Source organism: Triturus cristatus, chromosome 4_1 (assembly GCF_964204655.1).
Source record: "Triturus cristatus chromosome 4_1, aTriCri1.1, whole genome shotgun sequence".
NCBI classification, from domain to species: Eukaryota; Metazoa; Chordata; class Amphibia; order Caudata; family Salamandridae; genus Triturus; species Triturus cristatus.
In genome coordinates, this window is record NC_140585.1 from 938,528,995 (window position 1) to 938,601,083 (window position 72,089).

The following is a 72,089-nucleotide window of genomic DNA, read 5'->3' on the forward strand; positions in this document are numbered from 1 at the left end:
AAATAACATGGAAACATGCAAACATTTGGGACCTTTAAAACTATGATATAGTGCTTGCATCTAAGCCAGTTTCTGCATTAAGGGCCATAAGTCACAAAATAACAAGGTTTGCAACCACAAAAGTGCTTATCATTGTGTACAAAAGCCCTTTTATGAGTTGGAAAATTCTTTCAACTTGCAAAAAGACTTTTCCAATATTTTCAGTTTTGTTGCAAATAGGAGGGGTCGTGAACGGGGTTCGGGAAATGGGTTTCCTACCTCCCCTTTCCAATTTGGAAATTAATGTATCAATAGTTTAAATTACAATTGTGGTAACAAACCATTGATGAGCTACTGACCCCCCAAGTAGGGGTTTTAACTAATCTTCAAAGGGAAAGGGACCCCCCTTAGGATCTCTTAGTCTTTGGAAATTGTGTTGACAGCCTCGGAAGAGGGGAGAAAAGATCAATGCCTTCTCCCCTGGGCGTTTCCCAAAACAAAACACTTTTTTTTCAAAAGCAGTATTGGTTCTTTTCTGAACATCGGCTTCTTTTTAAAGAGCGCAGACATAGTAATGGTGGTGTGCTATCTATTGCAGACACACCATCTCTGTGATTACCGCCAATCACAGAGGGTTGTAAATTGCCACCTGCCTAATGAATATTAATTAGGCAGGCCATTCTGCAACACCTAGCGAATAGGTATTTTGTGAACAGACCTAAAGGTACATAGGTCGGTTTACAAAACACAAATCCATTCTTGAAAAGTATTTGCACAATTTGCAATAACTTTTTGCAAATTAAATATTGAAGCATCAGGACTATGACTTGCACAAGGAGATGAATGTCAATTGTGTTTGCTCTTTGTTTGCAGTGCTTACTGGTGATAAGTGACTGTTGAAATCTGAATATGGCATATTAGCACATTATTTAAGCTGTTTAGACTGCAGCTGGGTAACTATAGTTTCTCCGGGCCAAGTTGTGCACGCTGCCTTCTATTTAACTGACCACCAGATGAATAGTGAAATTTCTTTTCTATTTGCAAGTCCATCTGCCAAATGTATATCATTTTTGCTACTTAACCAGCAGCCAGCTAATTAGTGAAATTTCTATGCTATTTGCTAGTCAACAGACCAAATAGAACCTAATTTTTGCGATTTAACACACAGCCAGGTAACAAATTCAGTTTATTTGTTATTTGCATGGCTGTTGGCCAAATTGCAGCTTATGTTCCATCAGTCATGTAATGAGTGAAGTAATGAAAAAGTAACACAGCTTTACCTCTCTGAAGAGCTCATAACAAGAGCGAAACATGTGTCAGGGGTTGCTTTTATTCATTCCAGGTTGGTTAGGATGGTACTTTACCATCAAAACCTGTATACTGTGCCTGGAATGGTAAAAGGCTTTTGCCACTTTTCATCTCAACATGGATGGCTCTAGCTAGATCTGTTACAGACCTTTCGCTTCCAGTACATAACATATATACTCCCAGTGGGCGATTTGGGTCAGCCCTTTGTTCATGATTGGATGACTTTCTTGTCCGTCTTAGATTTCTGCTCTCCTTCCTATACTTGTGCTTATCTCTCCCAGGAGCCTTTTGGTCCAACTGTGTTATTTTGTATGAGTTGTATCCTTCCACTGCTAAGTTGAAGAGACTCATGTTTTTCCTTAGCTTTCAGCACTCCATGAGAGTATATGTATTTCTTTGCTCTGTTCCTCACTTGTTCTTTCCAACATCCCAGCATCACACCACCCTAACACTCAATATTTACTTCCCTTCTCTGTTCCCTAATGCTTCTTGTCTCACTCCACTTTTTCAATTTGTTTTAAATCATATTCCTTTTGAGAGAGTGCAGCACCTGCAAAGTGCTACTGGGATACTTGCTTCCTGTCTACGCTGCCACACTCATTCTTTTTTACTTTTTTAGTTTTAATTTATTGTTCTAAAATGTCGGACAGTCTTATTGCAATGGTAAATCAAAACAATGCCTAAATTTCAGTTAGTATTGCACGATGTATTAGCATGGATAGGCACACACTGGGGCCATCTTAGAATGGATTCACGGACACATGCATTATACTGCACACACAAAAGAAACCCATTCCAAGATGGCTGCCATGCCTACACATGTGTGGACACACATCATGTTGCTTGAGATCAAATGCATTGCGAGGCAATATTAGCCATTTTGGTAGTAGGTAAAGCAAATGAAAAAGCATTGGCAAAGTCAATAATTGGACCTTTTAGAGCTGAGATCCTATGGCTTTTTAATTTTGAGTTATGGCACCTATGGCTATTGACTAAGGGCACCCCAAGCTCTACTTTTGTGCATGGATGTAATTTGTGTTTAGTCATTTGTAAGGCAAAGTTATAAGAGTGATGCGGTTTCAGACTACTGCCCACAGAGAAGAAGCGTGCCTTTACTCATGACGCTCCATTCCCCCATTTGAATTTTTATGTGAATTTCTACACTGAGGGGCCGATTACGATCCGGGTCCGAAGGGCACCGAACGCGATCCAGTCGGAAAAACTACGAGCCGTATGCGTGTTTTCCGCCCGACTAGTACAGCTGTACGAGCGAGTCAATACGATGCAAGCTACATGAAATTCACCGACTGAGTCGTTTCCGGGTCCGAACCACTCCGTACGTCTCGGTCGTAAGCTAACCGTGGCATGCAATGGATGTGATTGGATGTGACCGAGCCAGTATGATGCACGCGTCGGACAGCCTGTGCGAGCCGGAGTTTCTGGCCCACAAAAGCTCCCAGAGTTGGACTTCGGGGGTCCGCGTCAGACCCCCCGACACCCACAGCTGTACGACTCGCACACAGGGGGAGACCCATGGGTCTCTCCCACACAGGCATGTACGGCGCGGATGGTACCGACGCGTACCCACTGTAGGGGGCGCACTTGTTCGAGACGTACCCATTCAGTCAATGGGAGCGCATGTACGCGTTGTACAACTGGCTCCCATTGACTTATATGGGATTCCGACCGAACCGAGTCCGACAGCATACATGCGCATCGTAGTCGCTCGGTCGGACTGTAGGGGTCCGGCTCGGTCAGAAAGCACTCCAGATCCGACTCGGTTGGAGTGCTTTCTGACCCGGATCGGAATTGGCCCCTATGTAGAAGTCGGCACAATGAGAAAAAGAGCCCTCAGGAATCATTGCATGACATTTCCAGTATTAAGGAAGACACATGCAGCTTTCCAGGTGTATTATTGGGAATGTTTGTGAATAACAAAACATGTAAATGTATGTTCAGGCAGAGTATGCCTGTACTCTTCTGTTTATTTTGGTGAATAGAGCCCTAAACTTGTCAAAGAAACCCAGGACTATGCTGTAATGCTCAGCCTGTAGGTGCAAAATGTGTTATTGCACTGGAAGTGAAGAAGATACAAACTCTTGCACATAATGCTTGTATAAGAAATCCAGAGCATGCAGTAGCACCAATTGCACGCTGATAAACCTGGCTTCTAGCATGCATGTGCTAACTACCCACATGAAAACCCATCCTTGTAAGAGAGTCATGATTTATGTTCTTCACCAGAACGTTCTTGACATTCTGCTTGAAATGTTTTCCTTTTATATAAAAAGAGAGGAGTTGCAGTTATTTCTTTGCATTTCTGCTCCCTCCATCGTCCAATGTCTGGCTGCCTTTAGGACCACTGGAGACAGGAAAAAGAGTAAAATGGAAAACAGAATTCCAGCTGGAGTTGGATAGCTTGAAAAACATCCAACCTGAAACACTGCCACAGAACTGGGGTACAGAATGCATCGCCTTTAAAATAACATTCTTATTTCTTGTATTCATCTGCCAGCCCAAAGCAAATCTCAAATCCTTCATGTTATTTTTCATGAACAATAGTTCATTCCATTTTGTTTTTACTGGCCCTTGAATGTTCTCTTAAAATGCTTATCAGAATTTAGTAAAAGGTTCGTGAGCTTCATACTAAATTATATTTGACAGGGCGCACTTTAATAAGTATTTATTCTAAATGGTTATTGTACATTTGCATTTCTGACATCATTTTTCTATTTACCGGTGTGCCTTACTTCCAGAACCTCATTTAATCAGAAATTCACAGCTCTTCAGAGGCTTGCCCGACTGCACTCTAACATCAATTACTAACTGATCATGCCACCTTGAAAGTATAGATCTAGGCTAGTAGGCAGCATCATTACCACGTATCATACACATCCTATTTCCCCCAAAAGACTTTTTTGTTAAAAAAAAAAAACCAAAAAAAACATGCCATATATTATAGGTGTATTGTAAACCCTAACCACCCGAACTCTCATAAAAACTGGTCTTGTGTTGGCACTCTGTGGCAAACACTATGACAAGGCCCATTTCGGCCTCTTGTATTTTAATAATGTGCTTGTTTGAAAATCTTTTATCTGCTTTTATTAGAAATAGTGAAATTTTAGACATGTGCAGAAATGTTAGTATCATGTCTGTCTCCTATCTAGGCTGACATATATTTATTGTTTTTGTTGTGACATAACATTATGGGCGCTTACAATGGAAGCTGACATATTTTTATTGTTTTAATTATAGGAGCATATTACTGCTAACAGATCCCTTTCTGTCACAAACAAACCTATACTCGGCCTTCCGTTTTTCCATCCAGAAACACCCTCCTCTTCTTTTTATGAAAAAGAAACAATCACACACCCCTTTTACTCCACTACACCACATATTACCTCTTTTAGCAATCAAATCCTACACAAACATTCATAACTCTTGTTCATCCCCTCTTCCACACCACATACACTCTTTTCCAAAACACATCACCCCCTTTTTCCTTGCAGCTTCCACTCACCAACAAAACTTTACATACAAAAACCTCTTAAAAAATACATACATCACCACCTCCTCTCACTACACCTCAAAAAGAAAATATAACACAAACACCAGCACAACAAAGTCTCACACTCACAACACCTCCTAATACTTCCCGTCACAAACTAGAAACATACCTTCTTAACTACACAAATGATCAGCAGTGGCTTGTCTGCAATAGTGGAGGAGCATCGCCCCACTGGCTCAGAGCCTGCAGCTGAAAAATAAAATATTTTATAATCGTTTTACTTTTCAGCTGCTGGCCAGTGTGTGTGGGGAGAGGCCAGGCCAGACCATGGGAGGGAAGAGTAACAAGTGATGTGTGTACTTCTAAGTGCATATGTCTGTTTGGCAAGCAGTCTTAGGCTGGCCAAACAGACATGCTGCTAGGATTCTCCAACCCAGCTGTTTTGCCCAACCTTGTTGGAGAAACAGCACAGACTCCCTGTGCCTGAGCCAGCATTAAACCAGCCCACTCAGGCCAATCCCTGTGCTGCTCACTTGCTATTGGTAATAGCATGAGAGCCGCATGGAAATTACACAGGGAGTCCCAGATTCTGTCCCAGTGTCTGCTGGGACCAAAAAGCAGCAGAAAACTGAAGCGCAAAGCAGCTGGGAGCTTCAGGTAAGTCATTCTTTTTGTTATTATCCCCCTGTGCTCCCCCTCCCACTCTCCCCAACACCCTCTCCACCCACTCCACCACTGTTTGTTTATGTCAGCCGCTGCAGCAAATAATAAACACCCTAAGCCAACTCCACTGCCAAGCTTTCTCTCTTCTCCCAGACCTAACACATATACAGCAACACAGCAACTCGCTTTTAACCGCCTCTCAGCCATTGGACAATTTAGAACCTTACAACATGACCCACATGCTACACCACCACCACTAACTAATACACCTTCCACCCTAAACAGACACAAACAATATCAGCAACATGCCACTCTTCACAACTTTGCATCTCCATATCTAAAGCCCAACAAGGTTACTCTACAAAAACAGCACAGCTTGCCAACTCCCTCTTAACCACCATCTCCACCACCTACACAGGCAGACCGATCAAAATGCCTTCTTAGCCTGCTGAATGAGGAACACAATACAGAACAGCTACACTATTGCTGTCCTCATACAGCTAATTCCAACAATAAGGACACACCTGCTACACGCCCACGAAACACTGCTCATTCATGCACAAAACAAAGTCACACCATCACCAAAATGCATTCTCTAAACTACATACTAATAAATGCTCGATCACTCTAAAAAAACAAGCATCACGTCTATGACCTTCTCACTGACATACACAACTTGACTTACTAACTGAATCATGGTTGGAAGATGACATAGCTCCAGTGTTGCATAAAGCCATTCCTCTAGCCCCTCAAACTATCACACAAAATCGTATAGGCAAAAGAGGAGGTGGCCTAGCTGTTGTATTCAAGCAAACATTAAATATCTCTAAAGCTGAAAACATCTCCATACAAGGTTGTGAGGCCCTATTCGCCAGATGCAACCCTACACGATCTTCCTCCTGTAACGTCCGGCACCTTTACAGACCTCCTCCTAGAAATACAACATTCCCATACACACTTCTAGACACAGTTTCAAACCTTATAACACTACACTCCAACCTATGCATTCTTGGTGACCTAAACATTTGGATTAACAAACCCAATATGCCCCATCCAAAAACAATCATCACTGGCTTAGACACACTGAACCTACATCAGATCGTCCTGAACTCACACACATCTCTGGACACATCCTAGATGTCATTTTTGCAAATACAGAACTAGTTACCTTTCAAACAATTACTCCAGTCACATGGTCAGACCACCATTTGCTTGCTTTCCAACATAAAACAACACAAAGCAACACACCTAAAACTACCTTGCATGCATCCACCTATTGACCGTGGAACAAACTCAATTTTGAACACTTAGAAACACACCTAATATCCAGTACAGATCTAGACACAATTGATGCCATTTAAAAACTATATGAGTGGCTACAGGAGGATTTTATATCCTAAAACCACTAAAAACTACACAACAGAACAAAAGAAAACAGGCATGTTGGAGAAATACAGAGCTAAAAGAGATAAAACAGAAAATTAGGAAGCTGCAACGTAACTGGCTCAACAAAAACACCAATCAAAGCAGACTTCACCCACAGAAACCTAACAGATTATACAAGTCAGCAAGCAAAAAAGCTCTGAAAAAATACTATTCAGCCAGAATTCAAAATACTAAGGCGTCTAATATGATGTAGGGCGGATCGCCACCGCCCACATGGTGGTGGCAATCTGCCCTACATCATACCCCACCCGCCACCCATTTCCCCCCGCCATATTATTATGGTGGGTGGGACCCCGGCGGATGGAAAGACCGTCCACCGGTTTTCCGCCGGTCGACCAGTCGACCAGGCGGAAAAGGGGCTGGATATGGTGGCAGTGTCTGCTAGACACCACCATCCATATTAGCATGGGCAGCGGTGCAGGGCTTTCCATGGCAGAGACCCCGCGATGGAGAGCCATTCGGAGTTTACTTACGGGGCCTGTTGTGGGTCCCCAGGGTATTGTGGGGGGTGGGGGGCTGCACATGGGGCTACCTATGGTACCCCCCTGCATTGTTACGGACAAGGTGGCAGGCACCGCGCGGTGCCTGTCACCTTGTGCATGACAATGCACAACATGCATTCCCAGCATTGTGGCGGGCGGTGCTGTGAGCACCGCCAGTCACAATGCTGGGAATAAAGGATGCCACCGCTATGGTGGGGGTGGCATCCTAATTGCCGGTGCAGGACCTCTGCACCACTGGCGGCTGGTTCCTGCACCGCTAGGGTGGCGGGCGGACTAAAGTCCGCCCGCCATCCTAATAGGCTCCTAAATGTGCAAATAAAGAATTCCATAAAAGTCTCACCAAATTTTGAAAATAAAATTGACCAGAAGGAGCTCATCCCAGTACTCCAAAATTCACAGACAAACTGGCAAATCATTACACGACCAAAGCAAAAACGTTGGACTCCTATTTTAAACAAAGAAAAACCACCAGCACCAACCCTTTTCCAAACAAAATCTCCAAGTATAGGCTAACCCAACCACTGCATTCCTTCCAACAAATATCACACAATTAATTTATGGACCTGGTCAAAGCAATCAGGCCTGCCGGCAACCCTTCTAACCCATGTAGTCCACAAACCTTCAAGAAATTTCTTCTAACTACCTTTGCTGCCACACAAGTAAGAAGAATCATTAACAATTGCTTAACTACGGGAATATATTTCTAGAAGATCTAAAAAAGTAATTCATACGCCCCTTACTAAAGAAAACAAAAATGGACCCGCTTAGCCCAGAGAAATACAGACCGATTGCAAATGGACCTTTTCTGGGCAAACTGATAAAAAGAGCAGCATTCGCCCAGATGTCACAATTCATTGATGATAATTTCATACTTTCAGACTTCCAAAGAGGATTCCATCCAGAAAGAGGCATAGAATCTGCCCTCATTGCCATCTGGGATGATCTTAAGAACACAGTTGACCAGAATGTGTTTGCTGCACTACTTCTCTTGGACCTCTCAGCTGCCTTTGATACAGTTGACTAGGACACTCTAATACAAAGACTCTGCGAAACTGGCATAGAGGGGACTGCTCTCGACTGGATAACATCCTACCTTCAAAACAGAACTAATGTCATCCATACCCCCCTTTCTTGTCTAAACTGTACTTCACAAAAGCAGGAGTTCTTCTAGGCTCTATCATCTCACCCATGCTTTTCAACATCAACATGAAGTCATTACCGACACTGATCAATCAGTTTCACCTCAGATTCTATAACTATTCAGATGCCACACGAATACTCCTTAAAGTTGAACAGCCGCAGTCCGAACAGGTAATAGCAGTGGGGCATTGGGGCCCTGTAAGGGGGGATTTCGAGGGACGATGCCAAGGGGAAATTAATTATTATTATTTTTTCACTCGGCATCGTCCCTCAAAATCCCCCCTTACCCCACCGCTGTTACCTGCACGGATGGCGGTTGAAGTGGAAAGCCCCAAAAACATTGGAAACTCACGTATTTTCGGTTGCCTCAGAGCCATTGATCAGTGGATGACATGGAGCCATCTCGAATTGAATGCTTACAAATCAGAAATACTCACATGTGGTTATTGGAAAAATTATGACCCACTCGCCACCTAGCCTGGCGATCAGGGAACACCGCCTAAAGTATCAAAGGAAGTAAGAAACCTCAGCAATACCATGGACTCCAAGCTATCATTGAATGCGGACAGTGGACAAACTAGCAAGATCATGCTTCGTTATTATAAAAACGATGTGATGAATCTCCCCCACCTGGTATTTCCATGCAAGGTCCAGACTACTATCTCTCTTGTTCTGGCTAAACTCAATTATGCCAATAGCCTCTACAATGGATCATCTTTAACAACTATGAAAAGACTACAATGAATTCAGAACTCTGCTGCCAGACTACTCTTACATATAAAGTGGCAAGCCTACATCTCGCCTGCCTTGAAGGCCCTGCATTTGTTACCGGTTGCCAGAAGATCCACATTCAAGCTGCTTTGTATCACCCATAAAGTGATACATGGACAAGACCGCTCTTCATCAGGAATAAAATCACCAAATACATTCAACAAAGGAACATCTGCTCTAGATTGGCACCTCACCTCAAAATCCCACAATACAAGAAAAATACTTAGGTGGCACATCCTCTGTTCAAGCAGCCAATCTATGGAACTCTTTACCCCCAAACATAAGATCCAAAGTTAACTACCTTATCATGAGAAGACTACTCAAGAGTTGGCTCTTCCCCACATATCCACCATACTTAAACAGTATGTTTTGACATAAAAGATGGCCGCTTCCGGCGCGCCTGGTTACACCGAGGAAGACGGTTTCTGAAACATGTCTGGTTTTGAGTTCTGAAATAAACTACGGTTGAACTCACGCCCGTGAGTGATTCATTTCGTACATAATAGCACGAGGTTGGAAGCTGACATATAGGCAGATCATACGTTTTTCCGTGAGATTTACAAAATGCTTGGATGTATCAATATTGGCAATGTGGGCTCACTATGCAGTTATTCTTACCATATAAAGTTGCACTATATTTGTGTAAGTTTTCAATAACACCATGTTCTACCAGCCATCCGATTTACTGCCTTGATACACGTTTAAGCAGTATATGGTGTTTCATTTGTTACACTACTCACTGTGAAACCTTCTTTTATGTTTACCATTTTTTCACTTCCTATGAGGGGGAAGGGCTGTATATGCTTGCATTAACATGATGCTAGCCAGATTGATAAAGGCTGCTGTGACAGCCGAAACGCATCTCTTCAGTAGCGGGGGTCAAGGGAGACCAGAGGAAATAAAAAAGCCTATACCCTCAGCCTCGAGTGCGTGCCTTCTTATTATGTGGAGTAGGATTGTTTTGGATTGGTATTTAGCGTCGGTGGTTGACGCTATCCATGCATCACCAGTCGTCATTTGGGCTCTTCCTTTTTGACCGCATCGTTGTTGGAGGAAGCATGGGAATGCTATAACGATGAGACCCCAGGGAATTCTCTGGGAAGAAGATTAAAGAATGACCTTCTTTTATGTTTACCATTTTTTCACTGCCTGTGATGGGGAAGGGCTATATATGCTTGCAATAACATGGCGCTAGCCAGATTGATAAAGGCTGCTGTAGCAGCCAAAACGCGTTTCTTCAGTAGCGGGGTCGAGGGAGACCCAAGGAAATAAAGAAAGCCTTATATCTTATGTGAAGTAGGATTGTTATGTTGTTTTGGATATATACATATATATTCCACACAATCCGCTGCGTCTCACTTTCCCATCACAGGAAGAAAGAACACTGGAGCCGGGGCCACAATCAAAATGCGTGTTTATTTTAACACCAGGTCCGAGGCGTTTCGGAGTTAAATGGCACTCCTTTCTCACGGGCAACAGACTGTGTTTTTTTTTACTCCCAGGGGAGGAAGCGGATTACCGTCTTGTCACAGATACGTGCACAGTGCCCTTATCATGGTGGTACTGGATGACTGAAAAGGACTGTTCACCCAGCACATCTCGTAACCTATCGAGAGACGACTTCTGGTTTACATGAACCCCGGCGCTATTGGATTGCACTTGCATTGTTACTCATGCCCTGACGAAGTTCATGTTTTGAACGAAACGCGTTGGCTGAGGCTTTGTTTCAACAACTGAATTAAAATAAAGACTTTGTTTATATACCAACTACAGACCACTTGGTGTAATTTACTGACAAACCCATTTGGTGGTGCACCACCCCAAAACCCCTTTCGGAGACTGTGTTTTTTTCACAATATTAAAGTGCAAGTGCCGGTCACGTGCTATCAACATAGAAAACATACTCGAATTCATGTCGTTTTAAATCAGTTCAAAATCAGATGGCAACTAATGCATTTTTTAAAATATTAGCACAAAAATATTAGCACAAAAATATGTGGAACTCAGGCAACATTATGCATTTACATGATCATGCCGTGATGCGATAGATGAGATTCAAACATGTGAAAACTTTATCAAATCGTCAGTCCGCGCAGAGACATGCTGGGAGTGCAGTACCACCCTCGTGTGCTGGTATCATGGCTATTCATATAACAGTCTAAAGCCCAAGTGGGCTAAATCAATGGTCTAATCAAAAGACCTGGGGCAGATCATATCCGCTTGTTTTAAGCACACGTCCTCTTGATATTAAATCAATAAGATCATCTCTCGCTACTGGGGCACCAGCACGCTCCTGCCTGTACTCACAATTTCGATGAGGCTTCATATTTATATTCAAAATATGTGGGTCAATGAAAAAAATGGAACCATCACAATTCCTAAAGTTATGGAAGTTCAAAACATCATGCCCCAGTGGGCTTACTCGAATATCACGCGCAGTGTTATCAAAACAACGACCACTTGTACAACAAATTCAAAAAGAACCCTTATCAGTGAGCAATTTTCTTCGGCACTGTCGAAAGTTTCATGAGGTTATCCCAGTTACAATCATAGTTCCATTAGGCCACCTGAAAGATGAATAAAAAAGACTTGTTGGCAAAACCATAACAATGCACAGACCAAATAGAATTAACACAAAAATGTTCAAAACACATCAGAGAACAATACCAGAACCCGCTGTTATTGGGGCATGATGTTTTGAACTTGCATAACTTTAGGAATTGTGATGGTTCCATTTTTTTCATTGACCCACATATTTTGAATATAAATGAATATAAATATGAAGCCTCATCGAAATTGTGAGTACAGGCAGGAGCGTGCTGGTGCCCCAGTAGCGAGAGATGATCTTATTGATTTAATATCAAGAGGACGTGTGCTTAAAACAAGCGGATATGATCTGCCCCAGGTCTTTTGATTAGACCATTGATTTAGCCCACTTGGGCTTTAGACTGTTATATGAATAGCCATGATACCAGCACACAAGGGTGATACTGCACTCCCAGCATGTCTCTGCGCGCACTGACGATTTGATAACGTTTTCACATGTTTGAATCTCATCTATCGCATCACGGCATGATCATGTAAATGCATAATGTTGCCTGAGTTCCACATTTTTTTGTGCTAATATTTTTGTGCTAATATTTGAAAAAACGCATTAGTTGCCATCTGATTTTGAACTGATTTAAAACGACATGAATTCGAGTATATTTTCTATGTTGATAGCACGTGACCGGCACTTGCACTTTAATATTGTGAAAAAAACACAGTCTGTTGCCCGTGAGAAAGGAGTGCCATTTAACTCCGAAACGCGTCGGACCTGGTGTTAAAATAAACACGCATTTTGATTGTGGCCCCGGCTCCAGTGTTCTTTCGTCCTGTGATGGGAAAGTGAGACGCAGCGGATTGTGTGGAATATTTGGGGGTGGCTACCCCTGCCGTGTGCCCGCCGTTCAAGTGGCTTGGGAACAGCCAACTAATCATTGGAAGTAATTTCGAAATCCCTTGCCCGCTCTGCACCACGAAGAGACTGCTGAACGCTTATTTCTGCCCCTGAAACCTGGAACTGCCTGTCGGTCAGCGAGAGTGGCGGAAGAAGGAACGGTCGGAGGACGGAGCCTTCTGATCCATGACACGCTTCTGACTAAGGTAAGCCGGCGTTTCTGAAGAGGGTGCATACACTTCGTTTGGTGACGTGAGAGCGATACGGAGATCGTGACTTACGCGCATTCAGTAAGTCTCGTATCATTGTGAAGATCGTGTTTTGTACAGCTGAAGGGTAGCTGTTTGTCACTTCTTTAATTGAGTCGTCGACGCTGGTATGTCTAACACCAGAGACACTAGGAGACGTGATGCAGCTACCAAGCTGTTCACCAAATTACCAGAAACTCATGACAACACAAGTGTACAACAGCCCACCATGAGCACTGTGATTGAAAAAAGAAAATTATGGGACAAACTTTGGAAGCTTCTGAAAAAAGAACAATCGAAGTGGTGGGAAGCAACAGCTTTACAGCAGTATGTAGACTGCGACAGAATCCCAAGAGGGTTAAGAATTTTTATTACCCCCACATTACAACAACCCGATCCCGATATGATCGATGAATGGACTGCGAATAATCACAGCTGCTCAATGAATATGTTAAAAATATTGATTAAATATGCAGAAAAAGAGAGTCGTGACCTCATTACTGAAAGTGAAGCAATTATTTTAAAGCTCAAAGAGATGTATACAAAAGAGGAGTTTGATTCTGAGATGGCAAAAATGGACACAAAATTGGAAAAAATAGAGGAAGAAATCAAATTGAAAAAATTAAGTAAATTTCAAAGAGATGAAGTTGACTACAACAAAGGTCAGATAGTTACATTTGGCAAAAAATTTGAGAAACTGTGGAACGACACTAATGAGGATCCTGATATGGTAACAAGACACCCAAAGCCCGTTGTTACAACAATTCCTGACACGAATGAGATGCTGACTACAGTAACCACAGACGAAACTGATACAGAAGGGATAGAAACCTTAGTAGGACACGAACCGGATTCAGCAAAAGCACGCTTTTTAAAGGAGTACACGCTGATGGCCAAAGAAAGGACAAATGTACAGGCACACAGCGGAAGCCCAAGAGGAAATCGTGGGCGAGGCGGCAGAGGAGGAAACGGACCAAAATTCGCGAATCCAATAGACAGCCCAGTGGGAACAAGAACAAGGGGTCGATTTGCCAAAAAAGAATGAATAACATGACAGTGGTAAATCTCTCTGATTTTATATTGACCCAAGACCAATTAGACGTTTTATCTCTGGGGTTATCTTTCTGTCCCACGGATTTTTTCGATTACACTGAGGCACGCATTGATCTGTTTTTCTTTGTCAGAAAATTGAAACTTAAAAAATGGTTTGCTACTAACAAAAGCATTAGTAAAATCACAGCACCCTCGATGTCTTTGAATCTCAACATTGGTGATGTTGAGACTTTACAGACAGTGCATGAGTTAGCTGAGGTCGCTGGTTATTCTGAAGATCCATTCATTAACCTAGCTACCACTGATATTAATGTGGAAATGGGTGGTCAAACCAATTTTAAATCCAAATCTGTATTTGTACCTCAAGTCATGAGTGAAGCCATATTTTGTTTTGAGAAAGGCATGATTAGCGAATTAAAAAAACTAGCCAAATGTAAATCTAAGAACAGGATCAATCTGACCACCAAACAAACTTTGGCCATACGTGAGCTTGAAGCAAACACTGATATTGTCATCAAGAAATCCGATAAGGGAGGTAATGTGGTAATCTGGCCACGTAACATGTACCTTGAGGAAGGCAGACTACAATTATCTGATTCAGCTAGATATAGCCATTCCAACAAAATTGAATATGATGAAGCAGTCAGGGAAGTAGGCAACACATTTTTATTATGGAGAGAGAATAGACTGATCAGTGATGAAGAATACAAATTTTTACATTGCAAGAATCCCAAAATTCCGGTGCTATATCTCCTCCCAAAAATACACAAAGATGCCACACGACCACCAGGGAGACCTATTGTGTCTTCACGCGACAGTCTCCTAGAAAGCACATCCAAATATGTAGATTACTTTCTGCAACCCCTGGTCCAATCACTTCCATCAAATGTAAAGGACACCAGCGATTTCTTAAGACTCATCAATGATATCGTTTGGGAGGCTAATTACCTATTGATAAGTTTAGATGTAAGTAGTCTGTATACCTGCATTCCTCAAGCCTTGGGAATTCAGGCGTGCAGATTCTTTCTTAAACAAAGACCACTGTCATTCCTCTTTCACACAGAAATGCTTCTTGACATGATACAACTATGTCTAAGCAAAAAAAAATTCTGTTTGATAATCAAATGTTCAAACAAATACAAGGAACGGCGATGGGAACCTGCTTCGCCCCCAGCTTTGCAGGCTTGTACCTCGGCTGGTGGGAGGAGCAGGTAGTCAATAAAATCGGATTATTTAAAGACCACGTCGTCCTTTGGTTAAGATACATTGACGACATCTTCTGTATCTGGAAGGGTATGGAGGATGCGGCCAATGAGTTTGTGAGAGTCCTGAATGTGAATGATCTCAACCTATGTTTCACGAGTACCATTGATGCCAAAGAACTTGAATTCCTTGACTTACAACTCACTTATCAAGGACAATAAACTTTGCACTAAGCTGTTTAGGAAGGCAACTTCAGGTAACAGCTTATTACATGCGGGTAGCTGTCACCCCAGGAAACTCATACGCAGCATTCCCTTTGGAGAACTTCTAAGAGCTCGCAGAAACTGTAGTAAGGAAGACAATTACCTCATCGAGAAAGCAGTCATGACTGAAAGATTTTTAGCTAGGGGTTATGATGCCACTCTAGTTAATGAAGCTGCTGAGAAAGTAGAGAAGTTGAATAGACAAGAACTGATATTCACTGCTAACAAGGAGAATAATAATGATTTGAATGAACCCATAAGGTTTATCACGACATTTAACAATCAGGCCTGGGAAGTGAGAAAAAGCCTAAAAAAGTTCTGGGAAATACTGCGTAATGATGATGATCTGAGAGAATATGTAGGTGAATATCCAGCACTCACATTTAAGAAACCCAGATCACTAGGAGATACACTATGCAAAAGCATGTTGACAGACACAAAAAAGAGTGATATAAAGGGATTCTTTACCTGCAATAAGTTTAAAGCTTGCAAATTCAGCAACAACTGCAAATCTATTAAACTCTCTAAAGATTTAGCACCCCTGATAATACAAAAACACCTGAGTTGTAACACTGAGTACGCAGTATACGCACTAAAATGCCCCTGCAATAAATTCTATGTGGGCAGCACCATCCACAAATGCAAGGTCAGAATACTCAAACATCGTAGAGCCATTACGAAAAATGACAAAACATATCCCATTGCACGACACTTTTATGAGTTCCATGGACAGAATCCAAATCTTCTCAGGTTCTCTGTTCTGGACCACATCCCGGCAAGGTGTAGAGGTGGTAACAGGACAAGAGAGCTTAGAAGACTGGAATCAAAGATAATCATAAAATACAATACCACGGCCCCAGAAGGTCTAAATCTTGATGAGGAGCTATCGGTACACTTGTGAATATCAATAACAGCGGGTTCTGGTATTGTTCTCTGATGTGTTTTTAACATTTTTGTGTTAATTCTATTTGGTCTGTGCATTGTTATGGTTTTGCCAACAAGTCTTTTTTATTCATCTTTCAGGTGGCCTAATGGAACTATGATTGTAACTGGGATAACCTCATAAAACTTTCGACAGTGCTGAAGAAAATTGCTCACTGATAAGGGTTCTTTTTGAATTTGTTGTACAAGTGGTCGTTGTTTTGATAACACTGCACGTGATATTCGAGTAAGCCCACTGGGGCATGATGTTTCGAACTTGCATAACTTTAGGAATTGTGATGGTTCCATTTTTTTCATTGACCCACATATTTTGAATATAAATATGAAGCCTCATCGAAATTGTGAGTACAGGCAGGAGCGTGCTGGTGCCCCAGTAGCGAGAGATGATCTTATTGATTTAATATCAAGAGGACGTGTGCTTAAAACAAGCGGATATGATCTGCCCCAGGTCTTTTGATTAGACCATTGATTTAGCCCACTTGGGCTTTAGACTGTTATATGAATAGCCATGATACCAGCACACGAGGGTGGTACTGCACTCCCAGCATGTCTCTGCGCGCACTGACGGTTTGATAAAGTTTTCACATGTTTGAATCTCATCTATCGCATCACGGCATGATCATGTAAATGCATAATGTTGCCTGAGTTCCACATATTTTTGTGCTAATATTTTTGTGCTAATATTTTAAAAAACGCATTAGTTGCTATCTGATTTTGAACTGATTTAAAACGACATGAATTCAAGTATGTTTTCTATGTTGATAGCACGTGACCGGCACTTGCACTTTAATATTGTGAAAAAAACACAGTCTGTTGCCCGTGAGAAAGGAGTGCCATTTAACTCCGAAACGCGTCGGACCTGGTGTTAAAATAACCACGCATTTTGATTGTGGCCCCGGCTCCAGTGTTCTTTCGTCCCGTGATGGGTGAGACGCAGCGGATTGTGTGGAATATTTGGGGGTGGCTACCCCTGCCGTGTGCCCGCCGTTCAAGTGGCTTGGGAACAGCCAACTAATCATTGGATATATATATATATATATATATATATATATATATATATATATATATATATATATATATATATATATATATCGGGAAGTGGTGGCAATAGATATCTTTTGCAATGCCGATACAAACACATCAACAGCTTCAAAAGCAACTGAGACAAGAGCTCAGCCAGCTGGAAACAATCTGATAAAACTGACTCAAGAGCTGGAGAAACTGTGAAAAAACGAAGTGTCTAAATGGTGGGAATGCAAGTCCCTCAAACGATACCTGGACATAGAGCGCATTCCAAGAGGACTGAGGAGTCTTGTGGCGCAGACGTACGAGAATACTGACCCTGAGATGCTGTAAGAATGCCCAATCATCGGTGCGCATGTTACAAACATTAATTAAATACGCCACAAGTGACCGTGCAGAAATCCCTATCAGAATTGATGCAATCTGTAAAGAGTTGGAAAAGATGGATAATCAAGATGACGTTAAGAAAATACTAGCGGTAATGAAAACAAGATTGGCAAAATATGAACAGACAATAAAAGAACGAAAAGCAACAAAATTCCAACGGAACAGAAATTACTATTTAAATGGGAGAATATACACATTTTCTAAGAAATTCGAAAACATCCGTCGCCAACAACTATCTTTCACAGCTGAAAACCAAATGAGAACCACAGATCTCAGTAAATCCGAACTGAGCTCAGAAGTGGAATCAGATTTAGAAGCCACAGTGAGCGGAAATCTCAATCGTAAGCCTCCTACAGCAGTTCAAGAGTTTGTTTTTTTATGGATGGAGCGTATCATGAGTCTACAACCGCGGCCATCGCGCCCTGACCGGAAAAGCAAGGGAAGAGGACAAACAAAAGGAGAAGGAAGGACAGAAGATGAGGAAAGCGAAGTCCATAGAACCACGAAATCAACATACAGAAGAAACAGAAGGAGGTAAAAAACAAACATAGACATTGGCAACACAGTAATTAATCTATGCAATATGGTTCTGAGCAAAGAGGAGCAACACATTTTATCTTTAGGATTGACATTTTGTACCAAAACTAATTTTTACTATACACAAACAAGGGTAGACTTTTTTAAATGTATACGTAAACTCAAATTGCAAAAACACTTCAACAATGTAACCAGCAATGCAATGGAACATGAGACAATGACTTCCAACATTGGAAGCCTCAGTGTGGCAGACATGAGCCTTCTCAAGGATTTGGCAGAACTTGATTGCGAAGAACTAAACAGTCAAGTATCACCTATGGAATTGGCAATATGATCAGATCTGGATATCTATGAAAGTGTGCGTACACCATTCAGACCCAAATCAGTCTTTACCCCAATAATGCCTAAAGACGGATTAGATATCTTTGCCAAAAATGTAATCAAAGACCTGAAGGAATTGGCAAAACTTAGCAGCAAGGATTTTATTAAAACTAATCACAACCAAAGGCTACAATACAATGACCTCGTACAAAAAATCAAACAACGATAAGACATCGTGGTCCAATGGTCCGACAAAGGCGGAAATGTGGTCTTATGGTCTCCAGACAAATACAACCTGGAGGCACAAACACAATTGCAGGATAGGGAGTGCTACAGCCGCATCAGTCCCATCTTTGGAGTAAAAGAAAAGTTTCACAAGGCACTCTCTGAATGGAGAGGTGTTGGGTTAATTTCTAAACAAGAACTTGATTTCCTGAAAAATGACTATCCTGTGACCCCACAGCTTTATCTTATTCCCAAGATCCACAAAGATGCCCAGTGCCCCCCAGGAAGACCCATCATCTCCACGATTGGAAGACTATTCGAGAACACATCAAGATACATAGATTTCTTCCTTCAGCCCTATGTCGATGAACTCCCAGCATACATCAGGGACACAGGAGATTTTCTAACTAAAATGTACAACACAACATTGAAAAACAACTCTGTACTAATGACATTGGATGTACATACACTCTACACCAGTATAAGACACAGGGATGGCCTGAATGCATTGAGCCACTATCTGGGGAAACAACCAATTGGACTACACCAGCACACTATGATGCTGTTACAAATGGCAGAATGGTGTTTAGACAACATTTTTTTTTATCTTTGACAGACTCTTCTATGAACAAACACAGGGCACAGCCATGGGTGCTTGCTTCGCCCCCAGCTATGCTAATTTGCATGTGGGCTGGTGGGAGGAGCAAGTACTCATGAAGATGCAAAATAAATCTATGACTGAAAATGTGAGTCTGTATGTTAGGTACATAGATGACATCTTTATTCTTTGGCAGGGCTCTAAAGAAAGTGCACAATGTTTTGCTGAGGAAATTAACAGCAACAGCCTAAATCTATCATTTACATGCACCACTAGTAGAGAATCCATTAAATTCCTAGATCTAGAAATGTATGTAGGAAACAACAAAATACAGTCTAGGACATACAGAAAACCTACCTCTGGTAATGCAATCCTCCACGCCAGTAGCTTCCACCCCACAAGTCTCAAGGAGAGCATACCGTATGTGGAGTGCCTCCAGATGAAGCGTAATTGCAGTATACAAGAAAGATTGAGACAATCTACAAAGGGCTTGTTAGAGAGATTGAAATGTAGAGGATATAGTATCAAAACATTAGTCACCACAGAACAGAAAAGAGCCAATATCAAAAGAGAAGGTCTGCTATTTTCCACAAAAAATAGAAATAAAAACACTAATGAAAAGGAAAAAACATCTAGATTGATCACAGGCTTCAATGCCTACCATACTAACCTCCGTAAAATATTGCACAGGCATTGGCAACTAGTGCGCAGCGATCCAGTCATAGGTCCCACCTGTGCCAAACTTCCCCAGATTACACTCAGAAGAGCGAAATCTATGTGCCAGGAGCTTGTCTGTAATGCACCAACAATAGAGAGGGGAACCAGCTGTCTCAAACCGCAGAGATGGTTTTACAAATGCTTTAAATGCAAAGCTTGCAAGCATGGAATGAATACTAAAACAGTCCCTTTGCCACTTAGACAAACACCTTTTGAAATCCGAGGCAGTTACACTTCACTTGCAAAACAGATTTTGCGGTTTACATCCTCCAATGCACATGTGCAAAACAGTACATGGGAAGCACCATACACCCCGTACACGTGTGGATATTACAACATCTTAGGGCCATCACTCATGATGACCCAACATATCCGGTAGCAAGACACATGAACGCATGCCATGGTGGTAAAGCTCAAGAACTTTTCTTCTTTGTGATCAATAGTGTCCCCAAAAACCCCAGAGGAGGGAACAGACAGCTATCACTCAGGAGATTAGAATCAAGGTATATTATCCTACTTGATAATAAAATCCCAAATGGTATGAATGCAGATGAGGCACTTAACATACATCTTTGATAAGTTAGCCTCCTGTCCCGGTCCTGATCCCATTCCGTAGCGTTAGCTTCTTACACTTTAATCACTTTGTATATTTCTTTGGCATATTTTTCACAGTTAAGTAGTGACAATTCTTGCAATTGTTGAACGGGCCTTAACATTTAAAATCAGATTCATCAACCAAGGAGAAAGAGACCCTGAGGTATTTGCCCACTAGGGCTTCATACAACGTCTGTTCTTTTTCTACCCTACACTTATTAACACATTTCCTAAAACTCAGAGGAGCTGTATCTACGCACTAATTGTTTTATACATATACTTCTGAACATGTCTAGGAAAGCCGCTCCCTATGGTATTCAATAGGATCAAGTGAGTGAGATTTCTCGGTAGTAGTAAAGAGGGTAGAATGCAATACAGATGTATCTCTTCCCTGTCTCCTTTTTGTATGGATGCAGCAAAGCCCGTAACCAACATTGTTACCATCACTTTATATTTGTAATAAGGGGTATGTGGTTTGTGAATGTCACAGTTTGCATAATTATGGTTTCTTTAAAATTTCTATTGTGCAGATAGCATCTAAGTCTAAAACAACGGTGGTAGGAATTTTCTTCTTTTACAAAAATGCACTATCATGGGTTAGCATACTGAAACTTCTATGTCTATTGCCTAAATTGGTTGCTTTGACAACATACTAAGAGTTCCTGACATATATACTGTGTTAATTCACAGACACCTGATGTAGTGAGCAAGGCAGTTTGCCGTCGAAATGCATCTAGGTCGTCATTTTGGAATAAACATCTTTCTTTGATATATTTCCACGGAGTCAGTGCCTGTTCTTTTATGGATGCCAGGATTGGTAGTATATACATATATATATATATATATATATATATATATATATATATATATATATATATATATATATATATATATATATATATATATATATATATATATATATATATATATATATATAATATATATATATATATATATATATATATATACACATACAAATACATTATCTTAAAGTACAGCACCACTTAAAGTCTGAGTTTATTAAATGCAACTTAAATCTCCATACATTACCTTCCGTATGCATATATATCTTCCATGTACTTATGTATATTTATATTTATTACTTTACTTCTAATTCAGCATCTCCAATGCAATACCCAATATCTCACCCTATACCTCTCTCAATATATACTCTACCTACACTCTCTGACTCATCCCAAACCCCAGTCTACTACTATGATCCCCAAAATAACCCTTTCTTGACTCCTCCCTCCTCTACCACTCCTTGCATCATCTCATACCTCTTCTACTATTAAGATCTCCCAAAAATGCCTACCTAAACCCTTCCCTCTGACTCTTCCCCCTACACCTCCCCTTTACTCATCACAGACCTCCTCCTACTTCTATGAGCTCCAAAAAACACTTTCTAGACCCTGTCTGTTCCATCCCTCCACTATACTTTTCTAATCCAACTAAAAGACTAACATGTCCACCGTTCAAATTAATTTAATATTTCCCTATACTAATTCCCCACCAATCCTGTTTGGCTTCCGGAGTAGCGCGCTACCCACTGAAAATCACTTTGACACCTCATCAGTGGTAGAATACACTGTATAAATGCAAATCCTTCACTCTTTATCCCTCCACTATCCTTTTTCAATCCAAATTACAAACTCACATGGTCAACACTCAAACTAATTTCATGTCTCCCTATACTAATTTACCGCTAATCCTCTTTGGGTTCCGGAATAGCGTGCTACTTGCAAAAAAGCACTTCCAAGCCTCGTCTGGGGTAGTAAGCGCTATATAAATGCAATTACAATTACAATATTAACTATTTGTAGAGCTATCAAGCCAGAGGTCACATTGTTTTGGTGCTGCTCCGGGAGCAATCTAGACAATTGGCCTTGAGCCTTGCACTGCTTATCATTCCCTGGCAAGCGCTCTGATAGAGAACCGCTAATCAGCTTTTTTAACTAAAAGAAGGCAAGGTGTACTGTGTGATTCATCTTGAGAAACAGGATGTATAGGCTGGCTAGTTCCTGCTTCTGCAAAAATGTAGCATAGCACTTAGAAGTAGTGATAGAGTGTTAGGATGCTAGGAACATACTCACCATGTTAAGAATGTTCTTATTGTTTTCGCTGGTCATGTCAGGCATTACTACATTTATTTTCCCATTCTGTCTGGTTTCCTTTCATATTTTATGCACTAGAATTGAGCTTTAGAAATGAACAATAATTTTTAAAGTTCATCTTTTGGTTATTACCACTATTTTTAGAGTGTTAATAATTTACCTAAAAATGCTACTCAAACAAATGATTGACGGAATGCTGAACAAATCATACATTCACCCCCAGTCAAGAGATCTAGGTTAAATCCATTGTTCTTTTTCTCACCATGCCACCCCAGTTTAGTCCCAGTCATATGCAAATCAGTCTTGACCCTGTGCCTCATGGGAACAGTCCAGACAGAACTGACAAGCTATGTCCTCCCTGGACGGGAAACAAGCATCCTGGGACTGGTTTCTGGGTATTACCCTTCATCAGCCAGGCTAGCTTGAATACAGTGGCACAGTGAGCAATGGACCCAATTAGGGTGAAAAGTGCTACGCAAACAAATGATGGACGAAATGCTGAATAAATTATACATTCACCCCAGTCAAGAGATCTGGGTTAAATCAATCATTTCCTCCATGCCACTGGAGTCAAGCTATCCTGGCTGATCAGGGCTGAAAGCTCGAAACTGGTCCTAGGATGCTTGTTTCCAGTCCAGGGAGGACCTGGCCTGGCAGTTCAGGCTGGACTGTTGCCATTAGGTGCAGGGTCAAGACTGATTTGCATATGGCTGGGTCCAAACTGGAATGGCATGGTGAGCAAAAACGCGATGGATTTAGGCCCAGATTTTTGTACTGGGGTGAATGTATGACATTGTTCTGAATTCTGTCCATCAATTGTTCTTTTTGCATTTGTGACCCCGAGTGGGACGGGTATGTCCAGACGTGGGTCCCGTGCTCTCCATACCACTGGAGTCATGCTATCCTGCTGATGAGGGCTGAAAGCCCGAAACCGGTCCTAGGATGCTTGTTTCCAGTCCAGGGAGGCCCTGGCCTGGCATTTCGGGCTGGACTGTTGCCATTGGGCACAGGGTCAAGACTGATTTGCATACGGCTGGGTCCAAACTGGAATGGCATGGTGAGCAAAAAAACAATAGATTTAGGCCCAGATCTCTGTACTCGGGTGAATGTATGACATTGTTCTGCATTCTGTCCATCAATTGTTCTTTTTGTATTAATTTACCTAAAAGCATTTGAAGTTCCAGTCTGTCCCTGAACTCCTCTAGTGGGACAGATTGTGATAAAAAAATACTTTCCACGCAGTACTGCTCAGTAGGATGTATATGGGTTGCTGTCCTACTGAATTTTTAAAATCTATTGATATATTGAGCTGAGTCCTTGGACCAGGAGTTTATAAATTTGACCCCTATGGCTCTGGGGGGCTCCAAGATCCTGACAGTTGGCGTCCAACACCGTGCCCTCACATTATCTGAATTCTTGAGTAGTTTTTTTATGGTAAACTCAAAAAAAAAAATTACAAACATACAGAGATGTCCATTGTAATATTGGTCACCTACTTTGGGTTAAGCAGGGTAATGTAGGTTTCTCAAGGTTTGCTTTTAAAAGAGTATTTGCTGATACTGTCTGGGATTTGGATCCATAAAAGATGTAAAGAAGCTTTCAGTTGCAAAAGTCAATTCAAAACAATTTCTATGTTGACAATGAAAAGAAAACATTACCGATTGTGAACTAAATGAAATGATCCAGAATGGTACTTATAATATGAGCGTGCTACATGCTGATGGGATAGCCCTATGGCCAGTCGATATTGATGTATACATGCACCAATTTCTTTCCAGTATTAATGGGGTCCATGTACTAGGAACTGTTGGCAAGATACCGGTTGTAATTAGCCACCAACATTTTTCCACCCAGCGAGGCATTTTGGGAGATGACCTATGTATTAATAGGCTGGTTTGCCAAATACCGAATCGTGTGGGTCTGAACATGACCTACATCAAGAATATTATTGTTAGGGGTCAGCAGATCATCATGTCTGTTTTATTTTAAAGTGCAGCACATTTTTCTTTTTAAAAAAAATATTTTTATTTTCAATGTAGCATAAAAAACATTTCATATTACTTCTTCAGAAATTTACATAAAGTGCATATGGAGATCAAAATACATATCATAAATACATACATAGACATGATAAATCATTAAACAATTACACATACATATTACATTGATGACATATCTTTTATCTAAGTATACCTTACCAGCATCCTGGCCTACCTCTAAAAAAGATGATTTACATTCTTTCCATATTCTATTCAATATGATTACAGAGCCCACCCTTCTTGCATATGTAGTTACCCGCTTAAAAATGCTATGCATTTTAATTAACCATTGGGAGATTGTTGGTATTACTGCTGATTTCCAGTAAAACAAAATTAATCATCTTGCAACTAAGGTGGAGATGAAAATGAATTGACGTTGAGGTATAGTAAATGCTTTTCGAGCTTCTACTCAGCCTAAGAGGGCTGTAGAGGCCGCAGGAAGAAGATCGACTGCCAGTGTTCTTTCAACTTCTGAAAATGTTTTGTTCCAAAAGTTCATAACCTGGGTGCATGTTGACATCTAAAGCATTAAGGGTGGAGTGCTGGATAGGTTTTATGGAGTCTGGCTGGAGTGAAATAAATCAAGCATTTCTGAAAAATGCCATCCTCCTTAAATTAGCTGCTCTTACCGCTTTACAATTCATTTTATTGAAATGAAGACGACAGCCAATTGACTTTAGGTGGTTTAACACCATTTGCTCATTCTGTGTAGGTGCAGGGACAGAATATGAAGTGATAATTATCGAGTTGCACAAATATCGAGGCATAAATATTGTGGGTCAGAAATATCGACAGCAAGAATATCGTGGTCAAGAATATAAAGTTTAAGGTAAGTAAAATCGATGCTAAAAATATAGAAGTGTTTAATATCGTTTTTATTATTGTTATGTATTTTAGTATATATTTTATATCAATGAGTGTTTTTTTGTTCAAGAATTGTTTGTATTTTTAATATACGTGTTAAATTGTTTGTAGGTTTTTTTTTTTTAATTTTAATTTTGCGCTTTTATTTCCGTAGCAGGTTGTGGGTTTATAGGGGAATACGATGGAAGTAATTTAATTATATTAAAGATATTAATTTATTTTTGTTTGAATTTTGCGTTTTTAATTCCGTAGCGGGTTGTGTGTTTATAGGGGAGTAGGGTGGCAAGTAATTTAATTATATCAAATTTATTGATACATTTGTATTTATTAATATTTATTAATTAATTTATTAATATGTGTTTAATTGAAATGTTATAGTGTTAAATGTGTAAAGTAAATTATTATTAATGAATAAATAATTAGTTGTTAATTAAATTTAATAAATTAATTAGTAATTAATTATGGAAATTGTGTAATTAGTTTTAGGTGTGTGTTGTGGTGTTTATAGGTTTAAAGGGTGGAAAGTAATTTTTTTAATTTATGAATTAATAATTGATTGTTAATTAATTTTAATTAATTAATTGGTTATTAATTTTTGTTATTGTGTAATTAATTTGAGGTGTGTGTTGTGGGTTCTATAGGTGTAAAGGGTGGGAAGGGTGAGAAGTAATTTATTTTTAATTGATGAATTAAGAATTGGTTGTTAATTAATTTTAATGAATGAATTACTTATTAATTATGGTCATTTAGTAGATCATTTTAGGTGTGTGTTGTGGTGTTTATAGGAGTAAATGGTGGTAAGTAATTTTTGTTTAATTGATTACTATATAGTTGTTAATTATTTGATATTTATTTTGGATACTTGTTTAGTTTTTTGTGTGTTGTTTTTACTAATTATTAGTTGTTAATAGTAGCAGTTTTACATTTTAAAATAAGTTTTAATTGTGTTTTATTATTTTATAGTTTAATTTAGGTATGTGGTGTGGACATTATTGTGTTAAAGTTTGTGTAGTTAATTAATGTTGATACTTTTTTTATTAATAATATTTTTTAATTGATTATTCATTATGTTAATTATGTAAATAAATATAATTACATTTGTTGAATTGTTTTGTTATTGGTGTGGTGTTATAGGGTAGGAAATAAAATACATATATTTATGTTTGAATTAATTTTTTTGTTTGTAAATATTTTCTAGTTTAAAATAATTATTTTGTTTATATAATATTTCTATGTTTTTGTTATATGTAATTAATATTTAATATGTGTTCTTTTTATATGTTATATATTTATTTTTTACATATTATTTATTATTATTTTTTATTTTTTTATTAATTTTTTTGTTTAAGTGTTTGAGTGTGAATAGTAAAAAAAACTAACCACTATCCATCACTTTCCCTACTGTTGAAATCACTGGAGTGGGAATAGTTATTTTTACCCCTAAACTATTCAGCACTTTCCCTACTGTTGCACTCACTGGAGTGGGAATAGTATTTTTTACCCCTCTGTTATCCAACACTTTCCCTACGGTTGCACTTACTGGAGTAGGAATAGTAATTTTTTCCCCCCACTACCCAACATTCCCTACTTTTGCCCTCACAGGAGTGGGAATAGTAATTTGTACCCCTCCGCTATCCAACACTTTCCCTATTGTTGCACTCTTTGGAGTGGGAATAGTAATTTTTGACTCCTGGCTATCAAATACTTATTCTACTGTTGCACTCAGTGGAGTGGGCATAGTAATTTTTACCCCGCTATCCAACACTTTCCCTGCTGTTGCTCTTACTGGAGTGGGAATAGTAATTTTTACCTCTCTGCTATCCAACACTTTCCCTACTGCTGCTCTCACTTGATTGGGAATAGTCATTTTTGCCCCTCTGCTATCCAACACTTTCTCTACTGTTGCTCTCACTGCAGTGGGAATAGTCATTTTTACCTCTCGGCTATCCAACACTTTCCCTACTGCTGCTCTCACTTGATTGGGAATAGTCATTTTTGCCCCTCTGCTATGCAACACTTTCCCTACTGTTGCACTCTTTGGAGCGGGAATAGTAATTCCTACATCTTGGCTATCCATTACTTTTCCTAATGTTGCTCTTACTGGAATGGGAATAGTAATTTTTAGTGAACCTCTGAGGTAACTTAAGCAGTTTATACAAGTTCCCAATTCCTCTGACTTTAAGTAAAAAATGTATTTTGCTTAAAAGTAAGCCTTTACAGCTGTCTGAATTTCTTAACCCCAAACAAAATGTATTTATGTGAAAATAGCTAAAAAAAAAAAGAGACATCTTACTATTGCACTCCCTAATTTCCTGCCAGGTTCTCAATCTATCATATCTGAATAGACGTACAAAGTCCCAAGGAGAGGCATTCAACTAATCTCAACTGCAGATGTAACCAAGGGATATTGAATGTCTCCCAGACATTTTGGAATTGAGAAGCTATGATGCTGGGAATTTTATACCACAATTTTTTTGGAAGCTTAGGAATTTGGAAAAAGGGAGCGGAGCGATCTCCATTTCCCTTAGCATTAAAGCCTAAAAATAATTAGCGGGAGACATCTCTTCTGAGTCGCTGTAATTTAACCAATTGATTAGTGAGGCGTGGTAATATAATAAAAAATTAGGTAGTGCAAGACCTCCATCTTCGATATCTAGGGGTCGATTCCGATCTCGCTCGGAAGGCATACGAATCGGATTTGGCTTTAATGGATCCGATTCGTAGCCTTTTTTTCTGACCGAATCATACGCTGGTCCGAACGACCAAGTATGATGAAAAGATCGCGTACGCTTCGAGCGAATTGTCTCCCAACCCGATCCCGTCCATACGACTCGTACGCAGACTCTTCGTACAGCTCTATGGAGTCTGTTTCCGAGCGAGCAAGTACGATGCACAATTCAGACAGCCTTCATGATTCAGTATGTCCTTATCAAAAAAGCTGCAGGAATCATTATTTTGGGGCCCGTAGCAGGCCCCCATCACCTGGAGCCCTCCGATTCGGACCCATGGGGGACCCATGGGTCCCCACTTACCATGCATGCACTGTCTGGTGGACACCATGGGGTGCCCGCCACAGTGTGTACCATTTTCCCCACCCACCCCTTTTTGCTATGGGAGCCTGTGTACGCGTCCAGTATACAGGCTCCCATAGATTTCAATTGGAGTCCGAGCAAACCAAGTCCGTAAGCATGCGGATGCATCGTACTCGCTCGCTCGGACTCCAGGTGCATGATTCGCTCGTAAAGCCCTACGGATCCAAGTCGTACGGAGAGCTATACAAGCGAGATCGGACTCGAGACCCTTTTTTGTAATGTTTCTAATTTCAGTCTTGGTTTTTTACCTTTCCATATGAAACATCTTATTTCAGAGGTAATTTGCTCAAAAAGGCCATCAAGTTAGAAAAAAAAAAAAAAAGAAAGGGGTAGTATATTCATTTCAATAAGCGCCACTTCACCCATAATCGTTAGGGGAAGGTCCTTCCATTGTGCCAGCAGATTATGCATTTTATTAAAAGTAGGAATAAAATGAAGCGAGAACCAATCTTCCTGATGGGATGTAACAAATATTCATAGATACCTTATAGATTGAGTCATTAGATGTTGTCTTTGCTTTGAGTGAGGTAATATATCCGGGGAGAAATTAAAAAACAGGGCCTCTGACTTTGCTTGGTTTATTTTGTCCCCCCAATAGCTGTAATTTCGCTTATTTTAACTAGGGTATGCAGGATATTATCTTCCTCAACAGCTAAATACAAAGCCATGTCATCAGCAAACAGCTTAAGTTTAGCGGAGCCAGGGACCGGGAGTAAGATAGAATAGTCCTGCCTTATCGCACAGGCTAGGGGTTCCAAAAATAAGGAAAAAAGTGTTGGAGAAAGGGGGCAGCCCTGCCTCGTCCCCCAACTAATAGTGATGTTACCGGCCTTGTTTCCACTTATAATGATGGACGCCTGGGCACCTAAGTAAAGATTTCTCACTGCTCGACAGAATTCAGCTGGAACCGCAAATTTATTTAAATAGCAAATAATACATTCCACTGAAATCTGTTGAACGCTTTCTCTGCGTCCAACATTAAAATGACTGCTTTTGTTTTATTAGTGTTAAAATAATCATTTGATACATAAGTATTGTGTATTAGTGGCTTTAAGTCTACCTAGGAAACCCCCAATTCTGGTCCCTGTGTATAAGAGAGATAGGTACCTGAGATAATTGACTAGCCAGGATCTTCGAAAAACATCTTGCAGTCATAATTAAGTAAACGTATCCGGTGGTGGGAATTAACTTCGTCCTCTGATTTTCCTTTTTTAACAAAGCTGACTACTACAGCTTGCGTAAAAGAGACCGGGACCGGTTCACCTTTAAGAATTTCATTAAATAATAGTCTAAAGAAAAGCTGCGCTGAGGTAGAAAAAGCTTATAAAACTCAATTGGGATCTCATCGCACCTGCTTGCTTTTGCAGAGGGTGAAAACAACATAATGATTAATTTCTTCTGCTGTAATATCTGTAAGTAAAAGATCTTTTTGATCCTGAGATAGTGAGGGGCAGTTGATTCCATTAAGCCAGCTAGCCTCTTCCTCTGTTGAGGTATTATGAGGATCAGAGTAAAGCTCCCTATAATGTTCAAGAAAGATAGCAGAAATTTCCTGGGGACGAAATGTAGATCTCCCAGTGACTGTGTCTTTTATCTTTTTGTCAAGTATCTTTTTATTGGTTTTAAAGATATTGAAATACACAGATATTAAAAAATAACATGTAGGGGAATGAGACCCCGATGTACAATATCAGCTGAACAGTACAGTGTGCTAATAGATCGTACACAGTTTGTGAAGTAGGAATCAGCAATTTCCAACTAGCTTGATCAGACAACATTCGGCTGTCACCCAACCTTAAAAACTCAAACTAGGGTGTCACGGTCAGTAAAGAGATAGCACAAACAGTTGCTTTAAAAGGGCATTGTCTAGCCAACGGAGAGCCCCGCTGTCTTAAACAGCCCTTATAGAACTCAAGGGTGTTAGTGGGAGTTCTAGACATGGAAGAGGTGTAGAGCTCGAAGCCTCAGACCACATGCAAACAGGGGTAAGCCCTTGGATAAATATTCTACCAGGGGGGCCCACACATAGTCAAATCCCTTGCGGGTGTCCTCTACAATGTCTGCCATCCTCTCCATCCCTAGTGCCCGTCACAGTCTAGCGTGCTATTGCGTGAGGGAAGGGGCCTCTGATTTCTTCCAAGCTGCGGCCACTGCTATCTTGGCCTCCTGAGGCAGAGCCATATTACTGAGCGGTCCCCCTGCATCTGGCACTTTAACTTGGTATCACGGATCCCCAGGAGTGTGTGTTCAATCGTGTCTGGTAAGGGGTAACCCAAGATTTGCTTGATTTGAGCTAGGACATCCTTCCAAAAGGGCTTGATGTGGGGGCAGTCCCACCAGATATGTCTAAAGTCATCCAACTGCCCGCAGCCCCTCCAGCACCTGTCTGGAGCGCTAGGGAAAACGGAGTGTAACCTCTGGGGGTGGAGATACCAATCGAACATAATTTTATAATGGGTCTCCCTTAGAAACATTGAGCAGTTAAACTTGGGAATATCCCTATGTAGCGAGGTCCATTGTTTGTGCTGTAGTGGAGTGTCCAATAGTGTATCCCAAAACCTTCGGTGTTGCAAGGTCTGCAGGGAGGTCCTCTTCTGTAGAAGGGAGTAGAGAAAGGAAATGGCTCTGTTTGAGGAGGCCTGGATAAGGCAAATTTCTCAATGGGAAGTAACTTCCGGGTAGTGGCCAGCCGTACCTGGGGTTGCAGAGCCCAGTATTTAAGTTGTAAATAATGGAATTCCTCAGTAGGTGGGAGCTGAAAAGCCTTGAAGCACTCCGGAAAGGAGAGCAATTTCCCCCCTTCGAACAAGTGAAAGAGCGCAAGGCAACCCCCCTCTCACCAGGCATCAAAGGGACCTTCCTGTCGAGCCGGGGGTGAATTCTGGATTAAAGTGTCTGGCCGTGAACCGGGAAGGAAAGGTGGTGAGGAGAGTGGTTCTGTTCAAGACGTCCAAGACCCCCAAGGTGGTCGCCGTAGGCCTGCTAATGTAGGCGTTGTGTGGTCGATGTTGTTTGTGTTTCCACAGTAGGTCTCAGATCGTGCTTCCTGTTATTTGTCTATCCATATGGAGCCAGAGTTTATCCGACTTTCGACGGACCTCTCTGTGATCACCCTCAGTTGGCCGGAAGGGCCAACCCTCCCCCCCTCGGTCGCATCAGCAATCGGCTGGAGAGTCTAGCCCTCTGCCAAATAAACTTGGTGACCAGTGTTTTTAATTCGGAGTACAGCGTCCTAGCCACCGCAATCAGAAGGCCCTGGAAGAGATACAGTAAACGCTGGAAGGATATTCATTTTTATAGCGTTTATCCTTTCTATCCATGAAAGTTAGGCTGTCCGCCCTCTGGCGAAATCAGCTTTAAGTTGGTGCAGCAGCGGGGAAAGTTCCCCCTATAGAGATGCTCCAGCTTGGGGTGAGTTTTATGCCCAGGTAGGTGATATCTTTGTTGGTACTACGAAAGGTAGTTGTGTCCCAATAGCCCGCATAGTGTCTTTAGGCACTGTGAGGTTCAGGTGAAAGGATTTCAAGTGGTTCACCTTGAAACCGAGGCACGCTCATATGCAGTAATCTCTGCCAGTATCCCCAGAAGGGAAGATTGCTGTCTCATGACCGGAGGAGCACATCATCCGCAAAGAGGGATATCTTGTGCTCGTCTGAGCCAAACGGGACTCCCCCTATGTCCGGGTTGGAACGAATGCGCTCCACAAAGGGTTTGATGCTGAGCGCAAATAGGAGGGGCGATAGGGGGCACCCCTGATGGGTGCCCCGTGAAAGATGGAAAGATTCCAAAGCCACCCCATTTACCACAACCTTAGAGCGCAGCGCATGATAATTCGCTTTGACCATCCTGATAAAGGATTCGGAAAAACTGAACCAGCGGAGAAGGCGGGTCAGAAAGGACCAGTCCACCCGATCAAAGGACTTCTCAGCGTCCAGCGCGAGAAGGACCGTGGGAATCGCCTTCATTTTTGCTTTCTCGATATGGACTATCCGTCTCAGGTTGTCATGGGTTTGTCTCCCCTTAATAAAGCCCGCTTGATTGGCCTGCACCAAGAAAGGCATAATGTTTTCTAGGCGTGTGGCCAGAATTTTCAATACAGCTTGGCGTCCAAATTAAGGAGCACTATTGGCCTGTAAGAGGCACAATGGGAGGGGTATTTCCCTGGTTTGGGGATGACAGATATCAGGGCTTCGCCCATAGAGGGGGTCACCTGTTGTTGCATAGTAGCGATATCATTGAAAAGGGTTACCAGGCGAGGGACAAGTTCCGGAGCTAATGTACATTAGAAGTGGGTGTTAAGGCTGCCAGGGCCAGGTCTTCAGCGGTGAAGGGGCTACTCAGCTCTTCATTTGTGAGAGCGGGTAACTGGGGCAGGATGAGGTCCTCTAAGTATTGGGCTTGGGCTCGTGAGTCCAGTTGGTCCGCTGTGTACGAAGTGCGATAGAGAAGTCCCAGAAAGCCCATTTCACTCTGGGGGAGGAGCCCCTCAACATCCTCTATACGTTTGATGTAGTTCCTCTCCAGCCGTATTCATAGCTGGCGTGCCAATAGTAAACCTACCTTGTTCCTTCCTTCATAGTTGTGTGCCTGGAGGAGTAAAAGAGTCTTTTCGGCCCCATTAGTGGGTTTGTACTGAGGGGGAAGCCGTATGGGCGTCCTCAGCGGAGCGAAGTTTGCTCTCGAGGAGGAGGCGTTCTCCTTTGTGTTGCGTCTTAAGCTTGGCCTCTAATTCAATACATTTTCCTCTGATGACCGCCTTGAAGGCGTCCCAGTTGTTAGCTAATGAAGTGTGTTACGGGTCATTGAGGTCAAAGTAGTCTTTAATTGCTTTTCGGAATTCGTCTTGGAGGAGTCTATCTCTGCACAGCTAATTGGGATAATACCACCTGGCAAATTTGGTGCGAGGTGCTGGCCAGTCTAGGGTCAGTTCTAATGGCGCGTGGTCTGAGAGGCACATCGGGTGAAACTGAGAACCCAACACCGTACAGAGGGGGACTGACTCAGAAAGGCATGATCGATTCTGGAATATGTCCTATGCGCGTGAGAGAAGGAGTAATCTCGGGTTGTGGGATGAGCATTTCTCCATACATTTACCAGGCCCAGCCCCCGTAAAGTTGCATGCAGTGTTTTGCTGAAACCCCACCCTGCTGCCCTATGAACGTGTGTGGTATCCAACGATGGGTCCCATATCAAATTGAAGTCCCTGCGAAGTATAATGTCACCTCTTGGAAATCCCCCCAGGGTAGATAAGAAGGAATTGAGGAAATCATTTTGCCCTGTATTGGGGGCATAGAGCATCGCATATGTACACTGTCTGTCCAGTATTTCCCCCCTTACCATCACAAACCTCCCCTCTTTGTAGGTTGCAGTGTCTTGGTGTAGAAAGGGGGTCGAAGTGTGGAAGAGCGGCGCCACCCCATTGTGTTTAGTGCGGTCTGAATAGTGAAACATTTGAGGGTAAGCCCTGTGTTTTAGTCGGTGTTCCTCTGTGCGGGAAAGTTGTGTCTCCTGGAGGGCGTCAATTTTAATCTGGTGATCCTGTAAGAATTTATAGATCCACTGCCTCTTGTTGGGGGAATTAACCCCCTTGACATTCCATGTCAGACAGTTAAACCCATCAATTGGACAACAATATCAGAGCCGCTAGACCCACACGCTGTCTCTCCAGTCCCTTGCCCAATGAATTCCCCCCTCTCCCTCCACCCTGCATCAGCAACCCGATATGAAAAAAAGCAAGAAGTAAGACCGTGACACCAAAAAACAGGAAAAGGAAGAAAAAAGTAAATCATGTCCAACTTAGGACAAAAACTGGCTCTTGAAGGTCCTCTATCATAGAGGAGAACCTCATAATGAGCAAATAAACTGGGGCGGACCAAATTCCGCCGCCAAAGCCCTTTATCAGTTCCTTAGATGTTGATAGAAGTAGAAGCCAGTAGCTACCCAGCTCTTTGGTTGTTGCAGTCGGCATTGTGAGCTAAAACTTGTCTCTACTTTGCGTTGGCGATAGTGGCATAACAAGTTTTGCTTGGTCGGCGTTGTTGTAGCCTGGAGCCACCCACTTGGTTCTTTGGGTCCGTCTCCGCCTAAGCCCTACTCTTGTTTGTCGCAGGAGTTGTGGTTGGCACCTCAATGCCCAGAATATATGCAGTCTCCTCCAGTTCCACACAGTGATAATTCTTGTTGTCTAGTGTGAATGCCAGTCCAAAGGGGTATGTCCAACGGTATCTCACCTTGCGCTCTCTTAAGGCTGCAGTGACGGGGTGAAATTGTTGACGGCGGGCTAATGTGGCTTGAGCCACATCTTGGAAGAGCGAGCACTCCGTGTTCTGAAAGGAAACCTTGTCCAACTCACATGCTTTCTGAAGGACCAGCTCCTTAGTTTTAAAGGAACTAAATTTTACCAGCACGTCTCTGGGCTTTCTGGCATCTCCGGGGCCATGTGGTCCCACTCTATGCACTCTCTCCAGCCGCACCTCTGGTTCGGAATCCCCTAGCACCGAGGAGAAGAGCCCCACCATAAAGGCTTCCAAGTCCAAACCCTCGCACTCTTCCTTCAGGCCTCTCACTCATATGTTCTCCCGATGGGAGCGATTCTCCAGATCCTTACAGCGGAACATAGTAGCCTTCAGCTGTGCGCAAAGGTCTTCACAGTGGGTCTCCAAGAGTCTCACGCGCTTCTTCAGTTCCTGTTGCTTGGCCTCCAGGTCGAGAGCACGGGCCCCCATTGAGTCCACATCCGATTGCAGGGCCACCAGCCGACTTCTCCTTTCTGCTTTGAATGCATCAAAGGAGGCCCCTATGTCGGCCTTAATGTTTTCCCTGAGCTCCTGCTTAAATTCATGGAGTGAGGACAACAGATCCTCTCTGATGAGCGCCATATTATCGGGAGCTCGCGTAGGTTCACCACTGGCTGCCCCCTTGGTGGCGGGGGAAAAGAAGTTGGAAACCCTTGGAGGCTGTGCATTTTTGGGTGGCATAGAGACCTTCACCCACCTCTTGCGTGGGCTGTCCTTGACGTGGGAAAGGTCGCGGGGAATTTGATTCTGCAACAATTCACCACTCTTGCTTCGCTGAGCCGACCCGGGGAATCCCCTGAATCTAGTAAGAGGAGACCAGCTGCTAAAGGGCTAGATGACCCAGAGACTAGGGCTCATCACGGAGGGGGGCGAGCGTGTAGCAAGTGACCCCCCACTGCTCAGGTCCATCTGATCAGTGCGGGTCCCCTGTGTCCTTGCAGTCTGAGGGCCCCCTCCACTGTTGGGCTTAATAGGTCGTAGTCAGTTATCCGTGGATTTCAGGCTGCAGAGTGGAGGATGGCATCGATAAGTGAGGCAGAGAAATTAAACAACATCAAGTGGAGTATTCCTCTGGGCCCTAAGAGGGCTCCTGTGAATGGGGTCTCAGCCTTTCCCCTTTATGCCGCTAAGTAGACTCTCAGACCTGGGCCAGCAGATAGCTCCGGATGAAGAGAGTCCCCCTGCGTCGGAGGACCCCCACTTGGGGTGCTGGAACAGCGTCCCATTGAGAAGCTCCCCGCATCTGAGCCCCCTCATGAGGCTCCGACCAGTGCCTGGCTGCTGCCATCTTAGGGCCAGGCATTGCTTCTCACACCCTCCACCAGCGGGCTGTTGTGGAGAGAGAGTCGGGCCCCCTGCTCCTCACCGGTAATATCGCTTGCCTCTCAATGGGGCACCAGGCATGCCCAGCCCCTCGGGGGGCCTGATCCGTTCCTCAGGGTTGCATGAGGGAGGGCGCATCCGCTCGCGCAGGCACCGTCAGTGCAGGATAACTTCACGTTATGGAATCAGCCAGCCCACAGGTCCCTAATGCGGCGCCTCATCGGGGAAAGTCATTTGAGGTGCCACTCCCGCCGTCTGGGCCTGTTCACAAAGCACCACCTCGGTGCCTGGCTGCCGCCATCTTAAGGCCAGGCACTGTAGTTCTCAGGAGCCTTCAGCAGGCCATTCGGATAGGAAGAGGGCCCCCCCTGCTCCTCACCGGCATCAACGTCCGCCGCCGGATGGATCCCCGAGCGCCTCCGGCCTCCTGTGGTCCTGCTCTGTCAGTCAGCAAAGTCGGCAGGAGGTCGCACCCACATGCACGGGCCCCGGCGACGACTATCACCTGTCCGCCATGCTGTGGGGGTATCCCCTGGGGACCAAACGAGCAAGGCCCTCCGCACCGTCCCTCCATTGCTGGAGTGTGAGTTCAGCAGCAGGAACTGCCGCATCAGAGGGTAGCGCATGGTCAGAGAAAGGATTTTCGAAAATCTCAGATTTAGTGCTTAAAAGAGCATGTGAAATGAGAAACAAATCTATTCGCAATGAGGAATGGTATCTCCTAGAAGGTGAACTTCTTCTCTCGGGAAAATTCATCTATCGACTAACCTAAAGTCCTGTATTAAATCCTGGCAGACCCTGATGGATTTAGGTTTTGTCTGCATTTTCTGAGGTCATGAGGAATCAATAGCTGGATCATTTAACATGCTAAAGTTCCCCCAAATAGCCATACATCCTGTTTGAGCTGTAGCAAACTAATATAAAGACTGGAGCATCTCTGATGAGTCTTCAATAGGGCCCTAAAAACTAACAAAATTTAATAATTGATTACAGCTCTTCATCTGTAACCAAAGCCACCTAGCGCTATTGTCCCTTTGGACAATTATAATATCACTCTGTACCTTTTGACTCACTAGTATGGCTACTCCCCTAATTGCCGCATTCGAGGAAGCATTAAATTCATGTTGGACAAAGGCAGGGGTTTTATCCCTTAGCGATCCCTCCTTATAAAGTCTCCTGAAGAAAAATTATATTGGCTTGACTTGAACCAAGCCAGCATTGGAGGCCACTTCAGTCTGTTATTAAAGCCATTAACATTGCAGGAAATAATCTTTAGTGGTCTAGCTGACATTTAAGTTTAAGAGTAAGGAAAAAATTATATCGATCCCTTGCCTTTCTATCAAAATTCCGCTATATTTTAGTTTTCAGCCCCCCAGTCCCCATGCCCCTACTTACCCTCCATGAACCCTTCCTCCCTACACCTATGGATCCCCTCAATATTGGAGCCTCCCCCGTCTCGGGCTCCCCGAGTGGTTCCTCCATAACCCTAAGTGACCTTACCACCCTCCCTCCTAATCCCTGTGACCCCACCCTCCTTCCTGCATTGGGGTGCTGTGAAATTGCACCCAACGTGGTGAGCCAGTGGCTGGCGATCTAAGAAAGAGAGAGAAGAGAGAGAAGACAAGAGAGAGAGAGAGAGGGAAAAGAGGAGAGAACATAAACAAGTTTCAGCACAACTAGCTGTGCTTTTCCATACTATAGTTCATTTGTTCCCCCTGCCCTCCGAATGCTGTAGAGAATGAAGAAACTGCTGCGCCGCTTCGGCTGATTGAAATATATGAACTCTCCCCGCATGAAGGACCTTGAATTGTTGACCTATTCCCGCAGGAGCCCCTACTTGTTGAAACTAGTTCACCATGCCTCTAAATTCCTTTCTGTACTTGGCAGAAAGGGCAGACATATTTGAGAAGATTTTAAACGAGAAATTATCACTTGTCTGATACACTTTATCATGGATTACGCATGCTAGAATTATTTCCTTTATTCTGAAATTCCCAAAGTTCACAATAATCGTTCTTGGATATTTGGCGTTTGGGTATTGAACTGCTGGAACACGACGTCCAAGTAAAATCGTAAGGTCCGTCTTCTGAGCTGTAGCTTCTGGGCAGACATACTTGGTAACCAGGTCCGTGATGACTTTGTCCATTGATTGCCCCTTCTCATAGCCTTCCAGAATCCTTGTAATGCGTAAATTACATCTTTGGGCTTGATTTTCCATGTCATCTACCTTAAATTGTAGACTTGCTAGTTCAGTTTGTAATTTAATTACTTGATCCACTTGTCGGGGCAGTATCTTCAAGATCAGATATACGTTGTTCAGGTACCGACACTCGAGATGTAAGCTGCTGATCATGAGACTGAATTGAGTTCAGTTGTGATTCCGTCCTTTTCTGAGCTTCTACTTGTGAGAGTTTCATATTTTTTAACTCAAATCTGGTAAAGAAGAGTTTGTGTAGAATCTTCTGTAGCAGCCAAGTTTCTTGAGTTTAATGAAGTTGAAGCTGATCGCTGAGTGCCTGGATCCTGTGACGCTGTCTTGTCTGGTGTTACAGTTGCAGCTTCCATGGCCATGGTAAATATGGAGGCGCCCAAGAACCGGGCGCTTCCTGGGGCGCTAGGTGGCGCACAAACACAATGGCCACACACCTGTGAGGCTCTTGTCACCTGGTGGCAACATCCTTTCATAATTCTGGCTAAAATCGAATTATAGCACTAAACTACGCCTGCCATCGAATCCTGAATCTCTTCCTCAGCTCCGAGGCGAGTTTCGATAAGATTGGATGCTCTTGTGCGACTGGGAGTCCATCTGAGCCCCCGAGCGGAAAGCTGCTGTGTATGGTGCGGAGGAGACTGCCGGCTGGAGATCTCAGGCGAGGCTCGGGGATCCCGCGTGTGGACCAGGCCATGGACGCGGCTGCAATCAGGTGGTGAGCGGATGCGCCGTCGCTCGCAGAGTGCCTGTGTGGATTGCTGATGTCAGGGGGCTCCCCATCAAATCTGTGACACTCCCCCAGATCGACACGTTGGAGAGCCGCTGTTCCAGGTGTGTGTGTGCACTGAGGCCTTACCGCCCGGACGGGCGTGCTTCCCGGTCTTTCGCTGTGGGTGGTATTCGCCGTGCGGGGATTCCCCCCAACCAAAGCACCTGGGACGCTGCTGGATCTCCGTTGGGAGTTACTATACGGCGGTGACCCCTTTACTGCCTGCTTGAATTTTACTGTCCTTGGCAGTCCTGACGATTCTGAGAGGTGGGCTCCTGGTACTGCTGAGCCTGGGAGACTGCCTGGTTATTGGCCTCTGACTGCCAGTGCTGAAAAGGGTTGTGCCTGTACTGAGAGGTGAATCTGGAGGACCTGACCCCATACCAGCTCCTCCCCTATATCTGCTGGATATCTCCTGTGACCATACCGTGCTGAGAGGGGCGCTCATATCATTTCAAAACGAAAAGCATAATTTAACTGCACAGCCACTTACACATTCCTGATCTTCAGTAATACAAGCAAAATGCTGCTCGTGGTCTGGTGACCTCTACATTTGCTGTCGGGAGAAATAGGTGGCCTCGATGAGCTGCGGTGGTGCAAATCTACGTTTCCCACTCTCCTAGATGCATACCTTTTGTGCTGCCTCCAATACTATATAACTCACATTTAACCAGGAGTTGATCCTTCAGCCAGCCAACTGTTGGGACTATTGAACACATCGTGGGCTATACTGAGGCACATTATATGTCATCCTTAGCGAGGATTTGGCGATAGGAGTTCGACTAAGACACGCTAGTTGAAGGTGATATAAGCTTGATCGCCCCTGAGTGCCCGTCGGGCCACGATTCGCACCAGCTAGGTACGCTACTACAAAGCCCCAGCTGAAGTGACCTCGGCAGCGGTAGCCTCCAGCCGCCAGAAGATGGGAAGGACAGAGGGTAAGCAAGCTAAACTACATTTTGAATCAAGGAAAAATACGACACGTGGCAGATCGGAGGAACGAGACTCAATGACCACGGAACGGACGTCAACAACGAATGTCGAGCAAGACGTGAAAGTAAAGAGTCTACTTGTGGCAATGCAACAAAGTCTGTCTGCCCTCTCGAGTAAAATGGACACTATGAACAGTCACATGGACTTCATAGTCCAAAAAATAGATAAACATGATAAGAAGATCAAAGAGGCGGAACGCCGTATCTCGGACAATGAGGACACACGGCGCAGATGAAGCAAGCAACAAGTCACGCAGATGGACAAGCTCCTTAAGGTAATTGCTGCCAAAAATGAAGATTTGGAGGGTCGTATGGAGCATTTAATTGAACGCCTACTGACACGCACGTTTGATGCAGATGCCTTTTCGTCGCACCTGATACTGGAATGCGCACACCGCACTCTGGGCCCACATCCCCCTCCAGGTAGCAATCCCAGGCCTATCATAGCTCACCTGCTGAACTTTCGAGACCGAGATGCCGCTTTGAAACGCCCAAAATTCATTCCTGCCAAACAGAAACTTCGCAAGGCACAGATTGACTTTACTCTAATGTACCCTGCCTGCCTGTGCGTCACGCATCAAGGGAAACAACACTTCTTTCTCAACGTACAACAAGTGGAAGATTTCCTTAGGAGCATCGGGGGCACTTCACAGTGGAGCGACGGAGGTCATCCTTCCAGATCTAATTCCCCGGCGTTGGAGTGATGCACTGGCAGTAGCAAATTCTCTGAATGGCACTGTATGGCGATATATGGCGACACCGTTCCTTGTTTTCGGGATGATGTCAGACTATTTTTACTTTCTGTTGGCACCCGGCAGAGACTATGTGGCGGAAATCTGCGTTCCAAGTGATGCGCACCATTACCATTGGCTGAGTCGCAGCAGAGTCACGAGAGTCAGATAAGTAGCATAAGAGACACTAATGCACCAATGTGGTAGACATACACTATGACTGTCATATGAACAATGCCAGGTACCCCCCCTTCTCCACAACCTCCTCTCTCCGGAGAGCTGTTTATACCATTTGCTGGAGAAGGGCAACTCGTGTGTCTCCAGTGACACCCCCCCCCCCGGGTTTTCCCCATAGCAGAATATATATTTGGTTTTGAACTAGAATGGGTTGTGTGGGCAGGGATTTGGGTGGGCAATACAATATACTGGCACATTTGGGGTGCTGTTGTGGGTGGGGGTGGGAGGGAGGTCATTGTTTTTCTCTTGTTGTTCACACCTGTCCAGCAAGAAAGTATGAAGATACATGCCATTGGATGTACACAAGGTAGCATAGTGCATATCCGTCAGCTGTCAGATCAGCAACATATTCATGGCCCCAAACGTGGAATGTTAGAGGCCTGGGAGACCCCCACAAACGTCACCAGATATTAGCGTACCTTGACAGACACCAAATCCATATAGCTATGATGCAAGAGACACACTTTGACCCGCATCAAACCTCCTGTTTTCGCTAGTAAATGGGCGGAAGACAGGGTTTTCTCCTCCTACCATATCTTCAATGTCAACTCCACACACATAATCTGGGGCGGGGATTTTAACACAGCACTTCACCCCTCTAGTGATAGTTCTAACCCCCTTCCGCACAACTACACAAAAACACAAGGCCTGTTAACAGAAGTGATTAAAGAACATGGTTACCTAGATGCATGGAGATACGTGCACCCTGAGACACTGGAAGGGACACCCCACACTACAATGCATGTGACTTGGGCATGCCTGGATTACTGGATCATTTCATGTGGGGTGGGTACATGGATAACCGGAGTAGATCATCTGGCCAAGATTTTCTCGGATCATGTGCCAGTGCACATGGTGTTAGCTCGTCCCGATTCAACTACTTCTCCTAGGAGCTGGAGGCTCATGCCAGATGCTTTACTGGACTGAGCATTTAGGGCAGAGCTCGGTGGTGAGATTACTGAGTTCTTTCAGAAAAACATTGGCTCGGTTACACAGATGGGTGTTGTCTGGGAAGCTTTCAAGGTTACGATGTGGGGCTTCGGCATTGCTAAGAGCTTTGGAGTCCTGCGGGATATACAAAATGACCTACACAAACTCGAAGGGGAATTGAAGCATTTGGAAGGAGGCATGGGCCGAGATACTACAGGGACAATGCAGATCTTGTTTAGGGATAAATTGACTGACTTAAAAATACTGCTGAGAGGGAATTGCGTTTTAGGAGTAAGTTTTACACTGCCTGTAAATACGGAGAAGGGGGACGACCTGGCAGGGCTCTAGCAACCCCGGTTCTTCAATCACGTACTAGAGATTCATGATGGAAATGGCTCAAGTCACATGGATAGCCAAAAGTTTCTCGATGTGTTTGTGACATACTATTCTGACCTTTGCAGCTCTCGCAGGACGCGGCCCCCAGATTTCTCTACATGCCTGCGGGACATTACTCTTGGGTGGCTTGGGAATTATCAGAGGGAATTCTTGGCGGCACCCCTCTGCGCTGAGGAGATAAAAGTGGCGATTATGCAGATGAAATCGGGAAAGGCCCCAGGGCCGGGCGGCCTTCCTATCGATGTCTACAAAGCATATGCTGATCAACCGACCCTCATATTGAAGGAAGTATACGAAGAGGAGCAATAACATGAAATTCTCCCAGAATCACTTAGAGAGGTCCTTATCACCTCACTACTGAAACCCAGAAAATCTGCTGATGTTTGCGACTCTTACCGTCCTCTCTCTCTGATCAATAAAAGCATGAAAATTCTCGCCAAAGTCCTGGCACATAGACTCAGCTTACTGATTGATAAATTGGTATTGCCGGAGAAAGCGGGCTTCATTCCAGTTAGAGCAACCTCGCACAATCTTCGAACTCTCTTCTCCATTCTGCTGAATGTTGACCCACAACTAGCCCTAGTGGCTTTTTTTTGGGACGCAACGAAGGCCTTCGATTCTGTTGAATGGGATTATCTGTTCATTGTACTGCAAAATATCGGAATGCCTAAAGGTTTTTCGTCCTGGGTAAGACATTTGTACACTTCCCCGATGGCCAGAGTACTAATTAAATGGCATATCCTCTCTCCTTTCTCTATCACAAGAGGCGCCCGCAAGGGATGTCCCTTGTCCCCATTCTTATTTGCCCTTGCGATTGAACCTCTTGCTGCTCGCATCAGACAACACCATCAAGATAAAGCACTGAGGTGTCAACTGCACCCTATCCTAATTTCTTTATATGCTGATGATGTCACTTTGTATGTTAAATACCCGAAACAAAACCTTAACCCACTGTTGTGGGAATTTGTGCATTTGGGGGGACTCTCCCGCATACACTTTAACTGGGCAAAGTCTCAGATTTTCCCACTTACACCCTCTGTAAGAGAAATTTCGCCTGACTAACCAATTGAATGGTGCGCAGTAGAGGTTAAATACCTGGTGATATATGTCACGGCTGATCGTGAACAGCTGATGCGCCTTAACTATGGTGGAGCATTGGACGGTATAGCCAGCAGCGTCACAAGATGGATAGTGCCCCCGCTCTCCATGGCAGGTCGTACCTCGCTTATCAAAATGGTCACTCTCCCGAAGCTATTGTACCTTTTTTTAAATATTCCATATGACCCAGTTGGGCATTTCTTTTCTGCACTACATACTGAGCTGATGCGCCTGACATGGGGAGTCAAATGCCCTCACCTCCAATGGGAAATACTAAACATGCCTTTTTCCCAAGGTGGGTTTGATATTCCTGATATAGAACTTTATTACCTCTGCACGCTGGCACACTACGCTCATTATTGGTTTCATCCACCCAAGTATATGCCCCAGGTTGCTACAGAACACTGATTGGCGGACCCTATCCCTCTGGAAGGGGCGCTATTAAGCCCTATCATGCCACGGGACCCTGCCCCTACACCAGTCACATGTATGATATGAGCATGGCAACGCATTGCCAGGCGTGCCCAAGCTCCCATGATATATTCCCCTCTCCTTCCTCTGATCTACCACCCTGGGATGCCACTGCCACAGGAAGGTGCTTTTCACAAAACTAAAACAAAATTTCATATCACTTGCTGGGGGGATCTCTATCTCAATGGCAAATTACGCTCCTTACAGCAGATATATGTTGGAGCGAACCCCACTCCATGGACATCTTTCTATATGTCAGACTTCGCCAAGGCATAAAGGAGCACACTCCACTATATCCACAAGAGCCGAAGGAACTGCCTCAGTTGCATTCATTACTGCGCAGTACTGACGTATTGCATGCAGTGGCAATGCTATACCACAGCCTTTACTCTAATCTGGTGTTGGAACACTGCCCAGCTGGAGCCAAGTGGGCCGCTGATTTAGTACAAGAGATAACTGATGAACAGTGGGGATACTGCTGTACATAAACAAAATGTATCTTGTCTAGCAGCGGACTGCGCATGATACATTACAGGTTTCTGCATCGCACCTATTATACTCCTGTCAAACTGTACAGATACAAATTACGCGATAGCGACAAATGAGACAGGTGTGGTGCAGATGGTGCTGACTTTCTGCACCTAGCGTGGCGATGTGGCGCGATACAGGCATATTGGCAGCAGGCCTTTCATGCATTGGAGCAGATGACATCAATACAAATACACGCTTCTCCTTTAGTCGCTTTGTTAGGCTACACGGCAGAAATTAATGTTGTTTCCCACCGTTTCACATCACTTGCTCTCTTACTAGCCAAGAGAAGAATAGCATGTTGCTGGGGGCGTGGCAGGGCGCCAAAATTTAAGGAGTGGATTGGGTACATGATGTTTTGGCAGTAACAGACGCTTACATATGCCGAATGACTTCCCCTGGCATCCCGCCCCAAGGATATATGGGACCCCCTCAAAACATATATACTTGAGCACCCGATAGAGGCCCCTCATGAGACACAGCTGCCCTCACATGAGACTGACCCGCAGGTTTCCGAGATTATTGAATCTCACCCCTAACATGCTTTCCACTTACTCCGACAAATACGACTACATGGCACATGAGATGTATTACTGAAGGAAAGTTAAAAACTGGTATTCTATTGACTTTGCATTGTTTGTATTAAGGTAATGCTATTTGTGAGTAATTGTTTGTAATTCCAAACGATATATGCATGTATCTCACCAACCACTGTATATACTGTGATAGGTGTATGTTTACTTAAACAATAAAACCCAATAAAAAAAAAAAAAAAAGAACCGGGCGCTTCCTACATCCTGTGACGCGGAGCTTGCATTGGGTTTAGATATAATGAATCTTTTTAGGTTAGTCTGTGTCTTCGCATTTGATCCTGAAGAGAGCGGGCAGGCTATGTACTGTTTGTCCGCTAGGAGTCCCTCAATTGTTGATAACACAGGTGTTGCCAATGAAGGTTTAACTTGGCGTAAGAGAGAAGCTGGGTTAGCTGGACTAAGGAAGGGCTCATAGGTATTATGAAGATCTCCCGGAAGCTTCGTTGTTAATGGGGGCCACATCGCTGATAGACCTTCGTATCCCTGGAGAGCATTAATACCTTGCTGCATATCAAGATACTGTTGAATACCAGCACCTCCCAGGCTTGATAGATCTACAGGCTTATTGGACAAACCTTTTTGTGAGTTTCCGCTGCACAGCTTGAACTTGATGTCTTTAAGAGGTGGACTCTTACGACGTGTTCTCGAGCCCTTTACACAGTTTGCCATCAGACGAGGTTTCACAGTAGGATCTCGAGAAATTATTCTCATATTAATTTTTCCTTAGTTCTTATTCCTGTTTCCTTGTGACTGAGCCAGGTATAGGAAGGCTTATGAGGAGGGTACAAGCTGTACCCAACCCAGTTAGGCCACTTCCGCACCGTATCCCCCGCCTGTCTATCTGAAGTCTTAATGCTCCTTTCTTTCTCAGTCCATATAGACCCCACATGAGTGTTATTGAAGCCTTAATATGAATATATCTTTTTTTTTTTTTAAATACAGTGAAGTAAATTAAGGTTAGTAATGTCAGCTGACCTGTTTGTTAATTTATTGATTGGAAAGGCATCACAATTTTGTTTAACTTTATTCTGAAAGAAGTTAGCTAAAGTTTTACAGACATCCTGACTACAGTTGTTGTTGGGTTCTGGCAGCTTGGCTAAACATTTTACTGTGCGACAGAGTTATTTCCAAGAGTTTTTAGACTGTGAGATTTGTACAGAATAGTATTTGTTTTTTTCTTTCATAATTAGATTTTTATAGTCCAATATGGATTGACCATATTTCTTTTTATCCAGAGGATTATAGTTCGATTCCATTACTGCTCTTTCCTGCAACACATCTGCTTTTGTAGCTTAACCTTCGCTGTGAACCTCAGCTCGGATGAAGTTTTATGCTGATTAGAATAGAGTTTTAGTTGGGCTAGTGATTCTATTGCTGCCCCAATCTAAGAGCAATATATGTTGGATGCTAGATTGACATCTGAACTGATAGCTGCCTTAATAGCACAAAGAAGTCTCTGGTAAATCAAGCGAGTCTACTTTATTCCACGCAAGGTCAGTGATGGCGGGAGAAGAGTTTATTTGTTTAGACTGCTAAATTATAGTGTTCACTTTAAACATAACTGCTGTGTGGTCTGACCACAGTACTGGTAAGGCCTCTATAACTTTCCTTTTTTAAAATCAAATCTTTATTCGACTATCAGAGATAGCCTTAAAAGCGCAATCATTATAAAATCTTATATCCAGTACAAACAAAATAATATAATAATAAAATCATCGCATCTTATATTATGTTTTAAAAGCTTTATTAACAATTAATAGCATATAAACATACCAGCAATACATAGAGGAATTTAAAAGCAGAAATATAACAAAAGAAGTGGCTGGTATCTGAAAGAGAAGAGTAAAAGCATTTTTTTGAATTTTATATAAGGGGGGGTGGGGAGGAGAGGGAAAGGGGGAAGCAGAAGAAGGAGGGAGGGAAGGAGAGGAAAGGAAATACCAATATTATGATATAAAGAAATAAAACAGAGAGAGGCATGCTAAATTGCCTAATGTAAATAAATACCTATGAGTTGTCAAATGGATAAATACATATACTAGTTGAACAGGGTGAAAAAATGAAAAACAGAGATAATAACATTCAAGGGGGCTTAAAATTTTCAGAAGTAAGATGTGAGGTACTTTTTTAAAACAATTCCATCTAAATAGGTGGTAAGGGGCATCCAAAAGAAATCTATATTAATCAATGGTTTACAAAAGGAGGCGAAAGCAACATCAAGTCTATGAAAATGGCAAAGGGAATTCCATCAATGTTGTATAGAACGCTTTGTGAGACTTTTCCAGTTGAAGAAGATATGTTGAAAGGCTAGAGCAAGCATGAGATCAAAAAGACCATGATTGTGTGAGGGAAGATCTAAAGAGTCAAAGAGGCTGCCAGCAAAGAGGAGGGGGATAGAATAAGGAATGGAAACTGTAAACAGATGAGAGATGTATGACCAAACCTTCCCCCAAAAGTCGAAAACTGGAGGACAGAGAAAGAGAAGATGAAGGAGGTCAGCATTCGAAGAGCCACAAGTCCAACAGATAGAGTCAGCAGAGGAATAAAAACGTGCTAAAGAAGCAGGGAAGTGATAGAGTCTATGATAAAGGAAAAACATAGATTGGGTAAGGGAGGCAGAACGAGAAATTTTTAACGATCTAGACCAAAGTTTATTCCAAAAGATTGTAGACCATTCGCATCCCAGATCCAACTCCCAAGAAAGTTCCAATTTTGATTTAGTGTGATCAGAATTGGGGGCTAAGAAGAATTTGTATATAAGAGAGGCTTTGGGTAGAGTGAGGAGTATTTGGAGAAGAGAGCCTTGAGTGCCAGATGGGAATGAAGGGGAAAGAGAATAGTAAATATCAAGAATGATCGCCATAAGAGTAGTAAACTTCTGTAAAAAAGAGCGAGGGCAGTGGAATAAGGATTGAAATTGGGGAAAGGAGCAACGAGAAACCCCATCAAAAAGATGTTTAACCCATATAATACCTTTTAATCTCCACGCTTTCCAAAAAATAGGCCTGTTATTGCGGAGGATATGCGAATTATTGCAAATAGGGGAGTCTAAGAAAGATTCACGGCAAATTGTAGTAGGGTGGACCAAAGGTTTCAGGAGGGAGCAGGTATGTTTAAATAAGGGAGGAGACGTGTGAGAGGTTTTGGCAGAAAAACATATAATTTCCATGAAAGAAAAAGGTAATACTAAAATGTGTTCAATGGAAAGCCAAAGGGGAGAAAAGGGGGCAGGATCTGTCAGGAGCCATTTTGAGGCCTGACGAAGGGAGAAGGACTTATGATAAAGACGAAAATCCGGGAAATTCACCCCCGCCCCATTAGATTTTGGTCTACGAAGAGAAAATAAAGCAATTCTGGCTTTTTTATTTTTCCAGAGAAAACTAGAAAGGCACGAATCAATGCGTTTAAAATGGATAGCGGGGATGCGAACAGGGAGCATGGAGAGTATAGAAATTAGAATTGGGGCAATCATCATCTTAATCGAATCCAACCGACCCCACCAAGAAAGAAAAAGAGGGTTCCAGGAAGATAATAATTTTTCAATTCGAGATAAGGCTGTGGACATATTCAATTTAATTGAAGAGTTGATGGAATTGGAAAACCATATGCCTAGATATTTGACTTTTGAACTGTTCCAAGCAAACCCAGTGGAAGAGAAGGAATGGGGAAAACAGATTTTAGTGAGAGGGAGAATTTCAGTCTTGTCTGAATTAATTTTGTAACCGGAGACCTGCAAAAAGGAGTCAAATTCAAGTAATAAAGGAGGAATGGAGGTTTCAGGAGCAGAAATAAATAAAAGAATATCATCTGCGTACGCAGAAAGCTTCAACTGGTGATCACCATAAGGAAAACCGGAAATAGAATCATTGTTACGGATAGAGGACAAAAAGGGTTCAAGAGCTAAAACAAAATGAAGAGGGGATAAAGGACAGCCTTGACGAATGCCACGTTGGAGAGGAAAAAAGGATGAGACATGACCATTAACTAAGACCGAGGCTTTAGGAGCAGAATATAGTAAGAAGATAAGTGATTTGAATTTAGGGCCAAAACCATGCCAGTGTAACAATGCAAGCAAAAAGGACCAGTCTACTCTATCAAAAGCTTTCTCTGCATCGACAGAGATAGCAGCTAAAGAAGTAGAGAGGGAGGAAACTTTATTGAAAACATTTAGAAAAAGACAAGAGTTAGCAGAAGTTAGCAGTCCCTTCACAAAACCACACTGCTCTTAACCAATAAGAGGCATGAGAGGGTAAAGCAAGCAGTTTAGCATAACATTTATAATCAACATTAACTGGAGAGATCGGTCTATAATTTTTACAAAATTTAGGATCACGACCCTCTTTAGGAAGGAGACAAATAGTGGCCTCCTGAAAGGTGCCCTCTGTCTTACCGGCTGAAAAAAATAAATGGAAAAGTGTTAAAAGTTGTGGGAGAAACAAATCAGAAAAATGCAGGTAAAATTCAACAGGAAATCCATCTGGGCCAGGAGTTTTCCCTTTAGTGAGAGTATTTAAAGCATTGGAAAGTTCACTAAGGGAGAGATCATTATCAAGGTCATGAAGATTAAGATGGGAAGTAGAAGGAGTAGGAAGTTTATCAAGATAAGCCTGAATGAGAGAAGAGGAGGGGGAGATTCTGGTGTGTATAGATTTTGATAAAAAAGATTAAATTCATCGAGTATTTCTTGATCTTTATGTAGAAGGAAGTTATTGGAGGAATAAATAGAGTCTATAAGAGTGCGCTCTTTGTGCGTTTTGAGGTAATTTGCTAAAAGTTTCCCTGCTTTATTATGACCACCATAGTAACGGGCGCTACCATGAAGGAGCACTGATGACGCATTGTCAGTAGTGGTTTTGTTGAAAGCAAACTTAGCTCGTATCCTTTCAGGTGAGATAGAATTTTTTTGAAGAACTATAAAATTCATGTTCCAGAAATTTAATATGAGCCAAGGTAGATTTCCGTTGCTGAAGAAAACGTTTCTTTTTCTTTGAAACAAAGTCAATGATGTAACCTCTTGCCGTGGCTTTAAAAGAGTCCCAGACGACATGGGGGAGGAGCTGGAGTCACAATTAAGTTCAAAGAATTCATTAGCAAAAGAGCGAAAGGAGGAGGAGAAAAGAGGATCGGTAAGAAGGGAGCTATTAAAACGCCATCGAGAGGATTTTGGATGTGGGGGGAGTAAATCAAGGTTTCTTACAACTGGGACGTGATCAGAAATAACTATGGGTTCAATAGAGGAAGACAATAGGTTTTGAGACAAAGACTGAGAAAGAAAGATATAGTCTAAACGAGAAAGAGAGGCATGAGGAGGAGAGAAAAAAGAAGAGTCAAGAGTATCAGGGTGAGAAAGTCTCCAAGAGTCAATGAGATGTGTTTAAGAGATAGTGTCAAGGAATTGTTTGTGAGTCTTATGTGGAACAAAACGGATTGTAGACTTGCGATCAAGAAATGGATCTACAAATTGGTTGCAATCACCACCTAAAATAAATAAATCATCACGAAATTGAGTACATTTTTGCGTAATCAATGGCCAAAAAGAACAATCAGGTTGTGTAGGACCATAAATATTAAAAACAGTTAAAGGAACAGAATTGATTAACAATTTTGCTAATATCCATCTACCTTCCGTATCATTTTCTTGTGATAAAACTTTACATTTCAATTTCTTATGACATAAAATGACAACACCATTTTTTTTGTTAGTAGATGGAGAGAATACAACCGTACCCACCCAGCTTCGTTTTAACTTAAGTGATTCAGTATCTGTGAGATGGGTCTCCTGTAAAAAAAACGATATCTGGGTTATACGATGCCAGGTGGGAAAGGATTCTCTGTCTTTTAATAGGATTGATAAAACCCTTTTCATTCCAGGAGATAACTCTGAAAGTAAAAATATTAAAAATTTAAAAGAAACAAAAACTAAAATGATAGAGAGATAAGAGAGAATGCCAATGAGTGAAGAGAAAAATGGGTAAGAAAGGAGGAGATAAAGAGAGGGGAAAAGGAAAGATTGAAGGGAAGGGAAAAATACAAGGAGCGACAGTACATATCCAAGGGACGACTGAAGAAACATACCTGAAGCGAACAGGAACAAAATAAGTTTGGGGCAGTGCCGACAAACGGTAGACGAGACGCCTGAACCAGGAAGTCCTGCCACACCAGGACAACAAATAGAGAAATATAAACGGACCTAACACTTTAAAGATGACGGAACCTGTATAAAAAATAAGAGGGGATTAAGAAAAATGTCAAAAATTGATGAAGAGTGAGTAGCCGATACATGTCAAGCACAAACTAAGGAGTAAGTATGAACTATGAAGGTGACATATAAAAAGACAATGAAGCATAAGGAGAAACAGGCAGGGAGAGATAATAATAGAGAGAGGAATAGTAGCACAGAAATATGACATGAGAAGAACATAAAGACACAGAGATGAACAACAGTTTTAACCCCTTCAGTGCCCATGACGAGCTGGACTCGTCATGGGCTGCGGTGGCGCTGTGCCCATGACGAGTCCAGCTCGTCATGAACTCCGCCCGCTAATGGAAGGCGCGGCACTGGGCGGGGAAAGGGGCGGGCATGCAAGGGGTTAAAAGTGAGAAAATTCTAATAATTGATTACAATGACATATAATCATGCGAAAGAGGTAAGAAGAGTAACATATACAAACGTAAGAAAGTCATGCATTAACAGCATATCAAAAATGAGAATGAGAGAAAACTGAATGTAACAATTTAGAACCCGTAGAAGGAGCAGCAGTGTCCATGTTAGATGGAGCATGGGAGTGGATAAACTTCTTGAGTTCTACATGATCTTCAAAGGACAGAGTTCGATTTTGGAAGGTAACTTTGAAGGTGCAGGGGTGAAAGAGTCCATATCGAGCTCCCATTGAACGGAGAGGTGGACAAAGGTTAAGAAACTCTTTTCGCCTGGCTGCTGTAGCATTAGAGATATCTTTAGAGAGGTAAACTCTCTGACCAAGCCAAGAAATTTGACGTTTGGCTCTGACACCAGAGAGAACAGAAAGCAGGTCAGTAAATTTGAGGAAAAGAATGATAAATCCTCGGGGTCTGACCGGAGATGAAGAGAGTGAAGGACATGGACCAAGTCTATGAGCTCTTTGGATATTCAGTGCTGTTGAAGGAGGCATATCCAGCAGTTTAGGTAAAAAAAGAAGAGAAAAAGATGACAGGATCCTCTCCTTTCAAAGATTCCGGTAAACCGTGGATGCGTAAGTTGTTCCTCCTATTGCGGTTTTCCAAATCCTCAGTGTGCTGTTGAAGTTTACAAACCTCCTTCTCTAGTGAAGAAAGTCTGTGGGAGTCATTTTTAACAGTGGAGAGTTGTGGAGAGGTGTGGCTCACTGGTTAGAGGCGGCAGATCCGCAAGCAGAGAATCGGCCAGGGACCAGGGTTCAATTCCCGACGCGGCAGGGTTGTGGACCAGGGTCAAAACGGACTCGATAATTCTCGCCTCGGTACCTACTCTATCCAGGAACACACTCGGCAACTCTGGGCATTAGCTTGCCTCATCTCCACAACGGCCCCCCACATTCGCCAGGGATGCCTGGTTTCACCTTGGAGATACCCAGGAGGGACCATCTCACAGGGATAGCCAGGACGGGTTCCCCAGCGGTCTACAGCGCCACGACGCCTCAGGGCAGCAGTGCGCTTTACAAGACACATACATTTACATTTACATTTGTTCTATTGCAGAGACTCTGTTCTCCATTGAAGACCATTAATCGTCTAGGAATTGCATTTTGTGATTTGTTTCTTCCACAAATGGGCGCAAAGCACACATTTCCTCCAACAACAGTTCCATGGATATAGCAGATGGTGTCTGGACAGGTGACGGAGGATCCTGCTTCAGACGTTTAGGAGTGGAAGTAGGTGGAGAGGTTTTCTGTGGTGTTGAGTGCACTGACTGAGCACAAGAAGGAGGTACCACAGCCATGCCTGTAGTAGAAGAGGGAATAGTCTATAGAGCAGGTAAAGAAGTTGCAGGTGACGCCATGGAGGAGGCTTTGGAGGTAAAAACAAACTGTGGTTTGCGTATCCTGCCCATGAACAATGTAGTACCACAAGAGTTGCTGACTTGACTAAAAAAAGTCACAAAAGAAGAGACTATTCTGATAAAAATTAGGAGATGACACCAATCAAGAATAAAAAGTATGCTCTGAACCTACATTGATAATGAAGAAAGTAGAAAGTAGGCGACAAAAAGCAGGTTCATAACTGATGTTCGTGGCATCCAGTCAGGAGGACTATATTGAAGAACATTCCAGAGGAAAGAATGTTGTCATCTGTAATAAGGAGCAGTCAATACCTAAAAGGCCACTTTGTGGAGATGTAGCTAAATAATTGGTGTGTGCAGCAGTTTATATGCCAAAATGAACTGATCTGGCAAGGCGAACTGGTGTACTGAGGTAAATGAAATGAGCACACCAGCAGTGAAGGATAAGCACTTAAAGGACAAAAACAGTAGACTTTAGCACGAAAATCCCACAGTGGAGAAGCATGCTGCAATTAGTTGTTAGTCCAAGTACCTGTATGTGACATAATCCACTTTTAATCCATGCGGGGATAACCAAATACGAAGTCGCGGCATTCAAAATGGCGGCCACGCTGCTGAGGAGAAAGCGCGAGTAGCGGAAATAGCGGAAAGCGTAACGCGCTTTAAACAGTGAAAGCCTTCATTTGACTCACGCCATTTTCTGATTGCAGGAAAGATGAAGACCGCTTGATAAAAGTGCAAAATAACATACTTGCGGACCGCTGAATGTCCTGGTGCGGCGGAGACCCAAATTCAGGCGGCCATTTTGTCCGGCGCCGAGACCACGCCCCCATCGCATCTTATATAACATTACCATAACATCCATGTATTAGTTACATCATAAATGGAGCATAATTATGTTTTGCACTTGAAAGAATCAATTACAAATGCTAAAAGCCTATAAAAACTCATGTCAGCTCTATACTGCTAACAACTAAGGCTTTTCTCAGATTTATTGCCTTCAGAATAAACAGGGCAACACTATAGCAGGTTAGGGGATCACCCAATGTCATCATGAATTTCATTGCCACTTTATGTGACCTGATCTTATGTGTAATAAAAAGTGGCTTTAAATAAAAATGTCTAAGATTCTTATAAAATTTGCAGTACAGCAAAAAGTGCAACATGCTTTGTTTACTTAAACTGTCACATGGACATAAATGATCTTCCGGCGGATGAGACCGCATTGTAGGGAAAACTACAAGGTAATGAACAATGCCCCATCTTAATCTGATGAGAACAAAACGATGCTGTGCATAGATAACGTATGATAAATAATTAGTCGTACTCATCTCAGTCAGTGCTATACGATATATACTGGGTAACAGTAAATTTATTCTTTTCATCCTTGGAACGTTGGGCCATCCTACTTTGTAGAAAGGTATCTCTAATTTCTTTCTTTGTTTGTATCAAGGTTTTAGATGTTGCTGCCCATACTGTTGTTTTATACATATTGTCAAAAGCAGTATTAACGTACAGCAACCATGGGAACTTCAGAGCATTATGTAGCTTAAGGCAGTCTAAAATAATTGATTTGGTAAAAGATGTTTCTTCCCTTTTCCATATAGAATCCCACAATAGCTATGGTTGGGCCTGTAGGAGATCTCATAATGAGCAATGGTATTTGATGCAGAATACGGTAAGTAGAGCAACCGTTTCAGGAACAGGTTTTCTTGCACTTGCAGGTTTTTAATGTTAGTGTGGGCCCGTAGCCCTGCCCCATAAAGAGCTATACTTGTTCCTTTAGCTTTATATAAGGCTACCATCCCATTAATTGGTTGACTCCCCACTTTGGGAGAACATTTGAAAATGCCCGGGTTGCCCTGCTCATTTTAGCTTTGGTAGTTTTGATGTGTTGAGACCACAAACCATTTTCTGAAAAAACAATACCTAAATAGCAAAAAGAATTCAAAGTCTTAATAGGGCTTTTTTCTATATAAAACGTTTTAGGGAGTTTGGGTTTGGGCCCACAGATCATGGTTTATGTTTTAGATTTGTTTATGACCATATTCTTCTGAAACATAAAATCTGAAAATGCGTTCTTAAGTCTCTGTAGGCCTATAGGAGTTATTTCTACGAGTACGGCGTCGTAAGCATATAATAAAACAGGTGTCGGATGACCTGCCACCATAGGGGCATCAGCCTGCATCGCCTGTAAATTATTATCTATCCCATTTAAAAATAATGAGAATAGGATTGGTGCTAAAACGCACCCTTGGCGGATCCCCCGCCCCACCTTAAAATTAGGTGTACATTCTCCCTGATGGCCAAAACGGACCTGGCTAGATAATTTCTCATAAAAACGGCAAAGAAACCCAATAATCGCCCTTGGTGCTCCCATCCTTGTTAGGGTTAACCATAGCAGGTAATGGTCCACTAAGTCGAATTCACTACTTAAATCAGCAAAGCAAAGGAATAAGGGGCCTGCCTTTGCCCTGGTGTACTTGCCAATAAGCAACGCTAGATTTATGCATTGCTCAATGGTCCCTATCCGCTTTCGAAACGTGAATTGCACTGGTGTTAAAAAAGAGTATTCAATTTCCCATTCTTCAAGTCTTAACAGAAGGACCCTGCTCATCACTTTCATCGAAGTGTCTATGAGTGAGATAGGTCGATAATTTCTGGTATGATTCACCCATGTCTGGGGGATTATATCTGTAGCAGCTATATTGAACACTCTGGTTAGCATGGGTCCCCATAAGGTAGGGGCAGATTTATGCACGTCAACAGGGACACCGTCCGGCCCTGGGTCCCAACCCCTGGCACTCGCATGGATTGCCTGGATGACTTCCTCATTACTGATGTTCAAAGGGAGATTAAATTCTTCTCCTGGCAGCCCATCCTGCGCCGTTCTCAGCTCCCTATTGCTGTCAAAAATGTCTGAAAAAATTTTCACCCATTTTTCCTCAGAGACGAAAGAACAGAATTCTGGGATATTATCGTTCTTCAGGAATGGGGCATTTACCGTCTCCCAGTAGAGCTTATTATTTTTAGTTTTTGCAGTGGTGGTCAAGTTATCCCATGCCTCTTCCTTAAGAATCTTTTTCCAGGCCGCTAAGACTGCTTTATATTCTCACCGTAAGGTTTGGATGGTAGATAAATCCCGCGGTGATTGAGACAGGGCATGCTTCGAGCCCGTTAGCGCTTTAGTGCAGGCTTCGTCAAACCACTCCTTCTTTTTACTGTCTAATGGCCCAGGGATATTTATTAAAATTGATTTAAATAAATTTGTAATAGTGCAAAACTTCTCGGTCAGTACAAGTGGTGTGATTTCCTCCTGGACACAATATATGATTTCACTTTGATTGGAGACCACTATTTTCCGCATTGTCAGACAAGGGTCTGCACCTGATTCCCTTTGTCCCAACCTGTCTTATAAAATTTACTGTATCATATACATCGATCTTTCTGCCCCAAAAGAAGAAGGAAAGTTTTAACAGGTTATGGTCGCTAAGTAATGAGGGTACAATCATAAGGATCTCACACAAGTAACTAGCGGAGACAGATACCAGTACATGGTCAATAATAGAATGTGAGTTCCTTCCTATGAAGGTTGGGTTAGGTGCCTCATTTAAGCTATTAACCCCTCTAAGGAGTTGGAGATCATATTTCTCAATCATCTGTTTAAGTGCTTCCCCATAATCATTATGACAAAAGTGGTCGAATTCCTCCCCTCCGTTTGTAAAACCACAAGACTTCGTATTAGGTGCTCCGCATGCCTGCAAATTAAAATCTCCTGCCCAGATTAGGCCATACTCTATATTAACTAGGGACAAAAAGGTTTCCAAATCCTGATTGATGGCAGCTACCATGCTGCTGCATGTAGAGTTGAAGACATTATTATAAAAATTAATAATTATCAAGTCTTTTGCTCCCTTTTTACTTAGTCATAGGAACTGTGCATAAGAGCCCACAGTTGCGGCCTTCCTAACGTTAACATAGATTTTATTAGAGATAAGGATTTGCTCGGCCAGCTTGTGATCTAGTAGCTGCTAAAACGTAAGAGGAGTATCCTTCTACATGGATAGGGCTAATGCACCAAGTCTCTTGAAGACATATGATGTCATAGTTAGAAATAAAATTAGCCCAGTCAGTTATTATTATCTTGCTCGCAAGCCCGTTCACCTTCCAGGTAGCAAACTCACACCCTCCAATGTAGGAACTCTCTACCTGATTAGTTATTAACGGGTTCACAGAATCATTACAGTTGTCGCAACTAGTATGTATACCAAACTTCGCCGCTACCATCCCCTGGGACTTCGCTGCGGCCATCCCCTTTCCTGCAACAAATCTGCTTTTGTAGCTTAACCTTCTCTGTGAACCTCGGCTCAGATGAAGTTTTATGCTGATTAGAATAGAGTTTTAGTTGGGCTAGTGATTCTATTGCTGCCCCAATCCAAGAGGAATATATGTGGGATGCTAGATTAACGTTTGAACTGATAGCTGTCTTAATAGTACAAAGAAGTCTCTGGAAATCAAGCGAGTCTACTTTATTCCGCGCATGGCCAGTGATGGCGGGAGAAGAGTTCATTTGTTTAGACTGCTAAACTGTAGTGTTCACCTTAAATATAACTGCTATGTGGTCTGACCACAGTACTGGTAAGTCCTCTATAATCTTCAATTTGAGTTGTTCGTAAAAATATCATCTAGTGTGTGACCTGCCACATGAGTAGGAGACTTGACCATCTGTTCTAATTCAAAGTTGTCCATAATGTCAATAAGAGAGACCACCTATACCCTATTGCCTATAGAGCAGTGGTGGCCACCACAAACAAAGGATGGTGGGCGGGTGGAGGGAATGTGGGAGGGGGAGCGCGGGGGTGTTAGAAGCAATATATGTTTAAAAAGGTACCTGTAGACGTCGGCCTCCTCCAGCATTGCTTTGATCCGCCTCCCCTCTTTCTGGTCTGAGCAGCCCCTGTAACAGACTCCCATCCAATCCCCGTGCTACAAAGCAGCACAGGGATTGTCCTGAGCAGGCTAGAAGGACACTCCGCTCAGGCCAGGAAGTCTGTGGGGGTTTCTCCAGCCCGGCTGTTCAATGCAGACAGGCTGGAGAAACCTAAGTGCACATGTGTGTTATAGTCGGTCTGAGACGGCCGGCCAAACACATATGCGCACTTAGGGAGTGCACGTAGCACTCTTCCTCCCCCTCTCATGCCTTGTCCCCACCCCTCCCTACAGCGCTGGCTCAGAGATGACAAATGCAAAATAAAATGATGCAAGAACATTGTTTTATTTTTCATTTGCTGGCTCTGAGCCAGGCAGTGGGACAACGCTCCTTTGCCATTGCAGAGGAGTCGCCGCTGCTATAGAGGAAATGAAAAAGGTCCTGTTTTCTGTAGCAGAAGATCCACACATGTGGCTCCTACATGGAGTACTGTTACTGCCTGTTACCACATTTAATTTTCATGAATGCCAGAAATATAAGCTCATAGGTTGGAATGAAAAGATGCTTACTACTTTCCTCCATCAGGTGTGAGAGTTACCATTTTGATTTTTCTTTTACACACAAGACAATCTCTCCTCTGCAATTCCTTCACTCTGCATGGAGCTTGGAACTCTTTGAAGCAAGGATGAAGTTGCGAATCAGTAGCTACGCCTACCACACACTTCTTAATAGTGGTTCTTATTGAACAGTCACCAATGAAGCATGTTGTAGAATGGCCCAAGACCATCTGTATTTGTCAGTGGGATCTGTATGGATTTAACTGGATTTCTAATGCGTATTAAACAACAGAGGGTTAGAAATCCGACCCCTGTGACTCTTGTTGAATGCCCAAATCATGACATGTATTAGTTATTGTTTGTCACCTTTATGCACTCTATATTTTATATGATTTTCTTTGTTATGAAGTACTGTGGGCTGATTGGAGGTAATGAGGAAAAGAGAGCTCCTTCCAAAACGTGATCTGTTGCTTCATAAAAGCTTGAAACAAGCATTATGCCCTCACGGATGTAGCTGCAATATCATTGCAGAAAAAAACAGAAAGCTTAAAAAACTCAACAAACTTCAAACCAGAGGCTTACCGTACTTGCTGGGGGACCTTCCTGCTGTCCAGACGTGCCTGTGTTGCTGCCGCCGCTCCTGGGCCCCTCACGCTGTGTGTCTCCCCCGCCGCCGCCATTACACCTTGCGGCCGAGAGCGGGGGGAGACTACAGCTCCCAGGCTCCTTTGCGGCCGCTGACGCCACCCATGCGCCCGGAGGCGCACAAAAGAACGTGGCTCCCTCCGCGTCGCGGGACGCGCGCGGGCGGCGCCGGGCTAAGCCCGGGCAAAGGGCGGGCCCTCTGTAGCCCTCAGGAGCCGAGGGAGAAAGGGCCGGGCTCACTCCCTTTAAAAACGTTTGTTTTCTTGTCTGGACATACCATTCTGTGCGCTGGAATTTATTTTCTTGTTCCGTGCCTTTGTTTGTACTGCATGTATTATCCATAGCGTGCTATTGTACTTAAGCTGTGTATTTTAATCAATAGCTAAACCACAGAGGTATTATTACCAACATGGCTGGTGGCGCTAACAAGGGGACCCTAGACAGTTATCTATTTAGGGTTAATTCGGGATTACAACGGGATGTCACTCTTGCAGAACTAAGGGCGAGGCGTCTTAGCTCTATTGAGCTTATTAAAAACACGCCACTTTCCGTGGTTTCATCGCATCTAGCCATTTCCCCAACTAGGAGCTGCCTTTCTCATAATGAGGATCTAGATAATTCCTGTAATGTTGATTTTCCAACTCCATCACGAAACTTAATCTCTGTACCCGAGTTAAACAATGACCAGTCCTTAACTGCTCCACTTTTACCCTTTAATCCAACCCCTGAGCCAGCACTCCTAACTGCGTTATCACCACAAGCTGTTAAGCTTTTACCCCAAAAGGTCAATACACCTAGGCAATCCAAATTCTTAGGTCCACTACCTAGAAAAAGGAGAAAGCTAGATACTGAGCCGTTAAGGAGGAAAAAAAAAAAAACAAGCCGCCACTCTGATTTGGTTTCAACTACTAAGGGCCCTGCAATCTGTACTGATAAACCATCTCTCCCAGTTACTTCGGCCTCTTGCTCTGCAAATGATATATCTATCCCGGAGATATTGGGTAATGTTGAACAGTTATTTAGGTCTCTCACTTTACCAATTGTTGAGAGACTAAAATTAATTGATCAAAGACTTGAGAAAGTAGAACTGCTGATAGGTAATAACAGGGAACTAATCAAGAATCTTACAAAGCCAGTGGTGGCGTCACCTACTCTCTCAGTACCTGTTGTATTATCCTCCACTGTACCATCATTAAAGTCCACCTCTCAAAACCATTCAAGTAATAACAACATAAACAAAAATAGTATAGGTAGAACTATTTCCCCCAAACCAATGCAACATTTTACTTCAAATAAAGATAGAGACTCTCAGCGAGAAGATAACCTAACTCAAACAGGTACATTACGCAACAAAAAAGGTAACATTTCATCTCCTATTGCAAAGAAACATAGGGGCTATCAAATAGAACTGCCACCAGAAGCTGTCCCACTTGTAGTTGTTCTCGCTGGAGTTCCAACATTAAAGGAGGGGACTACTGAAGGCCATTCGCAGTTAAAAAATAAAGTTATTCACTGGCTTGGTCAGAATCGTCCCCTTCCTTTGTATATAAACGGAGAAATTCTACATGTACGGCGTCTTTCTTGGTTGGGAAATACACCTAAGAATATAAACGGGGACATTGTAATAATTAACTTTAGAGACCCCAGAGCCGTCAGCCATATCCTTAACTGGCATACGAACAACGCGAGGTCTTTTATTTCCACTTGGGAATTGACTCATTTCTACCCAAGACCTCAAATAGTTCCCACTGTTAACCCAGGGGTTCTATTTTGTAATCAGCCCAATTCTGTCATTCCCCTTAGAAACCGTTATGAGACCCTAGCAAATCTTGAAGAAGTGGATTGACATAATAGTTATAAGGGCCCAATAATAGTCACCCATGACCCACTTTCTTATTCACCTCCCTCTCTTAATGAGCCAAGAAATCTAGCACTAGAAGCAAGTGTTGACATTTGTATTAATCCTCTTACCTCCCCTGATTCTCCGTTATTTACCAACCTCTTGGTTGGCACTGAGGATACTACGGGGAAGCTACTTTCATGGAACATTGCTGGGTTGTCCTCTAAGTTGGTATCTGTGGACTGGCTATGCTTTGTCAACAACTTTGATCTATGTATATTCCAAGAGACCTGGTTATGTGAACCATCCTTTGCCAAGGGGTATTTGAATTACTTTGTGCCTGCATTAAAAGGCCTAAAGGGTAGACCAATGGGAGGATTAACTATTTGGGTTCGCCAGAGTTTAAAGCTAGTTGTCAAAGTTATTGACACCAGCCATAGAGATATCCAACTAATTAGAATGAATCTAGATAAATTGGGAACGCTGGATATTTATAATGTGTATGTTAGGAGTAACAAGGGAGAGAGGTCTGAGGTTTTAGCGGCCTTGGGATGTCTCCTTGATACTCACTCTTTAAACAACAATATTGTTATTGCGGGTGATTTTAATAGAACATTTGAACCCCTAGTTAATGATGATGATCTCCTTGGGGACGAAGAAGATTGGCAATGGGGAGTTCCCAAGTTGGAGCTCAATCCGGTTGTGCGTTGGACTGATGATGTGATTAGTTTGAATTCCCTCTGTTATGAAAAGGGCTTAAGAGCTCTAAACGGAAGGACTCGTAGTGACAAAAACGGGACTAGTACATTTGATAATGGGCGTTACAAAAGTAGGATTGACTACGTTTTATGTAGTCTCAAATTGTGGCCCCTGATCTGCGATATGGAGGTTGTTTGGAGGATCGAGAGTGATCACAACCCCCTGTGTGCAGATCTCAAATGGTGGTCCTACTCCAACCGGGCCATAAGCATCACTGAGCTTGTCCCTCCTTTGATTGTCCCTACTAATGACATGCGCAGATTAAGGTGGGAGAATATAGTGACCAACCAGCAGGCTATTGATAACATCAGCGATGAAGTTGATAAAGCAATACTAGCCATTGAGCACATCAACTCATCTAATATCGGGTTGGACAAAGTAGTTGAAATTCACGACACCCTTTTCTGTGCAATCAAAAACCACTTCCTCAATCCTGTGAAAAATAAAGGAGCTAGAGCTAGAGCCCTAAAGCCAGAAAAGTGGAACAATGACCAATGTAGAGATGCACGATTAGCTTTAGGTATCGCTATAAAGGGGAGGCAGTCTATTGCAATTCGATCTGCTAGAAAGGCAAATATCAAAGGCAAAGAAAGCCTGGGACGAGTATCACTGGTCTGAGCTAAAGGCAGCTAGTGACAGGAAGGATCCCCGGTTATTCTGGAGCATGGTTTAGTGGGGAAGCTCGGGTTCACCCGAGCCCCCAAATAACAATGTACCTGAAGATGAATGGGTAAAATTTTTCAAAAATCAGTATGCTGAGCCAAATAATGTTGTGATAGGGCCAGATATAAGTTTAAATCAATTCAAAGATAATCTCTTTAGAATTAATGAGATTATGATGGCCCTTAGCTCAGTGTCTGGTGGACGTGCCCCAGGACATGACGGTGTCCCAGCTGATGTATTTATTAATGACAAAGAACGCTGGTGCAAATACATACATCTTCTTATGAATGCTATTGCGCTGGGTGCAGCGGTACCGACATCTTGGCAGGGTGCAGTAATTATACCTGTGTTTAAGAAAGGTGACCGGTCCCAACCGGGCAATTACAGACCGATAAGCCTTATTGACACCATACAAAAGGTTGTAGGGCGTGTGATTGTCAATAGGCTCCTGGATTGGGCCGAGGAGACCAATGCACTGTCACCCTTCCAAGCAGGATTCCGTCGGTCCACAAGTACGGTGGACCAGGTTTTTCGTTTTACCCTGTTGCAATGGAGGACCGTGGTGCTGGGCGAGGGCAGCTTGTACGCGGCTTTTGTCGATTTGCGGGATGCCTTCGACCTGGTTCCCCAGACCAAGCTGTGGCTGGTTCTTAAGAACCAGGGTTTACCTGGAGAGTTACTATCACTGATAATGAGGCTCTATGAAACAAATTTTGCCAAGATTCAGTGGGGGGGGACTGGGTTCGGTGACTGCGGACTTTCCAGTAGAACGGGGTGTTCGACAAGGATGTTCAATGGCTCCTGTCCTTTTTACATTGTACATTAATGATGTTGTTGCCCGTATGCTTTCTGCTAAGGTGGATGCTCCCTCTCTAGCTGGCATCAAAATCCCTATCTTAATGTTTGCAGACGACACGCTCATCTTTTCCAAAACCCCAAGTGGCCTACAGTGTGCCTTGTCTATTTTTGATAAATTTTGCGGGGAGTATGGCTTAGAGGTCAACACGGCCAAAACAAAACTTATGGCTTTTAATCCCCATCTTAGCTTTAAATCCAAAATTACTATGAATGGCCGCCCGCTAGAGGTAGTGAATACTTTTACGTACCTAGGACTACACATATCTAGTGAGAAGAGATGGCGTCAGCACATAGATATTGCTACACTTAGACATAGGCAATTGTCCGGTGCCATCAGCACAGAGCATAGAAAATCTTTGACCAAACCAGTAAAACCTGCACTCCAGGTTTACGAAGCGAAGGCTCTTGGCTCTGCACTTTACGGGGCTGAGCTATGGGGCTTCGAGAAGGTGGCTGCACTTCAAATCTCGGAGAACAAATTTCTCCGGGCAATAACTGGTGTTCCAAAAAGTACCCCTTTGCTGCCCCTCAAATATGACCTGGGTAGAAGAGCTGTCACAGATTTGGTTAGGCTTCGTCCGATCTTGTATTGGCGTAGGCTATGGACGACACCTGTGCTCTCCCATTATGCTGAGGGGTTCCTAGATATTATCAGAACAGATGTATTCCACAAAATTGGGTGGCTTAAATCACTTAAGACAACCCTGACTGAGCTTGGTATGTGCTCGCTTTGAGAAGATCCTGTGAGAGCAACTTTTCCATCCAAAAGTACTCTTAAAGAAACTTATTGGGAGATGGTAGCCTTTCGGCATTGGAGTAGTTCTAGTGCTGGATCTATGGCCGGAGAATTCTTAGAGGCCAAAATGTATCCCTGCTTAGAACCCTACTGGGATACTATAACTAGACCAGGCAATAGAAAGCTCCTTTTTCAACTAAGAGCAGGTGCACTTCCTCTCAGACATTTGGCAGCTAAATGGGAAGGTGGAGCCTGTGATAGCTGCCCTGCATGTGGCTCCACCAAAGAAACAATTGGTCACTTTTTATTTGCTTGTAAAGCTTATCTGGTCCCAAGACGTATTTGGTTGTCTCCGATGTGTAAAAATTTGGGGACTACTAGTAGTATTGTCGCCCTGCGTATTGTATGCACCAGCACTTTGACATGGATTTCAATAGCTACTGCGAAGTATCTTGGATGGGCGTGGTCGATTGGACAGAGACTGCTAGTCACTTGACTATTCTCTGTTATGATACCTTGTTTATATTCTTAACCTGTATGTTTTTCTTTTAAATTAGTATTTTTAACCAAGATAATTTTTAAACTTTTTATTACTTTTAACTGTTTAATAGGTATAGTACATTCTTTTTTAAATTAGAACTGAAAATCAAGTTAGAAATTCTAAAAAGTATGTCTTGTATTCTGACATCATTTGGTTGAAAATGTAATTCTATTTTAAAATGTTGTATGTCTTCTAATCTTCTTTTTTTGTGATATGTATTTTGCTTTTATGAATGAAATTTCGAATAAAGCATACTTTGACTTGACTTGAAAACTCAACAAGTCAATAATTGTCAAGGCAAGAGTCCTCAAGATTAGGTAATCCATGGAGGATGGTAAAATGAAAGGTTCGAAGACAGGACCGTGTGAAGGACGAGAAGAGAATTTCAATAACTGGAGCTCTGCTGGGAATAACAAACATGAACCGTCATGAAACCGTATGACCTGAAATGCCATCAATTGGAGAGCAAGTCCAGTTAATGGAAGACCTGTAAGGTGTTTTTTTGTCAGGGAATAGAGCCCATCTTAGTTCATCATCACAAAACAAGAATAACCTTTTTTTAAAAGATCTGATCATGATTAATGCCAGATCCTGCTTGTTCCAAAGTTCGAACGTGGCCAGAGCCACCAGGCGTTGTACGTTTTTGGGTTACACACATGACTTGAGGTTAGGAACGAATGTAGGGAAAGTATGGAGCAAGTTCTAGGTGACTGGATGCCATGGGCAAAACAAGAACTTTTTCTAATTAGAATGCAAATCCATGAACAGTCATGGCAAGCTGGCAAAAACAGCCAGAGGACGAAATCTGTTTTCAGGATCGGGGATTATGGGAGTAGGGTATGCAGAAAGAAAACAAATGCGCGTAGAGTTACCAGTGGATTTCGAGTAGTGGTAAATCCCCGTGAAATTTAGAATCCAATTAATTGATTTGAGCTCATCCAAATCCATGGTTTAATAACTACATACATTTCCCTACGTTCATAATGTGATTCTGTTCAGTAACAGTAACATTTTGAATTGACAGTATATTCTATATATTTCTGTATCACATACTGTGAATATGTATCTCAAATGGCATTTTGTAATAAACCATAAGTGAAAAGCTCCTTAGTGTTGTGCAGATTATTTAGGAAACCCTTGTGAGATAAGATTTTACGCTTCACCCACATGCTTATCTGCCTCTCTACAAGCTTTGTGTGAGCAGAAGGTGCAGGCTTTCAAGGAAATAGCGTGCTGGCATTCCATGTTGTGTATAATGGATACACTTATGTGCAATTAAGGATTATGAAAATCCAGTGAACAAGGCCTACCTGCTTATTATGAAATGTTGTGGCAAGGCAGTAGGCTTTAATTATTTATTGTGAAAAGCATATGGTAAAGGCAATATATCTTTGAGGTTGGGTTGTTGTTATTCTGTGCTAAAGTCAGTAGACAGGTATTTAATTACATGGAATGTCAAAGATTACAATTTTGTGCAAGCGTTTTGCTAGTTACCCCTCTGACCAAACCCATAGGGGAGATGATTTGTGATGCGATAATCCCTGTCAGCCTCATTTGTGCTGGTTATATATTGTTTTGGCACCTGTAATTGTGTACATATTTAAACTTTTACGCATGTACGCCTGATGGAAACCTTGACGAAATGCTTATTTTTCAATATAGAGGAAATCAGAATGTGCGCTCCTGTGAGGTTCTCTCAACCACCTTGCAGACCCAACCGTCCAGATGTACAAATATTTTTGACCATTAATTTCTACTGAACGGATTTTCACCAAATCACAAAAAGCACAATCTGTGGACCAAGATCTAGCATCCTGACAAATTTGGTGAGATTTTGTTCAACAGTTTTCGATGTAGCCCTGCCTAAAGAAGTCTATGAAAAAAATGCATGGGGATTTTGCTTTTTGGGACCTCCCTTTTATATTATATATATATATATATAAAATTTCAAAATGACGAAGCCAAGTGCGGTTTTAAAAGTTTATTCCGCTGCCGCTATCAAACGTGTTTCGACTGTGAAACAGTCATGTTCACTGATAATGAAATTGTGAACGCAGCCATTTTTTAAAGTGCATTATGTGTTTCAAACAAGTCACATGACATACTACAACTGTGGTTAACATGAAAAACAGACTCGTAGTTTTTTTCAAATCACAGACATTTTTAGACATTCAGGTCACCTTTTTCGTACGGGTATGATGACTACAATGCTATATTACATTGCTCTAATGATGGCCACTATTAATACATCACCTCATTATTTAGAGTATCGATTTGGTATACTATATCACATTCAATAATACAGTACTTTCATTATTTACGTTGTGCTGATTTTATATTCCGCTCAAGTGAGCAACACTTCAGTAAAAATCCATGGTAAACATGCAGTTGCATTATAATCGCGCTCTAGTGAGCTTTTATACAAACTACATCTCATTTAGTGTCTTCATCGTCATAAATATAACTCACTTATATTATCTCTCTTGTTTTACCTTTTCTCCTCAAGCCCAAGTTGGCCTACAATGTATAGTTGTTTGCGAATTCATTATTTTGATTTCCTGATAAAACTGCAAACATCGTGACCAATCGGCCTCTATTCTTAGAAGTCTCAGTTACATTACGAGTCTGTTAAAAAATCCTCCTATCTACATTTACAGATTCCTTCATATTCTTATATTCTTTTGGCGATTCATTATCATTATATAATTCATCTATAGATGTGTGTGCAAGTCTTCCTCCATATTTAGACCTTCTGGTTATATATATATATATATATATATATATATATATATATATATATATATATATATATATATATATATATATATATATATATATATATAGATAGATAGATAGATAGATAGATAGATAGATAGATAGATAGATAGATAGATAGATAGATAGATAGATAGGAGCTGATCTGAAAAAATAATTTTTGGGGAAGAGTTCGTAACTATTCATTAAACGACGCCAAAGTTATAAGCAAATCAAAAAATGCTTTTCACTGAAAAAACCATAGGTTTCAGGGGTGTTATAGTTAGCTGGACTTTTCCCTCGTACAAAACCCTGGAAATTCCCCCATTATAGTTAGTTCAGCTAACTATAACTCATGCGCCCCCGCAATGCACTGCTGAAGACATCACATATTACATCACTCATGACATGGTCAGTGACGTCACTGCTGATATCACTGATGACATCTCAAATGACATCACTGATGACATCACTGATGACATCATCCACGTGACAATCTGATACACCTCATCATACACTAGTATAACCTTTCATCACTCACTGTAAAATACAGAGTACCATATTGGAAACCATTGACACACCAACACCAGTTACTACGTACCCACAGTAAGCTCTTTACTAAGTGCACATGCACACAGGCTCCCGCCACTGCATTACACGCGCACATGATGCTTCTAGCATGTGTTCTGTTCCTTTGTATGTGAACGGATGATTTTCTAGGTGCGTGACTGACTCTATAAGTGAGTCATTAAATGTATCTTACTGCAGACTAGTGACTAAACTGTGTGAATGTCTGTATCTGTCTGTCTGTTGGTGTATAAGTGGCTGCATGGTTTTGTTAATAGCTATATGAGTGTCTATATGTGTTATTGATTGGTTGTCTGAGTATCTGTATGGGTGCCTGAGTGTTTGTGTGGGTAGGGTGTGTGTGACTCTGTGCATAGATGTGTGAGTGGGTGATTCTATAGGTGCATGGTTTTAAGAGTGCATCTGTGATGGAATGTATGGTTGGGTGAGTGTATGTATGGGTGTGTTAGTGATTGAATGTATATCTCAGTGGTACATGTGTGAGTAACTACATATGTGAAAGGCAGGGTAAATGTGTGTAAGAGTATATAACTGGGTATATGTGAGAGTGTGTGATTGTGAGAGTGGCTGTATGGATGAGTGTGTGCTTGTATCAGTAATTGTATAAGAGCGTAAGAATGTGGTAATATTTTTATGAGTAAGTGAACTTGTGTGTGTATAACTGTATAGGTGAGTAAATTGGAGTGTGATTAATTATTTGCATGATTGACTAGGTGTGTGAGTATGTCTATGGATGATTGGCGGTGTCTGAGTGTCCGTATAGGTGTATAAATGCATATGATAGTCCTGTACTGAGTGACTGTAAGTATGAGTGACTCTACAGGTGAGTGAGTGGAGGTGTGTGTAGACCTAAGAGTCAAAGAGTGGGTATGTAAGTATTGGTATTGGAGTATCTATGGTTTTGAGAATGGCCGTCTGAAATTTTGAGTCGGTGTATCAAAGGTTATATTAGGATGTGAGAAGATGCACTAATTTATTACATGGATGATGTCATCAGTGATGTCATCAGTGATGTCATTTGAGATGTCATCAGTGATGTCACTGACCATGTCATGAGTGATGTAATATGTGACGTCATCAGCAGTGCATTGCGGGGGCGTGCAAGTTATAGTTAGCTGAACTTACTATAACGGGGGAATTTCAATGGTTTTGTACGAGTGAAAAGTCCAGCTAACTATAACGCCCCTGAAACCTATGGTTTTTTCAGTGAATTTCTAAGGTTTTTTAAATGCTAATTCCTAACTATAACGTGCCTGAAACCTATGGTTTTTTCAGTGAATATATATATATATATATATATATATATATATATATATATATATATATATATATAGTACCCATGGCATCCACCAAAGTATTATTGGAGCACGGAGGAGGGGTTTCTGAGAGAAAAAATAATTATGACCCAAAGATTCTCTGAGAGGGGATACAGCAATAAAGTGATCAAACAAGCCATAGATAAAGTTGAAAAATTGAAAAGGAATTAGTTGTTGATTCCAAAACAACTGGGAAAGGAGGAGGAACAAAAGATCAGGTTTATCACTGGATATCATAATCAAAAGTGGGAAATTAAAAGAAGATTGAAAAAATATTGAGAGGTCCTTAAAATGGACCCCAAATTAGCTATACCGGTTGGTAACAATCCAGCAATAATCTTTAGAAATGCAAGATCGTTAAAAGACACAATAAGTCACTGCTTGGTCAATGCTGGAAATGATAAGAACGACATTAAAGGGTTTTATACCTGTAACAACTGTGAAGCTTGTAAATATAGTGAGAGTTGCAAATCAGTTAAATTATCAGAGAACCAAAGCACATTCACTATCTCTAAACGTCTTACATGCTATACTGATTACGTAGTGTATGCCCTCTGGTGCCCCTGCAACAAATTCTATATAGGAAGCACCATTCACAAAGCAAAACAACGGGTGCTTGAACATATGCAAGGGATCAGAAATGAAGAGAAGCAATATCCTATTGATCGTCACTTTAAAGCTAGCCACTGTCAGAACAGCAATTTGTTGAAATTTTATGTCTTGGACAAGGTGCTAATCCATGAAAGGGGAGGCAACCGGACTTTAGAGATCAGAATATTGGAATCTAAACTGATTAAAAAAAATATAATACGCTTCATCCAATCGGTTTAAACATTGATGAAGAAATAGCTGTTTATTTGGGATGAACTTAGGGATCCAGCAGGCTCCAGAGTAATTGAACCTCCCTCTTTAAGACTTTGATCTTAGGTTTAGGCCTTTTTACAAGTATCATGTTTTCATGAATTTGATTTTAACCATGAGTTTTATTTGTTCTTTGTTACAGACGAGAAGATCTGAAAACGCAGGAGAGCTATCTTATCTCGGGGTAGAGCTAGGAGTCATCTTTAGTCAGTTTGAATTTTACCAGCACTGTTTGGACTCCATCCAGTAATCACCCACTGTGGGGGAAATTGAGGGTACAAGGCAAATGTCAGAAGATCAACTGCATTGTATAGCCCACTGTGGCAGAATTGTATAAGCCAAAATTACTTTTGGAGATATGGCTAAAATGAAGAGACCAGCCCACTTGGGCAAAATTGTGACTATGAGCAGTACCGAAAAATTACATGATTTTGGTTGGTTCAAAAAACAAATCATGCGTGATCATGACAATATTGTGAAGATAATCATGTTGGACTTGATGACTTTATTCATACCCTTTCTATTAATTTCACTGTATATCTCCGTTGCAAAAGAACTCTGTTATGTACAAAATTAAAAAGAACAATTAGTATGTTTTCTATGTTCATTATGCACACGTAACACATGTGGGTGTTTCTTTAAAAGAAAGGGAAGGCAGCTTACAAACCTATCCCGTGAGGTAGGAGCGAAAGGCTCTGAAACTTGTTGGGATTTTGTTGCGAGCATCTAAATAAACACGCTGTCACATTGGAGCCGGGGCACTGTCGTTTTTTTCGGCATAAGTTTATGAGGATTTAACCGTACCTACAGGTTGTTGGTTGTATATATATACATATATATATATATATATATATATATATATATATATATATATATATATATATATATTTTTTTTTATATATATATATATATATCAGTTCAATCGTATCCCTGGCAGGGCTGCCTCCACGTAGCCTCTGTTCAGATAATACAAAACATGGACCAACTTCTTAGTGCAAAGATTTTAATCGCTCAACTGCAAAGATGTCGTCATAACGTTTCGGCTCTCCCTGAGCCTTGATCAAATGACAACACGTAAATACAAATCACTTCCTTAAGTAGGAAGAACGGTACTCGGCACGTGATGTGGTTAGACATGGAAAGGGAAAGCAGACTCTTTGAATCCCGTCAACACATCAAGACATATGCTTGGTATACAAGTATATACTTAACAAAATTTGCATTGTATATTTTTTAGTCTTGTCATACGAAAAAGCACATACTAATTGGTAAAATACCCACAGGAATTCAAAAACCTTTAAGAGTCTGCATCTTATTCGAATCGCGGGATAAATCCCAAAGCACATTAAGGAAACTCCATGTGTCATGGTCTTACTAACCCATCTAATTGCAGATCCCTGCAATTGTGCACGAATATGAGGAAATGTGCTGAGTGCAAATATATGCCAATAAATTAACACATTATCCAATA